This window comes from Megalobrama amblycephala, linkage group LG10 (genome assembly GCF_018812025.1).
Source record: "Megalobrama amblycephala isolate DHTTF-2021 linkage group LG10, ASM1881202v1, whole genome shotgun sequence".
Taxonomy (NCBI): Eukaryota; Metazoa; Chordata; class Actinopteri; order Cypriniformes; family Xenocyprididae; genus Megalobrama; species Megalobrama amblycephala.
The window spans coordinates 23,941,756-24,013,844 of NC_063053.1; the positions used below are offsets into that span (position 1 = coordinate 23,941,756).

The 72,089-nt window shown below is 37.5% G+C and overlaps 2 protein-coding genes across 3 annotated transcripts in view; both read right to left on the reverse strand.

Annotated features, from left to right (window-relative positions):
* Positions 1–4,694: 4,694 nt before the first annotated feature.
* spred2b (sprouty related EVH1 domain containing 2b) lies at positions 4,695–54,539 on the reverse strand. The gene is made up of 6 exons (XM_048205507.1): positions 54,111–54,539; positions 27,585–27,762; positions 27,185–27,353; positions 24,616–24,680; positions 10,100–10,240; positions 4,695–6,783 (listed from the first exon to the last, which is right to left on the reverse strand). Exons 1-6 carry the CDS (start codon positions 54,134–54,136, stop codon positions 6,121–6,123), a joined length of 1,242 nt encoding a protein of 413 aa, XP_048061464.1. The 5' UTR covers positions 54,137–54,539; the 3' UTR covers positions 4,695–6,120.
* A 6,054-nt stretch (positions 54,540–60,593) lies between these two features.
* The window catches only part of actr2b (actin related protein 2b), an 18,895-nt gene continuing 7,399 nt past the window's right edge, over positions 60,594–72,089 (reverse strand). For both annotated transcript variants that reach the window (XM_048205509.1, XM_048205508.1), the window contains 7 exons: positions 71,589–71,804; positions 68,669–68,741; positions 68,399–68,535; positions 65,153–65,302; positions 62,793–62,938; positions 62,395–62,527; positions 60,594–61,087 (listed from right to left, as the gene is read on the reverse strand). In XM_048205509.1, the coding sequence (XP_048061466.1) occupies positions 60,917–61,087; positions 62,395–62,527; positions 62,793–62,938; positions 65,153–65,302; positions 68,399–68,535; positions 68,669–68,741; positions 71,589–71,804 (1,026 nt within the window). In that variant the 3' untranslated portion in view covers positions 60,594–60,916. The remainder of the gene's footprint in view (positions 61,088–62,394; positions 62,528–62,792; positions 62,939–65,152; positions 65,303–68,398; positions 68,536–68,668; positions 68,742–71,588; positions 71,805–72,089) is intronic.

The following is a 72,089-nucleotide window of genomic DNA, read 5'->3' on the forward strand; positions in this document are numbered from 1 at the left end:
CAGGCCTTTATTAACCCCCTGGAGTCGTATGGATTACTTTTATGATGGATGAATGCATTTTTTTTTTTCTTCAAAATATGGCCCCCTTCACTACCATTATAAACCTGGGAGGAGCAAGGATATTTTTAACTATATCTCCAATTGTATTCGTCTGAAAGAAGATAGTCATATACACCTAGGGTGAGTAAATCATGGGATCATTTTCATTTTTAGGTGAACTATCCCTTTAAGGGATACCAAAAATGTAAATGTATGCACAGGTCAACAGGATACACTGGAAGTCAAAGTCTAAATCCGACCAAATTCGTATCAAATTTGAATTTTAAAGCGAACAATTCCTTGGCAGACGTGGCAAACAGCACAAATGTAGGCCGATTACTGGTTTCTGTCATTTTTATTGGGACCTATGACAAACATGTAGAACTGACACCGGCCAGGCCGCCATGTAGTTCTGATATGATCAACTGGTATTTACAAAGTACTTTCTTTTTTCCCCCCATCTTTTCCTAAAAGCAGGAGCTACATTGATCATACATGTTAGAAACGATTAAAAAAAAAATAGAAATAAAAATGTACATCATACACTTGATATAGATTTTTTTGCTTTTTACAGAGGTAAAAATTGGGATTGTAAAAAACAAAACTAATCAATACAATAGGTTTTATTTCATTTTTTTTATATATATATTTTTCTGTTTCTTTTCTCTTTTTTAGTATACAAGGAGATAGATTAACATGATGCTTCAGGCACTTTTTAACAGGTAAATGTGTGTAGTAGCAAGACGTTGCACAAGGACAGACGTTCATACAGAATGCTTTTGGTTAACTTTCCATTACCACAGATAGAAAAATAAAACGCAGCTCTTCTCTAAGCTTGGATGACAGCGGTATTGCAGAAGCTGACATATTCAGATACAGAAAGGACGTGCGGTGAGTGAAGGACACAGTGACAGCTGACACCTCTCTGCGGAGGTTAGCGTGAGGACTCCAGTGAACCGACAGGGGGCTTCTCCTCGTTCCCCGAAAGTTAGACCAAACCACACAGCACGAGCCCCCACTCTTAAAAATAAAAGCTTTTACAACCTCAACCTTCTATGGTATGGTCCTTCAGAAAAAGTCCATAAGTCTGTGACCACATTGAATGTTTTTTTCATTTAAACCTGAAAATTTAATAGGCTTTAGATTTTTTGGAAAATTAAAACACAAAGAAACAACAAGGGGACTAACTCTTAAATGTTTCAATTACACTTTCCACATTCTCTTATACTACAATGTGATTTGTAATGAAATGCATTCTCTTAGACAAATGCAAAAGTGAAGCATTTTAGCTTTTGGACCCCACTGTATGCACTTTTAAGAACACAAAACTGCTTCATTTTAACCAGACCATGTTCAGAATGGAATACTACTAATTGAATACTGTGCTGTGTACAGACATTTTTAAAAAATAACAGTGAAACAGTATGCATTATTGCCACATGACCACATGTTAAAGTCAGCAAATAATATACATTTTGATCCAGCAAATAATACATTTAAATCAAATTTAATCCAATCTTGTATAAAAATATATTTACTTTTGACGATCCAATCAAACAAGAGATTGTGGCTGATTTTCTAGGCCCGTTCACACCAAGGACAATAACTAGAACTATAAAGTTTTAATAATCGTTTTAATTCTATGAGAAAAGAGTGCAACAGTCAGGTTCTGAAAGTAAAAACTCATTCATTTTCTCCATAGGGAAACCGATTTTGAACGTCAACTTGTAAACCTTTACAGACAGACCTACTGTGAGCTACGAGGTTGTCAATCGATGGTATTTGCTTCTGTTGAAGCCATCAGCCTACATTATTTTAGTTTTTTTTTAAAGAATCATGTTTAACAGCAGAATTCCTGGTGAAAAACTACATTACCCATGGTGCCAATCAGAGAGTCAGAAAAAAGCAACACACACCAAAAGAGTTATGTAGCTCCGCCCACTCCCATGATGCACTGTGAATGACGTAATTGAGTCGATCTACGCTCTCAAAATACTTAAATGTTTGTATACAGACGTGTATATTTTGCAATAAACGTAAAATATATCGCTTATATATATTATTAACATAAATGAGTTTTCTATTTCTCTATTGTTTTTTTAATTGGATTATGCTGTTTGCAATGCTTCATGGGATTGCAGTTCTTTCCCTCACTAAAGTCGCTAAGTACACTGTAAAAAATGATTTTCATGATTTGTTATTACATTTTTTCTTTTGTCAAATCAATTTAGATAATTAATGTGGTTCAGATAACATCATATTTTGAGTTTCTGTTGACTAAACCAATCGCCTTCATTGTATTAACTCAAATTTTTAATTTCAATGAACTCAAAATTTGAAGGCAACCAGGCAACTTTTAGTTAAAGTTAAACCAACAATTCTTTTTTAAAGTGTACACGATCTTGTACCTTTGTATTTTTGTCTGATTTTCAAAAACTTTTTTGCTTCAAATCAAAGTTTGTAGTGTTGTAGTGATTCACCTCTTAGCTTGGTTCAAGGCTTATAACTCTTTAACAAAGACTTTTTTGAAATCCCTATGGGAGAAATGAATGGAAAAAATACTTTCGGAACCAGCGCCACTGAAAAAGGTCACTGTTGCACTCTATAGCGAAGTCCACATCAACACTACAATGCTAACAACACAGAGCAACAATATAACTGCCAGCCAATCAGAATCCACATGAATTTGAAGAGTCAGTTGGTGTGGACACTCACTGACAATTAATCTCGTTGTGAACAGGTCTTACTCCCATTTCATCCATCACAGTGAAAATGGAAGGTCATATCAACCGCATTAGCATTGTGGGGTACAGTAGTTTCTGCAAACAAAAAACAAAAAAAGTGCTGCAGCAATAGTAATAGTAGTATGCTATTCCGAACCAATCTTGGAGCCAATGATGTGACATCAAGTCACTTTTTTGAACCTTTATAACGAGAAAGAAAATGGTTCTTGTTGAGAAGAGGTTCTGCAACGAACCATTAAAGAACCTTTATTTTTAAGAGCACATTGTCATTTGAGAACACGCCACCATTGAGAACATGGTTTTGAGGCTGAACGTTTATATAACATGAAGAAGCATTTGACGCACATATACTGTACATTCTTTGACTGCACACACAGTTTGAATAGCAATGCTCCGTCAGTCGATGATTTATTCAGACAAAGCATAAACAGGGGAAGGTGACTGGTTAACCACGAAGTCCTTCACAGGGGTGGGTGAGGTGATGAGACGGACTCGACACATACGAGCCGCCTCACGGATTGTACCATGCCATTTGACTCCCGCAATAATTGGAGCACATTTTTATTCAACAGAAAGGCCTATCTATTGGGGTATTTCATTTTTTTAATATAATAGAAAAATATCTATTCACTATTTTCACTTCTTTGAGGAACTGAATTGATTAATTTTACTGTCCTCTCAAAAGTTCTTTGAGACAAAATTAAGGCGTTAAGTTATTGTCATGAAGAAACTGGAGAACGGTTTGGCAAATGTCCCTCTATAAAGCACCCTAAAAATCAAGCTTATTTTTCTGTTTCCTTTTGTTTTTCTTAGAGAAACGGACTGGAGCTGGAAACATCTTTGAGACAACAATTCCTTCTTTTTTTCTAGAGACCATATAGACACATTTTGAATCATCTGTCAGTAAGGGAAAAAAGATAGCGGTTTAGTGTTTTCCCTCCGTAGGATATCTAAAATCAAATAGACGGCAAAAAATCATTTTACTAATTGATATTTTTATCTTGTATTCCAGTAAAATATCCAAATATGAGAAGCAAAATTGCATAAAGTTCTGGGTATACTTCATTTTCCGCGTTCCACTTTGTCTTCCGCCCTTGGCCATGAGCGTGAAAAGATTGGTGCGTGTGCACTATCCAGTGGACTTTGCTAAAGTCATTCACACATACGCTGTTGTACGTGCACCGTCTGCGCGGACACAAAAATCGGCGACCGGACCGCTGCGCAATGCCGACGACTGAAGTATACTTTGGGCTTAAAGGATTAGTTCACTTTCAAATTAAAATATCTTCATAATATACTCACCTCTTTCTTCAGTCGAAAAGAAATTAAGGTTTTTGATGAAAACATTCCAGGATTTTTCTCCATATAGTGGACTTCACTGGAGCCCAAACGGTTGAAGGTCAAAATTACAGTTTCAGTGCAGCTTCAAAACGTTCTACACGATCCCAGATGAGGAATAAGGGTCTTATCTAGAGAAACCATCGCTCATTTTCTTAAAAAAAAAAAAATAAAAAAAATATAAGATTTAACAATAAATGCTCATCTTGAACTAGCTCTCTTCTTTTTCTTCTCTATTTGAATTCCAGCAGTGTAGACACTGCTAAGTGTATTACTGCCCTCCACAGGTCAAAGTTTCAACTAATTGTTATATACTTGCACTAGCATATTGTATATGTCAATTTAGTTCAAACTTTGACCTGTGGAGGGCAGTAATACACTTAGCAGCATCTACACTGCTGGAATTCAAATAGAGAAGAAAAAGAAGAGAGCTAGTTCAAGATGAGCAGTTATGGCTAAAATGTATAAAATTTTAAAACATTTTTTTTTTAGAAAATGAGCAATGGTTTCTCTAGATAAGACCCTTATTTCTCATCTGGGATCGGTATATACTGTAACTTTCACCTTCAACTGTTTGGGCTCCATTAAAGTCCACTATGTGGAGAAAAATATACTTCTTTGACTGAAGAAAGAAAGACATGAACATCTTGGATGACATGGGGGTGAGTAAAATATCAGGAAATTTTAATTTGAACATGAAGTAATCCTTTAAAAAATCCTTTCCTTTTTTCATATTGACTTGTTTTCCATTTCCATTCCTTATCCCATTGGCAAATAGGCATTTGCATTTTTTCTTCTTGTTTTAAATCTAATATGAGGTTTATTTTTAAATCAATAGAAAATTATAATACATTGATAAAAAAATAAGCTAAAATCCAACCAAATTCAGAATACCCAATTTTGCTTCTCAAGTAAATCAAGTAATTTGTTGCGAGGATATTTAGATTGTTTTTCAAAGACAAAAATGTTGATTAAAAGAACGATTTTTTTGCCGTTTAAGTGGCGTGGACTCGCTAGAAACTCCTCTTTCTCCGTCATGGCTGTGCTTTTTTGCCCACAGACTGATAATTTCTCTCTCTTTTTTTTTTTTTTTTTTTCTCCCTTTGGCTGGTGATTCAATTGACCGCGAAAAATAAATATGACAAAAATAATCTTTGGGTATCAAATACGCATCAACTCAAAAGCCACCCTCGCATCCAAAATAAGTCAACTCTATGAGGAAAACGTCCGTTATCTGAAGCACAGCCGTGGCTGTCGAAGGTGATTACAATAATTCGATTTGAAACATATACATATGAGTATACAGTATTTACATATACTCTGGATGCAGCTTATGTAAATTTGGCTTAAATATAATAACAACAATACTATGCTGTGATACAATGTTATCATTCCTTTACAACACGCACGCAGGCATCGACACACGCTCTCCCACAAACACACTACAAATGGACGCTTCCAACTACAGGTTTAGTGTCTCGAGCTAATCTCTTTGTTATTGTTCTGAATGGTTAAAGGGCTTGGGATACAAATGCCAGTTTATGCAAGGACCTGTTCAGGAAGAGTAAACAGCTAATTCCTCCCTTTGCTGGCCACGAACGCAAAACCGAAACAAGCTATTCAAGTTCTTGAAAAGTCAAATCAGTGTAAAAAATATAAAGTACCTGCATAAGTAATGCATGACATGAAGGCTCCAGGAGCCACCTGACAAAAGAGCCATTTCTTTCACAAGGAACTGAGAGAAACATCCACAACAAAAGGGAAAGAAAAGAACATATACATATATATATATTCATATTTATAAAATCAAACCAAAAGAGAAGAGATTGTTTTTCAAGCCAGTTAAATGCACCAATTGTTTTCTGGAACCAGGAGAGACCGTGAAGTAAAAGACAGTAAAAGCTCCAACCGGGCCGCGTCGGGTTTGTCCGCTCCTGCCCTCCTCAGTGCTAGCGTTCCGAGGGGCGTGTTTAGGGATTGTTCGGGACGGGCAGGGGGTTCAGCCGACGGCCTTGTGCTTTCCTCCGCAGCAACCGCAGGCCACACCGCAGCGGTGGCACACGTGCAGCGGCGGGTAGCAGCACAGACAGGGCGCCAGCACCGACAGACCCAGCAGGGCCGTCCAGCGAAGGCAGAAACGTTCCTCGCTGGTGTCGCACGAGCACGGGTCCGAGTAGTCGCCTTCTGGGTCAGACATGCAGTGGTAGAGCATGCTGTCGGCGCACCACATGAAGCTGACCCGGTGGATGCAGGTCCGGATGGGGTCGGGGGCGTCGTGGCACTGTCCGCGTCGGTTCTCCTCGTGGTTGAACATGTCCCGGCAGTAGACGCAGCGCGAGCGCTCTCCGTCCTCTTTCCTTCGCTTGCCCTTGAGCTTGAACACCCGAGGCTGGGTGGCCACCACTTCACCGCCGCCACCGCAATGGCTTTTGAGGTCGCACTGGCTGAAGTCGGAGCTGGGCACGTAGGGGTAATTGTAGTCGTGCTTTAAGGGTTCGTTCTTAGCGATGTGAACGTATGAGTCCGAGTCCTCGGGCTGGATGAACTTGTCCGGCACGGAGGCGTATCGGTAGTCCTCGTAGCCTGTGATCAGCCAGCGCTCCCGGGGGTTGATTCGGACGATCTCCTCATCCTCAAAGGGGAAGGGGTTCCTGGAGAACTTCTAAAAGGGAAGAAGGAAACAAAGCATAAAAAGAGATGACTGTGCCTGTATGATCGTACATTGCAATTCTTTTTTTTCTCACAATATTGAATCCTGTCATTTATTTGAAAATGTCATTTTCATGTTCCGTGTTCTTTTAGCTGTTACTTTATCTGATTTAGTGATATCATTTAAATATTGCTAATATTTAAAGAGGTCCTTGTTATGATTTCACTTTTTTAACTTTAGTTAGTGTGTAATGTTGCTGTTTGAGCATTAACAACATCTGCAAAGTTACGGCACTCAAAGTTCAATGCAAAGGGAGATATTTTCTTTTACAGAAATCGCATTTTAAGGACTACAACAAACGGCTGGTAGGGACTACAACATGACAAACCCCCAAATTTCCATAAACCCTGCCCCGGGAACACACAACAAAGGGGGTGAGGCCATGTTGGGCTGCTTTAGAGAAGAGGAAGAGTTGTTGTAGTAGAGTGTTGTTGTCATGCCGTCATTTTACGCCGGACTGCTTCACAAATGATTGTCAATTCAACACTGGATTTGCAAAAAAGATTAACATGACGACACATTCTAGTCAATGAGTTGAATAAACTCCACAGAAACTACATAAATTTATCCACTAAGAAATGTCCAGTTTCATTCTAAAAGTTGTAACTTCTTCCTGAGTCTCTCCATCAGTGTCGACTCCGGTTTGAACAATGTAAGGCTGAACACCGTTACTGACAATCCTCATTTTGGCTGCGTGAGATTCTCCAGCTTTGTTGTTGTTAAGCAACCAAAGCGCGAGCTGTTAAAGCTCCGCCCTCTTCTGGAAAGCGGGCTGGGAGCAGCAGCTCATTTGCATTTAAAGGGACACACACAAAAACGCTGTGTTTTTGCTCACACCCAAATGGAGGCAAATTTGACAAGCTATAATAAATGATCTGTGGTGTATTTTGAGCTGAAACTTCACAGACACATTCTGGGGACATCAGAGTTTCAATTATTTTACATTTAGATCAAGGATCAAAGTTCCAGCCCATCACCACAATTTTTATTACAATTCCGCCCCCCTTTTTGTGCCTGCACTCCAGAATTCTCCTGCTATCTTAAAGCGGAACTCAGTCAGATTTGCAAAGCTCCCCCTACAGGTTCCTTCAGTGAATCACACTGTCGTAAATACTCCAAGCGCAGCTCTGGACTACAACGACTACAACGCTCACCAGCGCAGTAGTTTTGCAAATACAGTACAAGAAATCTCGATGGAGGTGGGTAATTTTCGAAATTGTCTTATAAAGTCATAATATATACATTGTTTTTGATTTACCGTAAAGAATTTTGTCACTCTCGTGTGAACGTGAACATGAGGCGAGATTGTGTCGGGTTGGCGAAGCTCAACTTGCAAGTATTTTGGCGTAGACGTGCCAGAGGGGGTTAGTGCTCGCCTCAAACACACCATTACAAGTCAATTAACCATCGTAAGGACTCAGAAAACTATTTATGAAGGTAAAAAAAGTTACTTAGTTCTGCTTTAAAGGCCCTGATATAAACTGATGTAACGTAATTTTGAACAAAATCAGGCCAAAATTATGTTCATTTGGAGTTCGTTTTGAGAGTTCGAAACAGCTTGCCAAAGCGAACTTTCCGGAAAAGTTCACTCCGGCTGGTAAACACCTTTGTATTACCATTGGTCCATGGCGATTATGTACTAGGTAGGTGTGCGCTGAGGCTCCGCCTTCTTTGACATGGAAATCCTCTCTGGTTTATTTCTTCTGTTAATGAACACACTGGAAAGCCGCTTTATAGTAGGTTGTAATATTGATGAAATGAGACACTGGCACTGTTTTTTTGTGTGGAAAAAGATCGCACTTTTTATAATTATATATAAGCTTAAAATAATATATACATACACACTATTGTTCTAAAGTTTGGGGTCGTTAAGGCTCTATGGGCCCTATAATACACCCGGCGCAATGCGACACAAGGCGCAGCGCAAGTGTGTTTGCTAGTTTGCGTCCGGCGGCGTTCGCCTTTTCCCGTTTAGCGCCACGTCCTTAAATTAGTAAATGCATTTGCGCCACTTAGTGCGCCCATGGGCGTGCTGGTCTAAAAAAGAGGTGTGTTCAGGCGCATTGCCGGCGCATTGCTATTTTAAGGAGCTGAAAATAGACTGTGCCATAGACTGACTCAAACCTGGTCTAAAGTCTAAAGTCAATGGCGCAATATTTTTTTGTTAGAGCGCGTTGGTAGAAACTGCGCCTCTGGGCGCGTCCACAGTGCGCTTTGACTTTGCTTATTACACACAGGGATGCGCATCACACAAACATGCCAAATATTAAAAACAAAAGGATTACAGTGTAAAAGAATATTATTGTGTAGGCTACATAAATAAAAAAATTTAATGATGAATAGTCATTGCGTGTATTAGAATTAGGCTACCTATTTTCAATTCAGCCTATTACTACTTATAATGATGAACGAAATTGGCTAATTAATTGAACAATCGTGCCAATACACACACATATATATTAAATGACTCATCGCCAACAAATTCCACCATGTACAGTAAATAGCAATCCGCCATGGCGCGAGCGCATCTCGCTCTTAAAGGGAATGGGAGATGACACTCTGATCGGTTTATTGAACGTTACGCCCATTACTCATTAAGAGAATAGGGACAACCCATTTCAAAAATGTGCCCCGGCGCAGACACAGACTTCCGTCGTTAAAATAGCAAAAGTGGATTTGGACACGCCCTGAGTGCACCTGCGCCGTGCGCTTTACACTTTGCGTTTAGATCGTTAAAATAGGGCCCTATGTGTTTGAAAGGAGTCTCTTAAGCTTACCAAGACTGCATTTATTTGATCAAAAATACAGTAAAAATACAGTCAAATTTGTATTTGATGTGTGATCAAAGCTGAATTTTCAGCATCATTACTCCAGTCTTCAGTGTCACATGGCTTTCAGAAATCATTCTAATATGCTGATTTGCTGCTTAAGAAACATTTCTTATTATTATCAATGTTGAAAGTTGTGATGCTTAATATTTTTGTGGAAACTGTTATATATTTTTGTTTAGAATTCTTTGATGAATAGAAATTTCAAAAGAACAGCATTTATTTGAAATAGAAATATTATTTTGAAACAATATAATGCATTTACTGTCACTTTTGATGGTTAATGCATCCTTGCTGAATAAAAGTATTAATTTCTTTTTACAGACACCAAACTTTATAATGACAGTGTATACAAGTATCCCTGATCTAGATGATATATTAATATTCATTCTTTTATCCAAACATTTACTAGGCTCCAGTTTGTATTCCACGTGACGCACCTGATCCAAGCTGTAGCGCTCAGGCGGCCGGTACTGCAGAATGCAGCGACGCGGGTGAGGCTCGTAGAAGGTGGAGGTGGCCACTAGTTGTGTAGTATGCTCCTTCTTCTGAGATGAGTTTGAGGAGCTGTCGGTGGCAGTCTGAACAACAAAAGAAAAAAAAAAACACAAACTAGTCTCAGTCTCAAACAACCTAGAGACATCTGAAAATGAAATACATGATCTCAAGAGAAACATCAGGATGAAAAAACAAGAGCTGAACACAGTACATGTACTGTCCAGGAAACTGCGGTCAGTCTTGTCAACAAGACAAGAAGACAATCCTGATCACAGACAGGTGTTTTGCAGAGTAAATGCAGTTTTCCATGACATCATGGGCAAGCGGCATTGATTCACAGCTAAACATTAATGCACCACACACACGTCCATATACTGCACATAAACACATATGCACATGTCAGTGCAGTCAATCCGACGTGACGTGGCTCAACTTCATTGTGCAATTAAACAAAAAAAAAAATCAGGCCTCAGGCCGCAGGATCTGTAAAAACCTCTGAAGTCTCCCTGTTATTAGAGGAACTTAAAATGATTCCAGCATGCTGGGATATAGGCCATCACACACAAAACCAACAGCTCTGGTCCGCAACATCACCAGAGAGACCTACAGAACACCTCAGCGCTTGTTCTATGTACCCAAATCAAGATATTTTCTTCCTGCTGAGGCAGAAAAGAAAATAATTCTGAAGTGCACCACTGTATCTAATGGAGATTATATTTTGCATTTAATGATAACATTTTATCAAATGAAAACGTAGCTATGAACGTCGAGAGTGGTCGAGCAGAAGGAAAAGGAGTGTAGATTTGCTCTATCATTGCCAGGTAAGAGTGAAACTGAGACTCTGAAACAGCCTGTCAGAAGAGGTCAATGGAAACGGCCACATTTATACTTCAAACTTATGAGCAGAAATGCAGGATTGGAGCTCTCTGTCTGGATGGGTTCCAGTGAAAAGTTTCCAGCCTGGTCGTTAAACACAAAACATTAGAATGGTGCAGACAGACAGCTGCCTGCGGAGGTGGACTGAACAGACAGACAGAACGACAGGCAGACAGGCAGGGCGGCTGGGCGGATGGGAAGTGATTAGTGGCTGAGAGTCTGGACGTGATCCTTCCTTTGGCTGAACCGGATGCCTTCAACAACCACCTGCCAGGTGGAGTGCGAGCACACACAACAGACTTCGAGCTTTAAAAAGATATATGTGGTTAGAAGAACGTATGTCAAAATACTGTTAAAAGAAGCTTGTTGGCATGAATAGTGAGAAACCAACAGAAAAAAAAAAAACCTTAAATGTTGTTTTTTTGTTGTCTGTTAGTTTTGAGGTGTTAGTGTACAAAATTCACTTTAAACATATATGCATTTCAAATTTAAAGTCTTTCCCTTCTGGCAAAATGGAACAAAAATATTGACGATTTATCTTGGATGAATGCAGTCTCTAATAAAATGCCCTCCAGAATAAGAATGAGAAAGTAAAACCTACTTCTCATTGGAAATTATACATAGACTGCAAATTCTCAATATGAGACAAGTTAAACAATTACCTAGTTCTGGCATGAAACTCTAGATGGCGCAGGCTGATAGGTCTTCAACCCATTTGGTAGTGATCACATCATTAACTACATAGCACAGCTGATTGGTTGCTGTTGCATCAGTGGCCAATGAGCTGTGGCTCAACATTCAAACAAATACCGGTTTCAGAAACCCTACACCTTCCCCAGCTCCACCTGTATAGATCCGCTATGGGGTTAATTCATATATGTTACATATGCAGCAGCAGCAGCAGCAGCATAGCAGATCTATTCCGCCAAGACCAAATACATTAACATTGCCATATCCATTACCATGCCAATCTCCCAAGAGTCATCATGACAGAATTATGATTATGAAAAAAACAATCCCGTGGCAATTAAAAGTGAGGAAGATCTGCTGTGACGACCCCCAAAGGGAGTAGCTAAAAGTGAAAGAGAATTAATTTATTTATTTTCTCATTTAAAAGTTGCCAAATACATATGAGAATAATAAGCAAATAAACAAACAGGTATGCACTGGGTGACCCCTAACAGGAGCAGCTGAAAGTGAGAGAGATTTTATTTTATTTCGCATTCATCCATTTTCCAAACCGCTATGTAGGGGTGCAGAAATGCTGGAGCCTATCCCAGCATCTCGGGCTGTAGGCAGGGAAACATCCTGGACAGATGGTAAGTCCATCAAAGTGCTTTTATTTTATTTTAATGTCTTTTTAATAGTCAGTGTTTAATTATTTTTGTTCAAAAATAAACAATAAAACATGTTATCACCTGCTTTTGACTAGCAACAGCATCATTTCAGAGCTGTAACGTAACTAAAACTCTTCAGATCATTTAAAAAGCGATGCACTCTATGATATGTCTCACCCAAACTCTCTTTTTTTAGGAAATATGTCAACACAGGAAAGAAAACTGTGTTCATCAAGCCATTCATGGGGTCTGTAGGATCAATGGGATCAGATAATGCCGTGCCACTCAAGCTGAGTTTTTCCATGTTTGAGACTAAACTCCAGCTGGGCGAGAGGAACAAGGAGTCTCCGGTGGCTGGCTGTGTCCCTGCACCTTGGTTCTCTCTGTCCCAGGCCAGCCTGGCTGGGCCTTGGTTTCCCCTTCGTGTTCATACAAAGACCTCAGAACTGCTGGCCAAAAATAATACAGGCGTCCCTTAAATCCCTGCCAAGAGAGCCTGAGCTGACATGATTTAAAAATACGTTTAGGAGGATAGCTGGGGCCGGACAGCTGGAGATAATTAAAAACACAGACCCTTTCAGATGTTTACACTGCAGGTCTAAAAAACACTGGTCCAAAGTACTAAAGCAGTATCAGGCCAACAAAGATATAAAAACTAGTGAGCTGCTTTGCTGTCTACTGCCTACATAGGCTGATGTCTTCTAAGGCAGCATCTTAACCTAGATGGAACCTAAAGATCGGAGTATGCTGCATTCTCCATATTCGGACTACGCGGTGTACCTTTTGTTTTGAGCTCTCAATTAGTCGCACATGCATTGTTGTTTATGCACCTGAGTCACAAAAAAATTGAACTGAAAACGGATGGTGTCCACGAACATCGGCAGACTGTGCTGATGACAAAAATAGTCATGTGGACTACCCGCAAGCAGCATCGGATTCGGCTTAAGAAGTGACTGATTTAGAATGCTCCCCATGGGAAACTTGTTTGTTTCTTTTTCGTTCTTCGCTTATGGGTAAAAAGAATATCAAAATACCTGAACTGCAGTATACTGTTAGAGAACATCCCAAGAGTGGTGTTTAGATGAATATGGAAATATTTGCTGCGCGCTTTCCATGCCAAAGAAGGTGGAGCCTCAGAGCCACGCCAGCTTATTGCCACAGAACAATAGTAGTTCAAAGGAAGGCGTTTACCAGCTAGAACAATCTTTTCAGACGAACTTTTCTTGCTTTGGCAAGTTTTTTTGAACTTCTGAAACAAACTCCAGACAAACTTTTATTTTTTTTTGTTTAAGATGACGTTACACCTAGGACTGCCCTCAACTAATAATTTTTCTAGTTGACTAGAAGTCGTTCATTTAAGCGTTTAGTCAACTAATTGCGCGTTTATATTAATAACCATATAAATCATAAGAATGAGCCTTTAATCATCATGGCCTAACATTATAAAAATTTATTTATTTATTTATATAGTTTTCGGGTGCAGAGATTAAGTCAACGATGCTGACTCGTCATCTCCGCAGTAGTGGACGCACCTATATGCACGTTTCATACGGATTACATAATCTGAGAATATTTGTTTTAGATTTGAATCAGTTACTTTAAAAGTAGATATCTCAAGCTTTCCATAGATATATTTCTTATGTCCATGAGGCAAGTATATGCTAAGTTTTGGTTTATTTTTGTGACACGCTCAAGTTCACTTGAGACTGAGACAGCAGAAAGCGCATCCAGTTAGTTTATATTATTTTACAAAAAAACACAACATTTTATTTTTATTGTGAGTTTACAGAACCATTTCGAAACTTGAATTATTCTTATCTGTATGACCAAAAATGACGGAGTATTTTAAGTTAAATGCAAGTGATCGCACCGGCGCCTCCATGTCATGCAGTAAGCGTGCTCTCCACACAAACACTTGGAAATGTGTTTCAAGTGATAAGCCATATTTGAGGTTGATGAATGATAGGTGAATGTTTAGATTTCCTGTCATTAACAATATGTCCGTCACACAGACTGCGTGATTTCTTGTGGAGTTCTTTTTTCCTGCGACTAACCGGCTAATACCAATTTTGGTCAACTAAGCCTCTTCTCATCGACTAACTGTTAGTCGACTATTAGGGGGCAGCCCTAGGTACACCAGTTTGTTCTTCGATTTCACATGAAGTATATTGTGGGCTTTAGTCCATTTATTCCAATAGGGTTTGATGTCAGCATGTTGCTAAAATAGTATTATGACACTCTTACAGGCATAGAATACAGAAATATATATTACATAAGGCATTTTGTTTGCTTCGTCTGCCATCTTGGACTTTTTCCCCTTGACTTAACGCAATGCATTAGGGGATTGCCTGTAAAATGCAGCATTAAACTTTAACCAAAACTAGGTATCTTAGTAGGCAACATAATCATCTAAAATGCCTAAAATGCTGCCTACGTAGGAAGCTCACTCAATTTTGGAACAGAAACGAAGAACAAAACAGAGAAAACAAAAAACAGCACACTAAAGTAAATCGCTAACCCCTACCACAAAATCAACGGTCTTATCGAAAAGCTCTAAAGTGTGTGGCGTAGCGCAGATAACAAGAGAGTTCAAAGGCACATGTGGCCCAACTCTGATTCAAAGGCATACCTTCCCAGCAGCAGAGCCGATGTCGGCCCGTTAATGACGCGCAATCAGTGGCGCGGTGGGGGAGGGAGGAAAGATAATGAGGGGGGAGGGGGGTCTTTTGGGTAATTTCACAAATGGGCCCTCCTTCATTAAGTCTGAAGCTGGCCACCCTGTGGCACGAAACCACACCAGACCAATCCAAACTGGGCCAGCAGAACTGTTTGAGCAATAAACTGGCTATAACCAGACAAAGCTGAATGTGGCCCCATAGGACTTACTGAGAGAGAGCCAGCATGAAGAGCACAAAAAATAGAAGCAGTGGTCAAAACCGGGCTCATACATAGACCAAAACTGAGTACAGAGGTCAGAAACAATAATGTAAGCCTTTAAAAAATTATGGGAAGGACCAACTACTACATAAGCAACAACAAAAGTTGAATTTGAGACAGTATCAATACAAAAGCAATAATTTTACTTTTTATTTGTTTTGTTTTTTTTCTTATAAAATTTGCTCTAATGATGCTAGGGTGTTGAGGGAGGTTACTTGGGCATTGCAAGATGGTTGCTAAGGTGTTCTGAGAGTTTTTAGTTGTTGCAAGTCCACTCCCAAGTGTCTAAGACTTGGGTGCCCAATCCTGTTCCTGGAGCTCTACCTACTTACAGAGTTAAGATCCAACCCTGATCAAACACACCTGTCTGTAATTATCAAATGCTCCTGAAGATCTTAATTAGCTGCTTCAGTTGTATTTGATCAGGGTTGGAGCTGAACTTTGCAGGAAGGTAGATCTCCAGGAACAGGATTGGGCACCCCTGGTCTAAGGCCCTGTTTCCATCTGGTATTAAGATGCATTTTGTTCAATTGGATCACAAGTGGACGACGCTAAATACAGGTGTAAACGGGGTCTAAAACGCTTTGAACTTGCGACCATAGTTCGCTTCGGGAAACACGTCCCTGAACGCATCTTAATACCAGGTGGAAATAGGGCCTACGATATTCTGGTCTCTAGGTGGCTTGGGTACCTTCTTTAATGTAAGTCAAAGGGAATTATTTGGTTGTTGCTTGACTTTTAACTCCAACATATACCATATAACCGTAACCATGCACCTTGAATTTTTCGTACCAATGTGTTTGTCCAGAAGGTGGCAACACTGGTTCGGGCCGTTGTTTAACAGTCAAAATTGAAACAGATGAGATGGAGCAAAAACAAAATACTGGACACCACAACAACAAAAGATACCTGAGCTGATGAACGCTTGCGTGAAGGGGTTCAGTTACCCGCAACTCCATGTTAAAACAGAACAAAGACATTTTAATCGGTCATAACTTCTGGAGAGAAATAGCGCAATACTGGACAAGGATGACTCTACCTTGACGCCATGTATCAAGCGCTTGTTTTCGAGCATGCTATCACATGGAGTGTAGTTTGAAAAGTTATGCGTTTGACCATATGCATATGCTAACCATTTGCATCGAAACTGAACAGTACTTTGGTTTTATTGTCAGACTCTTCTAATAGCTGTTTATCTGGCCAGAGGAACATGTCTTGAGGTGCTGCATGCCTTACAGGTTAGCAGTTAACAGGTTTGAGCATAGTTGGATTTGCTGTGCATCAAAAGCTTTCCTGCTGCTCAGGTCAACTGCAAGCAATCAGATCTGATCGCACCAAATGCCCGCCATCGCTAAACGTGTGTGCGGTCAGCGTGTGCTGAACGTGCATGACTGATGCTATCTGGAAAGTGTTTTATATTCTGTATAGAACTCCAAACCACTGACAACAAGGTTTTTATGGTGTTTTCAGCTCTAATTCCTCAATAAGACAATCCAGGGAGTGAAAAATGTGCTGGAACTAATTGAGTTCCAAGTCAAATTGCCTGTAATTAGCCACCTTGAATCTGAGGCAGGCGGCCCGGAGGTTGGAAGGGCACCGGTACCTTTTCCACTGCTGTGATTAGTGCTGAGAGACTTTACGTACACATACTCCACATGCAGATGCCCAATGCTGCTAAGGACCGGAGAGGATAACAGAATAAAGGTTCTCTACCTCTTGCATAAAGAAGCATTGATTCTTTCCACCTCATTTTTTCCCCCTCTTCCCAGAACTGTTAGTCTTCCACATCCCACTTCCTCTGAGCATCCTCCAGGGCCCTGGCTGTGAGCTCTCTATACAGCAAAGCCTTATCCTGCCTGACTGCTGCACAGGAAGTTGTTTTTTGTCATTTATATATTTCCTCCCAACACACACACACACACACACACACACACTACACAGCCCAAATTGTCAGAAACTCTACCTTACTCTATTAAAGTATAGAGTAAAGAGTGTATTCATGCAATGTGTAAGTCAGATACATACCTGAAAAAAGCTCAAATTAGAAATAATGGGATTGTTCAATTATAAATTAAAGTGCATGTGAATACACTATAAGTCATACTACTCCACCCACAGTTCGGCACGCGCTTGCACAGCGGTTCATCCCAAATCTGATGAGTCGACGCATCTATAATATGGTTTGTTGAAAACAACATGCAAAACAGACAGACAGATTCGGTTAATGTATGTTTCAGTCGATGGATATGCATTCTAGTTTCCCAATACGTTACAACAGCGTTGATCAAAAGAACATGGACAAAACAGTTACTTGTTGTAAACAAATGTTTAACGATGTGCCAAATATCTGTGTTTAAACTAAACTCATTTAAACCTTGCCAATTTAAACATTCATCTGTAAGACACGAAAGAGAACTCGCGCGTGCTGTGAGGAGATTTGTGTGTACTCGTCCGGAGCGCGTACACAGCGCTCAAATGCTCTAGTGCAAATTCTCTTTCAAGTCTTGCACCTAAACGGACAAATTCACACAAAAATTATGTTAACATGCCCATCTTAGCAAGTATCCTAACAAACATAGTAGGTTATGTCTTAGGAGGAAAACAAGACAGACAACGCATGTGCATCAGTATCAGTGTACTGGATCTTTGAATTGTCTTAAAGGGACAGCAGTCTAATATTCCTGCTCTCTGTGCTTTTAATGTTAATCAAACGACAAAAGACGAAGAAATCTCTCTTGACTGAATAGCTTTCGTAACTTCAATAATGTTTCATCTTTATTTAATTATTTGAAGAAGTTTATTTGCTGTGTTATTTTATATTTGATTACTTTATTCAATTTCTGTACCTGAAAGCTACTGTTAGATACCTGAAAAACCTGTAAAGCATTGTTTATTTTATTTGTATCTTAGCTTTCATGTATTTATTTGTGCTTTTTCTTATATTTAGATTATTTGTTTTTATTTTCTTTATCTTTACATAATGTGGAAGAAACACCCTTCATCGATCCGGTGTGAAACTGGAGTGAAACCAGAGCACCCAGAGGAAACCCATGCAGACACGGGGAGAACATGCGCTCCACAGAGAAAGACATCCTAGCTCAAGCTGGGACTCGAACCACAAACCTTCTTTGAAGACAAACTTTGATGTTGGCTTGAGTAAACCTAATCTGAAAGTTTAAAATAGTATAAAAAGTTTTACACGTTTAAGGTCATTTACATTTTAGCATGATGCATTGTTAGCATGTAACAGTGTTGCTGTCATGTTTTGGCAGGTTACTAGCATGATGCTTGCCATAATCTAGTGTATGTTTACATTTTAAATGATTGACAGATGGAGTTTAGAAGAGTCTTTGCCCATTTGAGAAGTCCATCAATGTAAGTCTATGGGATTTTTGGCCTCTTTGGAAGTCCGCTACTGGATGTCGGATCAGTTTTTAGTTTACACTTTTTTTTTTTTTTTTTACTATTGGTATTTTAGTCTATTTTTTTATTTTAGAAAGAACCTACAAATACATCAGTATTTTGCCTTTCTCAAACATTCAAAATAAAATAAATAAACAGAAAAGAAATGTGTTCAAAAATAATTTATTTGAAACCATTAACCATGATAGTGTAAATACAAAAAGGTTGTAACTTCCAAAAAGTTTTCTGTCTAATTCTGTTTAATAAAGCCAATATTCCAAATATACTATGGTTTTGCTGGTGAAATAAAATGAATCAATTTTGCAATAATTTCTATGACATTTAATGCTGTATATATGACATTAACACCCGCCAACCTGCTAAATGTGGGTGGATTTCAGCAGTGACGTGTAACGCAGTCATTCCAACTAGCCTCTTTGGCGGGTTGAATTTTATCTATAATATATACATTTTTGAGTTGTAGTCTTTTAAAAAGGCATCTGAAATAATGAACTAAGTTTAATGTAGTGTTGTCAAAAATATAGATTTTTTTTCATACATATCTGAAATATCTGAAACGCTTACGCTTCCAATGTTCATTTTCCGCAGAATAGATACACGATACCAGCTGCGCTTTCTCATTTTCTCATCTCTCCTACAGCGAATCGACGCAAACCCACCTCCCCTCACTCATTTCATTTGCTCTGGATAAATATAGTTGGTGTTGCAAGACTTGAATTTTGGCGTGGGATTGCGCGTATTGTGCATAATTTTACTCATTCCCACAGATTTTGTGCACACACATAAAGCTGCCTCATACTAAATTAAGTTCTTTTTCATTGCTGTTACTGTATGTAGTGCTTAAACAGTCAAATACACAAAATAATGAGAAAATGCTGATCTTGACAAGTATTCATGTAAACAGTCAGTTATGGTCTAAGTGAACGTAAACATGCATGCGTAACAGTATAATGGATCCGTGCATCTGGTCTTGAAGTGACAGCAGCCTAATATACCTGCTGCCAAATTATGAGATGATATTAAAAATATCTATATGGCAGTTTTTCCCCATGGTATGTCAAAATTGTGGCCAGTGAAAATTCTGGATTGGTTAGTAACTTTTGAAAACCACTAGAAACAGTGACTGGTGAGCAAAAAAGTTAATGTCAAGCCCTGTATGTATGTACTGGTGCACAAATCAATAAAAATGGAAAAAAAAATTGGTTGAAATGACTGTAAAAAAAAAAAAAAAAAGATATTTGTTTTAAGCCAATTCAGAGCAAATACGTATTAGGTGAAAATGACATTTCTGCTCCGTTCTAGATTGAGGTGCTGTGAGCACAAGCATCCCAAAACCATGCGTCTCAAAGCACATAAAAGACACACCCTGCTAAATGCCCGGCATTCAGAGACGCAGAGCGAGTCCTTTCCCTGATCTGAATAAGCTAAAACGAGCTGAGGTTAAGTATAGGTTAGCTCACGAGGAACCATCAGGAGGAATGCACATCCCAGCAGAGGAACAACTCCCCTCGACATAATCGCCCCGAGCTGTAAATCCAGACCCGCATTTCTGCTGTCTGCGGCCACTTGCCTCGCACGGCAATATATGGAAAGGTCATCAACACCAGCCCCCAACCCAACAACTGCGCCAACAACCTCACGTGGAAGTGTGCGTCCACTCGCTTCCGACAGCCGCAGAATGTGTGTGACCTGCAAAACAGGTAGGTTTTAAAAAGAACTGGGGCAGTATATCTCGTTCTGTTTTCCAAACGCAGGGAGGGACGCACCCAACAGCACAAGAAGAGCATAAATTCCAGGACGGAAAGAAGCGTTGGATTAAGTTTCCTTTCAAGCTCAGGGTCCTTGGCTTAGCAGTCTACCCTTTTGGCCTGAAAGCGAGACAGACAGCGAGTGAAAGAGGAGCCATGAAGGCTTCCCCTGTGCGTGCCCCCCTCCTTCCACCCAGGGCGGCAGTAAATCAGGATGGCAGTTAGCTAGGAAGCAGCTGCTAATGATAGTTTTACTGGGGAGAGCAGGAAGTCATCTCCTGACCCCGCCTGCTGCTCCTGGTCTCCTGTGACTGTGACAAAAGGACAGTAAGTGGGCAAAAGCCAAGCATCGGAACAGCCTACTCAGAAATCGCCACAGGAAACCTGCCTGCGCTGCTATCGCATCCACCATCTTCAAAAAACAAAGGCCGTCTCTTCCACAGTGGGAAAAAATATCACAAGGGCCTTTTCTGGGACGCTTCACACACACACTCAAAGCTGAAGGGAAGAGGAAGTTACTAAATATTACTTTTAAAACATACGTGTCCTTAGTGCACTTTAGCGTGAAAAGACACACACCACCAATATTTTTGGGTGAGGAAACAGAAAAACATGTCAAGAACATGTCTGGCTCATACAGATCCACGTAAATGACATGAGTTGAAGAAAACGAAAAGAGTTCATCCCCACGACACATTAATTCCTTCCCTCATTTTTGTTAAACCGTGGCCATGTTGTACTAATCGCTCCCTCAGTTTTGTTCAATCGTAAATTTAACAAAAGCACAATCTACCCTAAGTAAATGAATAAAAAATACTGAATAAGTTAAAAAATGTTGCCACAAATTAATAAATTGATTTTTCTTCCGCATGTCTTGTGCAGGGCTGTAACATTTCACTCCAAAATCAAAATAAATAAATTAGAAATTTTATTTAGCTGAAAGAGAAGGAAGCCTGAAAACCATTAAATTTTTAATAACATTTAAAGGGATAGTTCACCCAAAAATGAAAATGTATCATTTTTTACCTCTAATACACCACTATATCCAACTGCGTTCAGCACTCGCTTAGTTAGGTCTGATCGCGCTCTGACAACGGCAGTGATGTCTCGTGCATATACTTCAATGAGTGCAAGACATCACTTCTGCTGTCAGAGCGCGATCAGACCTAACTAGCCGAATGCTGAACGCAGTTGGACATTGTGGTGTATTAGAGGTAAAAAATGATATAAATACTGTTCGGTTTCTCACACAAACCGATCGTTTCGTGTCTTAGGACATCAATGTGTCGTCACGAGCCGCAGGGTTTAATTTGGATTTGTCTATGCAAGTTTTATTTACTCTTATAAAAGAAGTTCGCATTCACTGGCATTATTTGACTGACAGACGGCAACGGTTGCAGTTAAAAATCATCATTTGTGTTCTACTGAAGAAACAAAGTCACCTACATCTTGGATGCGCTGGGGGTAAGCAGATAAACATCAAATTTTCATTTTTGGGTGAACTATCCCTTTAACACTTTTGCCCCCAAATCTTATTACATTAAAGGCCCCGGTATACTTCAAATGAAATCGAAGAACAAACTGATGTGACGTCATTTCGAACAAAATCAGGCCAAAACGAAGTTCGTTTTGTGTTCTTTTTGGAAGTTCGAAAAAGCTTGCCAAAGCGAACTTTCAGGAAAAGTTCGCTCCAGCTGCAAAACACCTTCGTACTACCATTGGTCCGTGACAATAACGTAATAGGAGGTGTCCGCAGAGGCTCCGCCTTCACTCGTGTGGGACGCGTCTTTAACTCATTTCGTGTGTTTGAGTTCGTCGAGGTAAGATCTCCGCGGGTGAAAACATAAACACATTGGATAGCTGCTTTATAGTACAAAATGAAGTTGTGCTTGTAAAAAAATGAGGCACTAACACTGTTTTTCATGTTTGATACTGTAAAGCTGCTTGATTTTAAGCAATCTATTGAATAAAGTGCTATATGAAGACATGACGTGACTGGAGTGGTAATTTGCAGAGCTCGTGCTAACATTCCCATGCTGTTATGATCAGACGCTTTTCTTATGGTTTCTATAATAAATGCTTGCTGTTTTCTCATTTTTGTTGTGTTTATTTTGTTACTGAGAAGAAAGTGCACGGCACATATTTACATATTCATCTAACCGTCGCTCTCAGCAGTGTGGGCGGCGTCAGATGTCCGTTTACAGTATATCGCTGGTCACACATTACGAACTTCGTTTTACCCCTAAACGAAGAACGAAAAAGAACTTTGTTTGAAGTATACCGGGGCCTTAATGCAATAAATCTCATTCTTATTACTGTAATGCCGAAAAAAAATTATTTGTTATTATATTTCAATTGTTTTTGTATTTAAATTAAAATTATATTGTATACATTTTATGGCTGCACGATTAATTGAAATTAAACCACACGTGATTTGGCAAAGGCTGCGATTTTTTTATGCGCAGCTCCTCAGTGAAGCACAGCTCTGTGATCAGTAGTAAATGCTGCTCCATCTGAAAGCCAGAGGGCGCTCTCGCAGAAATTCCAAATATGCCCCGCAGAAGTACGATATAACGCACATCATTTTAGGAAATGGGCATCAAACTATCGCTGTAGCTGAATAAAAAGAACATTGAAATGCTTTGATTGATTAAACATGACAAATAAACACAAGACTTCGACAAATATATCTGAGTTCTTATCCAAGTTCTTCAAGCCTTCTCTGGTATTTTCATGATAATAAAGTATATTTATACTTAAATGCTAATCGACAAAGCCTTTCTCACTGTATAGAATACTATGAAATATGTTGTGTGCCTTGCTCTGTGTAAGAAGCCACGTCATCTCACAGAAGGATGTTTTTAAACACTCGACTGATGTTACGAATTGAGTTTGGAATAAAAACATGTTATTAAATGTTGTCTTTTGTTGGACAAGAGGTTCATAAATGCAAGATGTTTGATGCATGTTGCTTTTTCAAATGCACGTTATAAGCGACTCAAACCCGCAGTGCTTTCAGATGGAGCAGCATTTACTACTGATCACAAAGCCGTGCTTCATTGAAAAAAAAAGAAAAAGTAATCGCACTAAGCCAAATTGGTTTAAGCACGATTTCATGTTAACTGCACCCTAATACATTTAAATTTTATGTTATTTAAATTGTATATATCATTGAAGTATTTACCCATAACATTAATATTTGTTACTCCCTTTAATCTATGCATGTTTCAATAAAAAAAAAAAAAAAAAAATTGTTTACGTTACATTACATTTACGGGCATAAAATTAGAAAAAATGACACACATCAGTTTAACAGAAATAATAAAGGCATAGTTACTTTTTCAGTTACATCAGTCTTCTGTCTATCAGAATAATTCATAGTGTCATCGCGTTCATGATCAGACGTACCGCTGTATCAGTGTCCTTATTCGCACAAATATATATTTCATCTGAAGAAGACATGATGAAATATGTGCACATACACAGTGCTGGTTCATGTTTGGAGCAAGAGAGTATATGAATTATGTTCATAATAACATGCTTGCTCTGGTCCAGATATGAACTGTGAGTGTTGTTAAACTCATCATGGCGTAGAAACCGCTCTCATGCGCGTTCCAAGTGTTGTTACATATTATATATTGTTACAGTCATATTTTCCATGTCTTGGTTGTCAAACTCCTGCTCTTACCACATTGTGGAGAAAATGCAAACAACACTTTGTGTTACTGTACTGAGGAAACTTATGAAACTCAAAGCTGAAAAGGCAGAAGTGAAGGAACAGTGCTGAAAAGGTTTTTCGTGACATTTGAATTTTCTGCTGTAATGCGATCTCATGCATAAGACAGCGCAGTGATTGGAATAAAAGAGTTTAATGCAAGAATAATGCAGCAAAAAGCTCAGCAACGGATGACGTAGATACCTAACTTTTCATGACGTTGGCTCAACTTTGCTTTTTAAAATGGAATAACAAAATGGCTCCAAAAAATGAAAAAATACCACCTTTCCCTTAATAATAAACATAATGAGTGCTATTGTTGTTTTCATTGATGTGCAACCTTTACATATCTGTTAACATCTCAAAAATGTGTTAGGGTTTCATGACCTTTCAAATAATCATTAAACAACAAAGGCTCTTACTGTGAACACATCATCATCTCCAAGTTCAGCCTCATTTTGGAGTGTTGAAGAGGAAGTTGTGGAACCTAAAATAAAACACACAAACAGGAGACATGAGCTAACAGACCTTCACATATCCTGTCGGTTAATGGTGGTATTTGAGGTTGGAGAGAGACAGAAACTGACAAGACAGTGAAAGATTGATTGATGGATGAAACACAACTCCAGCCAGATGTCCTAGAGCATAATCACTGACACCTTAGGCATCACATTGCTAATCTATAGTCTCTCTACCCTTAACATAGTTAATTCACAAAGTCTTGCAGCACATTTAAGACTATGCTTTAATTATTTGTTGTTCTAAACAAAAACACAACATTCTTCTGAAATAGTAAAAGTGGTTTGGTAGTATGCTGTTGTGAACATGTTGTTTTGCTAGCTAACACAACAGTGGTCTTAGACTTCCTACTGACACCTACTGGTGTGGATACAGAATCACATACACAAGTTTTTTGTTTATTGATGCAATTGCGAATATACCATATTCACTGACGTATTTGTCACCAGTGATGGGGGTAACGCATTCATTCATAGTAACTTGAGTTATGTAATCAGATTACTTTTTCAAGTAACTAGAAAGTAATGCATAACTTTTCAATTTACAACAAAATATCTAAGATACTTTTTCAAATAAGTAACACAAGTTACGTTTTCCCATGTATTGACTGACAGCTCTCCTGGGGCCTGTACCATGATGGTAGATGAACAAACTCAGGGTTATAGGATTAGTTTCAAGTTGACAAAACCAAACCACTCCAATCTGGCTTTGTTGGTACCATGATGCTGATGCTGTCAACTCAGGCTTTGATCCTAAGTTTGGGGAGCGCGTGCACATGAATGCGTGACATCAGTGGTGAACAGCCAATCACATGCCTTGCAGCAGAGATAAACTCTGATTCACTTCTCGCGAGAGAGCCAGCGCGATTCAAAACTCTTTTGCTGAAAATGAAGAATTTAAATGCATTCACACTAATGGAAAATACTTGTCTGTGAAAGAGGACAAATAAAAGAAATGATCTTTCTCTATCATTGCAAGTGAAAGTTGTGAAGTTAGTTTATATAGTTGATAATATAGCGATAGAGACTCAAACATACAAGGTCACATGTAGTCATATTTAAAGTTTATTTACAGCTTATTTATATTACATATGATCTATAATATTCATTGAAACTAAATGCTAAATAACAACTGTTAAACTAAACTTGTGTGTGTGTAATGGATTAATAAAAATATAGATCATATAATTATACAAATCATATATAAATCATAAAATAATTCTAGGTAATTATCATTAAAACCAGACAATTTCATCATTAAATATTTGTTTTTAATATATAATGACCTATAATTTGGAGGAAGAGAAACTAGGGGAGAGACTTTATTGCGTTGGGTGTGTCAGTGTCACTTTGCTCACATCTGATTGGTCCAATTTCAGTTTGATCTCTGAACCAGAACATAACCTGCCCTGGAGCAGGTTAGCCCTGGAGCAGTTACCATGGCGATGAACACCATTTAAAAGTCAAGTTACTTTCATGGTACCTAAAACCCAGGATTGGCGCAAACTAATCTGAAATTTACCTGGCTAGCCAGCTAATCCAGCTTCATGGTACAGGCCCCTGTCCCCATGTTGGGAGAAATAAAGTGCAGAGGTGTTATGTGCGCTGTGTGAACATGATGGTTATTGTAGTTCTGGACTAAATGTGAACATGCATTTACTCAACTCACTTGCACAAAAATAGAGTCAGAATTCCTCAAAATGAATAAAAACAGTGAAATGCAATCTCAGAATTTTACGGTAACGTCATATTTAACTATATGTACTTTATGTATTTAATCTCACTTTATTAATCAATGCATTTGCTGCTGACCTTCAATGATCCAATTCAACCATACTAATAAGTAAAAATGACTTTAGATTAGATTTAAAAATAAGAGTGTTGAACTTCCTTCTCCTGTATCCTATTCTTCTTTAATCCAGAATGGCAGCACAGCTGAAAGGTTTGTTTGAGCTGCGCCCTCTACTGTACAGGTGTAAATATGCTTTTCCTTCAGTCCGAGGCTTATTCAGTTCACTTTTGGTGTGAAAGGGCCTTAACATTTTCCAAAAATAGAACTTTTTTTTTGTTGATATTACAAAAAACAAACAAGCAAGACCAGCCCAGTTGAGAAAAAAATAACACAAAAGTAATGTAACGCACTACTTTTCATAAAAAGTAACAAAGTAATGCAATTAGTTACTTTTTAGGGAGAAACGCAATTTTTCAATGCATTACTTTTAAAAGTAACTTTCCCCAAGACTGTTTGTCACCCATGATTAATTTATTCCATGGCTGCCACCATGAGGGGAGACCCCTCTTATATGATTAGAGTCTTCATCTTATGTGAGTGTATAGCATTTTAAAAGATACTTTTCCAAGAGAGCTTAACATTTGTTTATGTATAAAACTTTGTTGTGGAGTAGAAAAAAATATTTAGTGCACTCTTAAGCCTGGATACATGCAAGTGTTTTTCAACTTTCAATGTTCTCACCCTCCGTTATGTCCTCCAAGGCTTTCCGCACACCTCTGTCAAAGGCACGGGCATCGGCGGGGCTCTGGAACGTCAAGCCGCATTTTTTGTTTTCGACCTTCCAGTGGTGAAATGTGGGCGTGGCCTTCGTGTAGATCAGATCCTTCCTCACGAAACATTCCAAAATCACCTGCCAGCCAAAACAAGTGAGACATATCTGAGACTGAGCCCACAGCCTTCTGCTGCTGCTGCACTGCTAGAGGTCACTGCCTGAGAAAAGTCTTGCAAATCACATAACAAATGGATTTGTAACCAGATTTGTCTTGTAAAAGAACCCAGCATGCAAAACTCCCCAGGTTGTAAATCAGCTTGATTTTCTAGAAGCCCCTGGGGAGGAAGACTATGAATATTCGTGCCACACCTGCTTGTCTTTGAGGCGCTCGCCATGGATGAGGAAGTCGCTGTGGCCGGTCAGCTCAGCAGGCATCACCTTACAGACGCCCACCCTGCTGAGGCCCCCACCTTCCTGTGCCAGCCATCCCCCACTCGAGTCATCTCGGGTCATGACCACCGCTTTGACGCGCACAATGTAACTGTCACTGAGAAAGAGAGAGAAAGAGAAAGTTTAATTTTGAATGACACATGAATGGGGCATAATCCAAATTAGGGATTATCTAATATTTGCAAAAAAATGACACTGTAAAAATCATGATTATGATGCTATTTATGCTTTATGCTTAATACTGTCTTTGATTTAAATTTCAGTAGCATAAATGGTAAAGTAGCATTAAAGTTTGATTCATTGTGAATTAGTTCAATCTATCCGTTTCAAAACATCGATTCAAAACTAAAAAATGTTATGATTTGTTTATGTTATCAAATATTCACGGTAGTCCCCATGTGGCATTACATATTGTAGTAAATACATATTCTGGAAAATATTGTCTTCATGAATTAAATATCATTCTTTTTTATGTTCATTACATTTTGACTAGGTTTTTACTTTATTTTACTTCTTATTGTGGAATATTATTACAATTTAAAATAACTTTTCTATGTTAATATATTTTAAAATGTAATTTATTCCTGTAATTGCAAAGCTGAATTTTCAGCATCATTACTCCAGTCTTCAGTGTCACATGGTCCTTCAGAAATCATTCTCATATGATAATTTGCTGCTCAAGAAACATTTCTTATTATTATCAATGTTGAAAGCAGTTATGCTGAAATCTTTTGTAACATTCTCCAGTTTCATGCTTATTTGCTGAACAAAAGCATTCATTTCTTTAAAAAGAAAAATCTTATAAATCCCAAACTTTTGAATGGTAGTGTAATTTCACTAAAGAAACGAATTTATTGATTGTATCATTAAAACAAATTTTACTTCAATAAATAAATATCCTAGCCCAGCCATACTCTAAATCCGGCTATGTATGTTCCATTCATCATCGACTTTACGCAATGATGTCAGGCATAGAAATGGGGAAATCAAGTATCAACACCTTAGGCCAAACCAAGGTGGCCTGTCAGTATGAAATTCACAATATTCACAGTGTTACACATGGCCAGATGACAAGGCGGCAAAATGTAAAACCAAATTAAAAAAGTCATCTCAAGGGTCATCTGTACTCACACTGGTCCAGAGCCCGAGCCAGGTATACTTTCAAACTAACTCAACCGTTCTTCCCCTGTAATGCCGTGAAAGCCAGCAGTCAGCCTTATATGGTAACCTGAGCTGGCGTGTTCAATAATTAACCAGAGAAGGAGAGAGGACGGGTGAGGAGGTGAGGGCACGTCTCAAGACCAGAGAGCAACTAAATCAATAGACTGAGCCAGAGGAAGGAAACGGCCTCATGTACGTGTGAACGCTCACAATCTACATTAAGACCTCAGCCGTCTGACTCACAAATAACCAGGAGGAAAGAAAAGTAACTCTTTAATATCTCAGTTGTTTCCCACAAGATAGTAGTGAGATGAGAGAGCAAATTAAGTCTTCTCAGATTCTTCACCTAAGGAAAAAAGAACTTCAGAACTCTTCAAGAACTTCAGAAGATGTCTCAACAATGTCTCAAACTATGCTCAGACAGATACTGTATAAGCAGGACACTATAGTATTAATGTAAGTGAGGATAGCAAAATAAAGTAAACTGTGACATATTATACCCAAAACTTCTTGGGACTACAGTGGACAACCAGTAAAATTGATAAAAATTTGGAACTTTATTCAGAAAATTGTTTATTCTGAAAATTATTCAGACACTTTGACCTGCTTAAAGGTGCTAAAGAGGATCTTTTCATTGACTGAGAAACCAAAGACTGTTAGTGAGTTTTTGAAATGAGCGCATGCGTAAGAACAACCCCCCTCCTTCACAGCTCATTTTGAGGGAACGCCTCCCAAAACTCGTGCACGAGTATTGAAACACGAGTGTTTATCACCGGCATTCGCTGTGTCGTGTTAGTGGATTCATTATGTCGGACTCACCGCAGGTAACTCATAAGCTGCAGTTGTTACTCCTGTCTCCTGACAAAAACATTGCATGCGGCGCCTGTGGAGTGTGGAAAGTTACTGGAGCGCGCAGCCACGCACGTCTCGCACAAGGAACGTCATGGCAGTGATTGACAAGCCAGAGGGCCAATTGGCTGATGTTTTTAAGGCCCTACCTCGTGCACAGATGATGTATATTAATATTATTCCTTTCAGTGCACCTAATAAATAGTCTTTTATCAGTTAGTAAAGACAGTTTCAAGTAATATTGCAAAAATGTATAAAAACAAAACATCCTCTTTAGCACCTTTAAGTGTTATCTGACATAATTATGATTATTTTTTTTCTGACACAGTTTAACAATGAGATCTTGTCATATTTTATTACCATTTTTTAAACTATAGTGAATAAACTGTAATAAATGTTGAAGGTGTCTGAATAAATTTTGGTTTGACCGTATGTCAGCTAAAGAAGAAAAATATATGATACCATTTTTATCAGATAATATTGGTGATTTGCCACGTTTCTGAACCAGAGGATTAGCCAAAATTTTTGGAATAATGGAAGACCAAGGCTGCATTTAAAATACCGTAAAAATTTTTTTAAAATAACTGTTTTCTAACCGTTTTAAAAATAATAAAAATAAAATAATTTATAAATGTGATGGAAAACTTGAATTTTCAGCATCATTTCTCCAGTCTTCAGTGTCACATGATCCTTCAGAAATCATTCTAATATGCTGATTTGGTGACCAATTATTAATAATGGTTCTTATTATTATCAATGTTGAAAACAGTTTTTGCTGCTTAATAGTTTTGTGGAAATCACGATACATTTCTTTTTAGGATTCTTTGACGAATAGAACATTTAAAAGAACAGCATTTATTTGAAATAAAAATGGTTTGTAAAATTAAATGTTCCTTGCTGAATAAAAGTATTAATTGCTTTTTAAATTATTTTTTAATCTTACTTACACCGAACTTTTGAATAGTAGTCCTTATTCCAAAATGTGTTTTTGTCTTGATTCACCTTGTTAAGCCTATTATAGGTGTTTATATTTTAGACCTGACGGGATGGTTTTCGTGGGTAATTCTTTACTCACTTGTGCGCGTCTCATCATATCTGTAAATAAAGAAAAGATGTTACGGCTACTTTGACGCGTGTATGGTGAGGGACTGGCATAGGTTAGTTGTCCCAACAAGTGAGAAAATTTGACATGGAGCCGCCCGGATTCACCCATTTTGAAAGAAAAAATGCTGAACACGAGAGTTTGGCAAAAAGAGAGTGCGACAGAGCTTGTAATAAAACAAGAATCAACATTGGCTTGGCTTTTTGGAGAAATTAGGGATTTGAAATGTTGTAAAGGCAACACGGAGATGTCGTTTTTATTACCTAACAGGTGAGTAAGGTATTTTATTCAACAGGTAAATTGCTTTAACAGAGTTCACTGTAAAGCATTATCTATTGTGAAGGGTCTTTTTCATTATGGTTGTTGTAGCTGGAATTTATTTTCAAGGAACATCTTCCGTGATCCTGATCCTCTCCATCCAAGCTTGTTATATCTCTGAAGCCTATAGTGAATGTTTTATGAGCAGTAGGATAATCTCTCTCTCTTTTTTAGTTATGAGAAAGGACCATATTCAGCCACACAGTCACACAGAGCCAAAGTACAACCAAAACAATGTTCTTCCGCAAAATGCATGCACTTTTGTTTAACCACTCGAGGGCCAAAAGTTACATACTGTACCTTTAATAAAATGAACTATACTTTTTTGTATAAGGGTATATTACTACTGTAGGAGACCAACTGACTCATTTGAATCGACTCGTTTTAATGACTTTTAGGAGGAATATGCTGTAAACATGCAATAAAAAGTTATGAAATCTGGTTGAAGAGCATCTAGAACAATCTGAGAAGATTCTTTCTAATAAAAGAGAATACGACAGGATCTAGACCACAGCAGCCATATGAGCGGGTATTACGATCATCCATTTGTAATTATTATACACAGCGACTGGCCCAGGGCCTACGTATATGTGGCTCCTCTAGTGGAAAGAAATAGAGAAATGCTGTCTGTGGGATTAGAATTAATGAGGGAGGAAGTCCTGTGGGAGAAGCACCGTCTAATGTACTTACACTTAGAGAGCCAGGCCAGGGGATTGTCTCTATGCCAGAGTCATTCAATATCAGCAGCTAATTAAAATCAAATCAAATGTAACTCCTCATAAAACTAGGTGTTTTTCATAATTGAACGAGCGGAGCGCTGGTGATTCCCCTCTAAGCTGCAGCTGTCGGTGCGATTCACACCACACGTCCTTCATGTCCCGTAGGGTGTCAGGGGTACTGGGGTCCAAAAGGTGTATATATTAAAGGCATTTTTTGTTTTTAAAAATTTTTAGTATTATACTATTATGATATTTTTTAATACTTTGAATTAGCGCCTTTATTTTTATATTTTCAGTTTAATTTTAATTTCATTTTAAGTTTTAGTACATTTGTTATGTGCTTTTGTTATTTTTTTTTAATCTATTTAGATTTTTTAGACTTAAATCTTTTTTTTTAAGTAATTTCAATCACTTTTAATAATTTTATTAAAACTAAATTTATTTATTTCACTTAGTTGCCAAGTCAAAATTTATAATCTCCATTTAAGTTTTTTAAGTTTAAAGTTTTTCACCTAATATTTGTATTTTATTTTAGCTGTATTTATATTACCGGTTTGTAACGGTTTAGTTAACAGTCACAACACTGATACATATTAAATTAAGCTTTTTATGACAATTAAGCATTCTCCTTTATTATTGTAATGCAAAACAAAATCTGTAAAAATGATTATATTATTTTTATTGGGGGCTTAATTCACATGGAAATAATGACAATAATAGTAGTGGTCCTTATTTTATTTTTATTTGTTTTGTTGTTGAAGCAAAATATAATTTATATATAATTTTGTGGATGAAATGAGACCTTTAAATGTTGCGAAATTTAGCAAATGACATATTTTGCACAATATTTAATAAAAAATTAAATAAGAAACAAAATGTTAAGTATCAAGGCTGTCAGTTTTGAAGCAAACATAAAGGGAAACTACCATGTCTGTTATGCCAAAATGCTCAATAATCAATTATACTAGGCAATGTCAGTCAATTAGTTCACTGGCAGATATATTTGATTAAAAGCAATGCTGATATTACCGATAAGCTCTCTCACGACGGATCTAAAAGAGGACGCATGATAAAACCTGGATGTTAAATGCAGAAAGGCGAGTGAAAATGTCACTGAAGTATGTGTGAGTGTTTATGTCTGTGTGTGTGAGAGAGTGAGTCATTCTATCCATCTGTGATGTGGAAATTTACAAAAAACAGTCCTTTTTCCTCGCTTTTCCATCATACAGTTTGAAAGATCGCACCCTTTTACACTCCGGTGAGTGCAGGAGGGCACAACAGGGTAACGGGGTGAGATATATATTATAAACGGAAGAACAAATAGGACTGATTGTCAATTTGAACATGTCCACTCATTTTATGCTAAAGCATTACCTCAAGACACTGAAAATTTCTCTTATTAGTCACTGAATGTAACGTCTGATTAAAATTAGAGACTGCTGTTTCCTTCCTGTGTGATGTCATTGTTGCTTCCTGTTGTTTATCTTCTTTGTCCTTCCAAGGACACTAGACATTTATAACAGAAGACTTACTTTTTTACTCAAATCTTTGGCATTTTAAGTCATCAACATATTTTGCATCACATATTCTTTCTTTATTTGATACAGACGAACAAAGACATCAAAATCACACTACAGTATAGTGAAACAAGTCTCGGAACAATAAAATATTCCTGTACTGTTTGAGCAATGGATTTCCATGAACTATCCAGTTGTTCATAATCACTGTATAAGGATTTTTGTTTTAAGACCCCTTTTTTTTTCTTTTTTTTTACAGAGGCAGGGCTCTATGCTATACATTTCTTTTTAGGAGCACAGTCAAAAATTTAGGAGCACCTTCTGATCCAATGACAGAAATTAACCTTCTCATTTTGAGACGATATTTGACTCTTTAAAATGACTTGCCGGGTTATTTATTTATTTATTTTACCTTTGTAAGGGCATTTTTTTCTAATCTTATTAAATGTGTCATCTTTTATGTCAAATTCATAAATTTATATTTATAATTTGAGTTAGAATAATAAAACACAATCAGAAAGAATAAGTTGTCAGTCAAATGAAATTCGACAAAATTCATCTTTGCACTGCAGAGGTGGCACAGAAGAACAAAAAGGTGGTATTTAGGTATATTTACAGACTGTTTAATGAAGCTCAGAAGTGCATTTAAATTCATGATAATGTTATAAGATTAATGTTTCAAATAGAAGGTTTTGAATATAAAAATATAAAATGATTTAAATGAAATAACTGAAACGATACTTTAAAAACGAAACTAAAACCGCCGGTAGGGAGCATCAAGTCATTGTTTTGTCACTGAATCATTCATTCAATCGATTCATTCAAATGGCTGAATCATTCAGAAACAAAGCAAGCGACTGTCATTATGAATGAGTCATTGAATCATTGACTCACTAGATTCATTTGAAAACGCAGATTCATTCATAAACAAAACACAGCTGTGTTTGCTCAGTGATGCACAGCAGTTTACTATTTTCGTTGACAAAATCTGACAATACTGTTCCTACAATTTAAGTCACTTAATATTAGCTTCATGTTTATTGAATTGTTTTATAAATCAATATTACATTTGCAAACTCCCGTTATAATCATTAAAAAGCTGTCATTCATCTCAGCTCATCGCGATTTCACAAAACAGAAAAAAATTTCCCTTTTTATGTGAGGTAACAAATTTAGGAATATAATTTAAAACAAAAATTGCAGTCTGTTCCAAGTGTTTTAGGACTCAAGTGTTCTCAAGTGTTTTAGGTCTTCTTGAATAGAAAAGATTTGAAGATTCAAAACTTCTTTTTGTGTTCCAGCACGCTTATTCAACCAAGGCTCATTAGAAAAAATCCCAAAACCTATACAATTCACTGCAGTTTCCAGCTGAAATGAACACTAGTGGCAGTTTATCATAGTGCACGACTGTTAAACTAATACATTTTGAAGTTTGCATCACAAATTCAGCTCTGTACGTATGGGTTTGTACAGATGTAGTAAACTTGCTCAGTAGCTCACCCGGTACAGCACTTGGCATGCAGCGCATTTGGATACGAGTCCAGAGAATCATGAGCTCAAAGACTCGTAGAAGCAAGATAAAAAGCATGCTTGCTTCTAAAATTATGATTTTATCTCACGTTTACTTTTCTTAACTCTATCAATTTAGTGTAGGTGGTACCTTATTTTCGAACACGATAAGAGCATGAAGCTTTTGTGCCATTCACCAGACGTTTCATTTCTGAACTTCCGCATTACGTACAACACAATAAAATGTTGCAAGATTCACGTTCATTTGTTTCAAATATTTAGATAATGCCATTCGCTGGACATTTCACTTTGAAAGTGTCATAAAAGAGCAATAAGCAATTACATATAATTTAGCAGAAAGGTCACCACAGACACGTTTTTCCAATGAGCCTGGGTTGGGTTTGGAACAACATGAGGGTGAGTAAATGATGACAACGTTTTATCAGACTGGTTTTTGCCTACACAAGTTTTTGTCAACTAGTCAATGAGGCAAAACAAAACAAAAACGAAAACCACACACCTTTATAGTCACAACAAAATTTCCATGACCATGGAAACCCAAAATGCTTCTGCAGTTTTTACTCCTATCATCCAATGCTGTTGCGTTTACCAGTGATAGTTAGCTGGTCATCTTTTCCAAGTAAATAAATGAGAATATTTAGCATGTCTGTTTAGCATGCTGGGATATCTACCATCTGGCTTCTCGGGGGAAAAAAATAGGGTCATAGAATTACAGGCATTTAACAGACATAATGTGAAGCGTGCGCATACACACACGTACACGAACACACACACAACAGAATGTACGAAGGCGGCGAAAGCCACGACTCCCTCTGCTCGCTGCCATCCCAGGCTGGAAGGTGTCTCAGTGTGGCCTCTCTCCCATCTGTGCGGCAGTGGGCGTCAGGCCAGCGTCACACCCCACCGTAACCAGCCAAGAAACAACTCGCTGAGTGCCACACAGGTGACACTCCACATCAACTGCAACACAACCATCCTTCTTATTCCATCTCCATTCAAATGTGTCACATGTGCTCATTCAATTTTTAAAGTCCTTTAGAAGGAATCATAATGGAAAAATTAATAATAAATGGTAACACTTTATTTTACAGTGTCCTTGTTACACATGAAGTTACTATAATAACAATAATAAATTATGCATAATTCCATGCAGCTAACCCTAAATCCTAAAACCTAATCCTAACCCTATAGTAAGTACATGTAGTTAATTAATATTACTAATTTCTTAAACGTATAATTACACTGTAACACGGACACCTTAAAATAAAGTGTAACCAAATAAATAAGAAAAGTAACAACCCCCATTCACTTTCAGCCTGCACTCACCCATGAACACAAGTGTCCAACTTGTATTGACTAACAACAAAAAAGACTGTTTTTTGGAACTTAAGATGTGTGTAGTTCAATAGTGGCAAACTCACAAGGTAGCATGGCTAAATAAAGGTACTGTCAACCAAAAATTTCACTCATACTCACTTTCTCACACTCATATTGTTCCAAACCCATCTTCAAAACACAAATGAAGGGATTTTTCTCCACTGAAAGTCCACGCAACCAAAACTCTGATGCTTCAAAAGGTTTACAAAGACAAATGGTAAACAGAAACTCAACCATACAAGCCTGACGCATGAAAACAAACTTCATTTGTTCTTGAGGAAACTCAAACATGCTTGACACAAGAACAAACCTCATTGGTTCTTGTGCAAATTTGATGTGCTCTATGAATGTTGATCAATGTGCATTGATCAACTTTTATATGTGAATAAAAACCTAAATTACATCTGCTCATCATATAAAGTGATTATGTCTCACAAAAAACTTGGATTAAACCACTTAATTCATATGAATTACTTGATTTAAATAGATGACAACCTACATTTTGATTGCATTGACTTTCATAAGTGTTTAGGGAATCTCTCTCTTAAAAATACCTTCATTTGTGTTTTGAAGAAGTTTTATGACATGAGGATAAGTAAATGATGACAGAATTTTCTTTTTTGAGAGAGCTAACCCTTTAAATTTCATTCTGTTCCTCAAACAAAACTATGATATGACTTCAGAAAACTTGGATTATAGTGCAAATGGATCACTTTTATGATACTTTCATGGTGTGTTTTGTCTTGTTTAGAGCTTGACAGCCACTGGTCACTGTATGCTTTCATAGTATTGAATCTAGGGAACCAGGAACTAGGGACTTTGGGGTGGTACTCAGTGTGTTTGGACCGCAGGAACCAGGGTCTAAATGAAGTTCCAGGTAAAAATTCCCCCCTCAGAAAGTCCCTGCTCACGAGGTAGTACTTTTTCAAAGTTCAGGAACTTTCGCCAACCTGGGCCCTGAACATGCTGATAAGTTGAGTTCACGCAGCATTTTGATTGGTTGACTCTACGCAGAATTTTATTTCAACCACCATTTTTAAAAATCTGTTGCAATGCGTGCAGTAAGAGTTGTTTGCTATTCGAATCAACAATGGAGTTTAAAAAATATGACAGATGGACTGATGACGAGTTTCAGGTTTTATTAAGATTATATGCGGAGGACGTAATCCAGCGGGAATTGGAAAGTCGCATGCAGTCCTACGTCAACGGACTAAATTGCCAAATCTTCACGGTACTTTAGACCGTGATGGAAATGAAGACAGCAGCAGGTCTGCGGGAAAAAAGTTCCTGGGACAAATTGTTCCAGGTAATTTTAGTGGAAACGCGTATATATTTTTAGCTAGTTACACAGAAATTACACATTTCACCTTAAGATGGAGGTGAGAAAATGACAAACCTAAATAACCTTGACACAAATCAATACAAAGTACTAATATTTTTCCAAGCTATCCATATTAAAAGGTCAAAGAAAGCCATTGGGATTCTTTAGGTGCTCTCCGAAGGGCCAGCAAAAATACCCACTCAGGGGTTCCTTGAAGATAAAAGGTCTACAAGTTCCAGTTTACAGAAGTAACAACGACAAAACTTTTTGCAGAATTTCTGTGGCTGGGAGTTTTAGCGTACGTGCAGGTTGGCAGGCCACAGAGGAGATGGGGTGAAGTCAGGAGAGAGTGACGGATAGACGGATGTCTCACCATAGTTTAGTCTATTTGATTACAATCAGGGGCACCGCCGTTACAATAGGGCACAATGGTGTCCACACAATGTGGAATTGTCCACGTTCTCTAGGCTTTAAATGATATGTCGCCACCTCTTCCCAGAGTCTCAATGAGATCAACAATGGACGACTCAGGGATTTATGAAAGCATGGCACCAAATTAATTCAATCAGAAATCTTGTCCTGTGAGGCCGCCAAATATAGGGTGGTCGTATCCTCGTGAGATGCTGGAAACATTATTCCCACATTTTCCCAAATTAACAGAGACTGATGAAGGGTACTACCCATCCATAAAGTTTATGCTTCTGAGAATGGTTATTACAGACGACTCCTTCCTTTCCTTCTTACACCAATTTAAACTCGTTTAACCATTAACCATTTGTTTAATCAAATAAATAAGACAAAAGGGGATCCAAAAACTGTGCATACAATTACACAATTTGTGTGTTTGTTTTCGGCTGCCACAAAGGCCTGCTGGAAATTTGCCATTTAGCTGCTGTGCATTTCAAGATTGAACATTATAAACACAGAGCTTTTGTCAACCATTTCTATTTCTCAGTTAATATCGAACATGAACAGTCGAAAAACGAACTACATTGAGTGCACATTCTATATTAATGAGCCAAACCTAAACAGCATACAGTGAAAAACATTGCTTGGTGGAAAAATAGGCCTAATTTATTTACATTATTATTATTCCTATCATTTATTAATATATTAAACTACTTATTGAACATTGGTGTCTCTTATTATATTGTGTACAATAAGCCACTCGAGGCTGTGTGTAACAGTGATTTTACCAGCATTTACCCCTTGCCCATGTTAAAAAAATCACATACACAAAGTTTAAGGCCCATTTACACCAAGGACGATAACTATAAAGATAACGATAAAAATATAGTTCTAAAAATGATTAAATTTCAGTATTAAAGAATAGCAGAGTCCACACCACAGCTATAACGATAACAGCACTGAGAAACGATATAATTGAAATCACTTTCAGAACGATTTTATACATGTTGATGAACGATAAAAACATTGACAGTCAATCAGAATCCATCCTGATTTAACGAGCTCGAGCATTTAAAGTGACAGACAAGAACACGGTTAGAAAAAATAAAATGATATCGTCCGCTGGTGTGGTCGCAATTATAGTTATCTTTAAAGTTATCGTTCTTGGTGTACTAATATATACAATATATTGTGCTAATCTGATTTGTAATATCAAACATTCTTCAGCCTGTGATTGACACTAGAGGTGAGGGACAAAAATTGATTCACAAATGCATCATAATTCTCTTTCAAATTATCCTACATCAATCCACAAACAATTATAATTGAAATTTTAAATGCATTCTTAATATTTCTGGGTATTGGATAGCTTAGGGATGCACCGATATGAAAATATTGGCAGATACCGATAACCGATAATTCTTTATATCTGAAAGCCGATAACCAATAACCGATAACCAAGCAATGTTCCAAGCACACATATAATGTTTAAAATAGAGTACCCCAGGGATGACGTGTTTTTGTAGGCCAACCCGGAAGTTAGCGCCGCACGGGTTCCCTCGATTGAAAGCCTATGCTTTTTTCCCATAGACTTTTGGAAAATCGCAGAAAATAAGCTCTGTGTTTAGGGTTATGACACTTACACGTTTTGTCTATCAAGATAATCTTTACAAGTTAACACAATATTTATAGATTTTGAAGCATAAATAAAGTCGTCAGATATAAAAGGCTAACAGTTGGCTATAAACGGACTACAGCACACCATGGTTGCGGATCAACGTCTTCACCACCAAGCTTCCTCAAACTTTATTTAGAAAATAACTTTATTTATAAATATGCTCGCTGATTATGATCTGTGCAGTGTATGAATACTTATCCACTTTTTCATGAGAAATGCTGTCCAAATGTCCCGTTTTTAATGATGACGTCTAAAGTCCCCGCCAAAGGAAGCAGTCCCTTTTAGCAATTTGTTAGCAACCGCCGATTTTAAGACACCGTAAAAGTTTTAAAAAATCACAAGTGGGTTATAACTGGTGTGTTTTATGTCATAGATCAAAACGTGAAAGTATTTAGAGGCTTTGTTAACCACAGACCTTATTTCAGGCTATTAAGCAAAAACCCATAGACTTTACGGCGTCGGAACCAGAAGTCCTAAAATGCTAACTCGCTTCCGGGTTTTGCCTACAAAAATGCGTCATCCCTGAGGCACTCTATTATAATGATCTCATAATTTTATGCAGCTTATATGACAGACTTGTGCTGCACATGTTGCACTTAACAGTAGTTTCCTTTTTGAAGTGATTTCGATAATATTTCACGCAATTCAAAACCATCATGGTGGACAACGCACATCTGAAGTGTCTCAGCTGAAGGAAATAATCAATTATTTATCGGCTTTAATATATCAGCCAAATTTTCTTATAACGATAACGTTAAAAATGAACATATATTTCATCACAAGAAAATCCCTTCAAAAGTTGATCAATCCATACTAACGACCAAGTTTAAGGCGGCTCTGATGCGGCATTTCATTTCCACCGAGCGAAAGCCGCAGAGCTGCCTCTGATTTTATTATAGCTGCTTATTCTATTCCTATTGGCCAGTCAGTGCAGACATATTTTACTATGGCTTTTACATCGAATCTTTACACAGAATTATCAGCTCACCACAAATCTGCATCCCTGCACTGTTGCTGAAAAACCAAGATGTACTGAGAATCAAAATGTAATCGAAATCATGTGGACGCCACATGGACCCCACTACCGCCACCTTTGCAATCCAAAGCGGCACCTTGTGTTTTGAACCTGCAAAGATACAGCAGCGCTGACAGACAAACACAGAGCAGAACGCCACTTGACAACAGAACAATCTGGAAAAACCTGCCTGGACCGGGCTTACCGGCTGTTCTCCGTCATCTCTGCGTATCTAGCGGCAGGGCTCACGGCATCGGCGGGGCGAGCGTCTCCCGGGCGCGCTCAGAAGGACGGAGACCGAGCATGTCTGCGTCCAGAAAGCAGGGAGAAAGCTCCAGCCTCCTCTTCACACACTGTATGATTCAGTCTCCTTGACAAACACTCGGAGTGCTGGAGTATGAGTCATCCACAAGCAGCCATTTCTGCCTTGAGCCGGCGGCCTACAGCACAGCTTTTTCTCTCTTGCAGTCTAACGTGCAGAGAATATAATCTCCAAGCAGCGTAAGCTCCAACTCGCCTACACCTCCAGCTAAAGCTACGACCAACAACACCCACACATGCACAGGGTGTAGGCTCAACCGAACATGAACCAGTGCAGTTAGTTACTGTGCCCCTCTACATCAAACAACACACCTACACGCACGCAACGCACACGAGAGCTGACTTGGAGCCTATACGCTGTGTAAACACCTACATCTTAACCATCAATCATTGGTGCGAACAGGAGAGCTGGTCCTGGTCGTTTGAGTGGTTAAGAAAAGAGAGTATGATAGTCGTCAATAGAGAAAGATGCTTTCTGGAGGCAGATGGTGTCGTTTTGGCATCTACTAGAAGAGGCTAAACCTTGACCCGCTGGTTTCTCCATTGGAGGCCATTCAAAAGCAGCCATGTTTTATGACTAAAAATGTTTCTGAAAGCAACTTATGCACCAAAAATATGTAATTTACTACCAGGGGCTCCTGCACCATCTGAGCACCTACTATTTAGATGAATGGGATAGCGATGGGATAAAAATGACATTTCTGTCATCATTTACTCACCAGTGGAAGTCAACGGAGGGTATAATTTTCGTTTTTGTCCCTTTAGGCATAATCTCTCCAGGGCTGTATTTATTTGATAAAATACAATAAAAGCAGTAATATTATGAAATATTATTACTATTTAAAATAACGGTTTACTATTTGAATATATATTAAAAAGTAATTTATTCCTGTAATCAAAGATGAATTTTCAGTATCACTACGCCAATCTTCAGTGTCACATGATCCTTCAGAAATCATTATAATACGCTGATTTGCTGCTCAAGAAACATTATTATTATCATAGTTGAAATCAGTTGTGCTAATGAATACTTCTATGGAAACCATACATATATATTACTGTATTTTTCACTGATATGATGGTGAACACAAATAATATAATGATATATGTGGAATCTCACATATGAAATGAAACAACTTGGTTCCAGTGAAAGAATGCTGCACACCAACCAGTTTTGCCAGGAGCTGTTGTTATTTTATCAACATTTATCATACATTTTAAATGCTTAAACAACCAGGGTTGCCAGGTTTTCACAATAAAACCCGCCCAATTGCTCCTCAAAACTAGCCCAAAACTAGCCCAATCGCATTTCGGGGGCTAAATATCACATTATTTGGGGTTGATTCAATTGGGTTGGAAAATCAACCCGCGGCAACAGTATAAAGGTAGCCCAATTGGCAACACTGTGAACAACATACTTGAAATTGCTGATAAAATTTCATGTTTCTGATATATGCAGTCAGCGTCAAACAATCCAGTCAGGGTAATTTTATTTAAAATATGCCAGGCAGTAATGATCAGTAGTCTTCTTTTCACGATTGTTATTTGGTTGGCTTCTGTTACATTGGGTGACTTTATTTGAATAGTACCAAAAAAACAGACTGTCCTCCAAAAAAAAAAAAAAACGACCCTATAGCGCCATATTACGACCTATATTTACGTTTTGAAGTCATGCGCCCTCTAGCGGCCATAAAAATAATGACAGTGTCGTGTTACGTCAGTCGTCATGAAATGACGTATGACTGTCATTACCAATCAAAATGTGTGTTCATTTAAATGCAGTGTGTGGACTTTTTACGCCATTTGTCCTATTTCCATTTACCAAAACTAATTTTTATTAACGACTACATCCACCCCACCCCTAAACCTCCCCTTAGTGATTTATAGTGCATTTACACTTTATGAGCACATGCATTCCCTGGGATCGAACCCACGATCGCACAATCACATGATTGCATATTGTTATTGCAAAGCTTTGCCAATTGAGCTACGCAAAACCGAAATATGACGCAGATAAAAGGGAACAATACATTAAAATGAAAGTGTCCTGTTGTCAATAGGGGAGCAACTTTAGTAAACGCTCCTATGAGTCGTATTTCAGGGAAGTGACAAACGAGCTATATGGTCGTATTGGTTGGAGAACATGTTGCAAAAAAACACCCAAACATTTTGGTTGATATTAAACATTGATCAACGCACATGTCAGTTACAGTAAACAGAAGCTCAAGCATGTTTGCTTGACGTTCGAGAACCAATGAGGTTCATTCTCGTGTGTTACGCGGCACTTTGAGCTTCCGCAATGAGGTTTGTTCAAGCAGGTTCGGTTGAGCTTTTGTTAATGTTTGCTGATTTATGTTAATATGTGAATAAAAGTCTAAATTTAATCTGTTCATCATATTAAGCAATCAAGACTTCAGAAAATTTGGACTAAACCACTCCATTTATATGGATTAGCTTTATGATCTCTTTATAACCTTTTTGAAGCATCAAAGTGGTAGTTGCATAGCTGTCTATGGAGGGACAGAAAGCTCTCAGATTTAATTAAAAAGATCTTCATTTGTGTTCTGAAGATGAATGAAAGTCTTACGGGTTTGGAACGACATGAGGGTGAGTAATGTGATGAAAGAATTTTCATTTTTGGGTGAACTAACCCTTTAAGAATCATAGACTTTGTCATTGCATCCTGATGCATCAACAGTGAAGAACCGCCTACTCCATCATAGTTCAACTACGAAGCAATTTGGTGCCTGCGATTTATTTTTTCCTTTGCATCTTTGCTGATGTAAAGAGGAAAAAACACTTGCAGGCACCAAATTGCATCATAATTCTGTACAAGAGCAGAATGTGGACAGGAATACAGGACATCCTCGCTATTCAGTCCAGTGGTGCAGCGGACATTCAGTAGACATGTGGACACATGACATTTATCACATGAGTGTTGCAACACTCAGTTCAGTCAGTAGAGCTCTCACCCTCTCTCTCTCTCTCAGGCAAACACGTGAATTCTGGGGGATGGGATACAATAATGTATCCACTCTATCAGCTACAGTGTGCTCTGCTTATGAATATCATAATTCCACTTCAATTTGCCAAACTTAATATAAAAAAAGGTAAAATAAAAAGAATCAAAAGGGTTTACCTGAAAACCATTTTGGTTATTCAAGCAATAAGCCATTCCAAGCCATGCATTAAAGAGATTTTACCAGGTGTGAGGGGTGTACATATGTCCAACCTTATGTGTCTTATTGCTTTTTGGTGATAAAAGACACCAACGTTAAATACATGGTTTCATTTTTTAAAGGCACCCTGAAATCAAATTTGACCCTAGTTACTTGATTAATACATGTTCCTGGTTTTATTTTGCCACAGCAAAACTCAAAGATTTTCACATCTCTGAGAGCATATGACACTAAAGAGAAAAAAGATGTGTCTGATTTCACATTATTGACTCCCAGCAGAATTAGTTTGAATATGAAGCTTTTCAGTTATTAATGACTCAAACGGGCCATAAGATGCTTTTAATGTTTTCCTTTTCATTTAGTGTTTAATGCATCTGTTTGTGCATGTATAAGATCTATACTGAGCATGTATAAGATTTATCCTATCTAACAAACCAAGAAACTGTATTTTATGTTTAAACTGTATTTTATGATGTCACTTCAGGACATACATCAAGAAGACAAATTACACAGTTATAACAACATAGAGAGTTACAAAATAAAAAAAATACCACTGTGAAACGTTCTGCTTAAGTCATGCTTGGTTCTGATCAATCTGCATTTTCATAATCTGACTTGGGCTCGAATTGATACGTTAAAACCAACAACATTATTAACCATTTGTGATACGCTTGAGATGTTTGGCCAATCACAATGCACTGGGCCAGCTGGCCAATCAGAGCACTCCGGGCTTTCAATCAGAGCATTTCATACAGATTGGGAATAGAGGTGCTGCAATAATGTGCCGTATCAAAGCATGTTAACCTATTCTAGTACACTCAATAAACAAAATAATGACCTTTTAAATTAGCATCATATGGCTCCTTTAAATTTAAAGTCCAATCAAGTTTTTAATGTTGTTTATATGTCTATGTGGTGTTTTTAATATGCTTTAAAGGTGCCATCGAACGTTTTTTTTACAAGATGTAATATAAGTCTAAGGTGTCCCCTGAATGTGTCTGTGAAGTTTCAGCTCAAAATACCCCATAGATTTTTTTTATTAATTTTTTTAACTGCCTGTTTTGGGGCATAATTAGAAATGCGCCGATTCAGGCTGCGTTCCCTTTAATTGCTCGCGCTCTCCGCCCCCTCCCGAGCTCTCGACTCTATCATTGCATAAACAAAGTTCACACAGCTAATATAACCCTCAAAATGGATCTTTACTGAATGCATGCGTCGGATTATGTGAGTATTGTATTTATTCGGATGTTTACATTTGATTCTGAATGAGTCTGAGGTTTTGCTCCATGGCTAAAGCTAACATTACACTGTTGGAGAGATTTATAAAGAATGAAGTTGTTTATGAATTATACAGAGTGTTTAAAAATGAAAATAGCGACGGCTCTTGTCTCCGTGAATACAGTAATAAACGATGGTAACTTTAACCACATTTAACAGTACATTAGCAACATGCTAACGAAACATTTAGAAAGACAATTTACAAATATCACTAAAAATATCATGATATCATGGATCATGTCAGTTATTATTGCTCCATCTGCCATTTTTCGCTGTTGTCCTTGCTTGCTTACCTAGTCTGATGATTCAGCTGTGCACAGATCCAGACGTTAATACTGGCTAATACTCGATCATGGACTGGCATATGCAAATATTGGGGGCGTACATATTAATGATCCCGACCGTTACGTAACAGTCGGTGTTATGTTGAGATTCGCCTGTTCTTCTGAGGTCTTTTAAACAAATGAGATTTATATAAGAAGGAGGAAACAATGGAGTTTGAGACTCACTGTATGTCATTTCCATGTACTGAACTGAACTTGTTATTTAACTATGCCAATATAAATTTAATTTTAATTCTAGGGCACCTTTAAGACAAACTATGTGCAAATTCATAAGTCAACACCATTGCGGAGTATTTTCTCCATAAAACTGCAGTGATCTAAAGACTGTTTCAAAAACATTGATTTTTTAGAAGGCAGACTGAGATGGCGAACGGGATCATGGTTTATGTAACATTAGCAACACATTATTAGCTGTTTGATAACGTAGTCAAGCAAAAGGCTAATCATACTAAATAAGTTATGCGTCAGACGTTGTAAAGAGCGATATCATTGTGCAGTGTTTACCTCAGTAAGCTGACCGAGTGGATCTCTGAGCTTGTGCGAGTGGAGGCGGGGCTAATTAGCATATTCATGGTTCCATGTATACTAAATGAAGCAAGGGTGTAGAGTTACATTCAAGCTATTTTAAGGCATGAAAAAAAATCCACAGGAAAAAAAACAATGTTTAAATATGTCTTTTTGGTGATCAAAGATGAGTTTTAAGGGGTAAAATTATTGACTACAGGGGGACTTTAAGTCTGTTCCTTACACAAAGAGCTCAGAATCATTTCATTTAACTGCCCCCCACCCCCACTGAACGAGAAATCTGGCACAGGGCACACACATAAAAAGAAACAAAAAAAAATCCCTGAGCGAGTAATGAAAAACCAATATATAAATGTGGGGCAGAGTGGTTTCCGCCCCTTTTGGCAGGTGGGTTAAACAGTTGCACCAAACCTGATAAGGGCAGAGTGTTACTTCCTTAGATAAGGTCTGTGTAACCCTGCCTGGCCCTACTCACAGCCAACTACAAAAGACAGAGAAGGGGAAACACAAGACTCTCTTTTTTAAAGCAAGTCTATGTTGTATACATCAGGCATTACAATGAATGAACTTTAATGTTGAAAAGGCATTACAGTATATTAAATGACAATGTTATGTGCAAACTCTGTGCTGCTCGCGGCACAGAAACTACAAGTATATTATTACTAATGTAAATATCTAATAAGCTCATCCCACCATTACACTAATGACTGGTCCATTGTCATGAACTGATATTGATCCATGTGTCAAAAGCAGAACTATGCTGTTAAAAAGACAGCCATTTGACACATTTATACTATACCGTTCAATGTATCAAAAGTAACAGTAAAGACATTTCCAATAAATGTGTTTTTTTAAGTTTAAAGAGAAAAAATGCATGATGGCTTCCACAAACATATTAACTGTTTTCCACATTGATAATAATAAAGCAGCAAATCATCATATTTGCTTAATGATCATCATAATATGATAATGTGACACTTAAGACTGGAATAACGATGCTGAAAATTCAGCTTTGATCACAGGAAAAAATTACATGATTGAAATTAAAACATATTCAAATAGAAAACAGCTATTTTAAATAATGTTTCACAATATTACTGTTTGTAGTGTATTTTGATCAAATAAATGCAGCCTTGGTGAGAATAAGACATTTCTTTCAAAAACAAAGTCTTATACAGCCCAAACTTTTCAATAGTGTCAGAGACCGTCTGCGCCGATAGCCTTGTGGGTAGCGTGCCGACATACGGCGCAGTTGCACTTTGGGCAACGAGTTGGAGTCCCGGCTCATGGACCTTTCCTGATCACATCCCACCTCACTTCCTGTCAACTCTCACTTTAAACCTTAACGCTCAAAATAATTAATTGGTTTGAGTAGGACAAACTTATTAGTAGTAAGTACTTAGAGTATTTAGCACTTACAAATTAACTTTTTCTTTCAAGTTCACAGAACTGATATTTTTTAAGTAAACTGAACTGTTACATTGTTTTGAGTTAGCATTGAGTAATAGCATTATCTTAGCCCTTTTATGTAGTGAATACACATCTATAATGAGTCTACACATTTTAATTGTTTTGAAAATGTTTTATATCATAATTTTCAAGTAAAAACTATTTTACAAATATCATTAACTTCCGAACCTAATGGTTATACAATTTGGCAACCTAGAATGACCTTAATAACAAAGACTGATATTTTAAAAATATTACTGTAGAGAGTATGTCAAGGTCTTTCGTGTGAAACATTTTTTGTGTGTATTTTTGAAGAAATTGTTAGATGCAGACAAAAAAAAATCTACAACATATGGTTCCAAGCAGAATAAAGTGCTATTCAGCCATAGATCCGTGTCATATCAACTACATCTTCAACCTGAGAAGGGGGAAAACCAACCCTTAAGGCCAGAAAGGACACAAAGAGTGCTAAATAATGGTGGCAAGTAATACCAAAGCTATTGTTCATGTCCAGGTGTCCCATTGCATTTGATATTCAATTCAGTCCGAATCCTGATTTAGAGTTAACAAGTTGGGCTAAGACTGGGCTCTGACATTTGGCCGCTTCTATCTGCTGGCTTGGGAACGTGTTGGCAAAAGTCTCCTCGTTATTCGTCGGCTTACTATTGAATTGCCGGTCAGTGGGCTGTGGAAGCACACTGAATTAAAGAAATTGTGCAGTTGACTGGACTTCCAGTGGACACATGCGCATTTCCATATGAGAGCACTGAAATTCACAAGACCTCATTTGGCCCCTCGATGCTTTTCGGGTTGGGGGGGATGGGCTGATTGAATGAAAAAGAACAACAGGTTCAATAAAGCGCAGATAATGGCTTCCTGTCTGGGCCGTGACAGAAGAGCTATCTGTGTTCCCTTCTCAGCAGGACCGCAGAGGGGTGAGAAGTTGACAACGCTTTCATTCTCCAGAGGACTGGGAGCTATGTTTGGACAGGCTGCTTTACAACAGCAGAGTGGCCTTCACAAATAAACCATCACATTTTACTACTTGGCTTGACCAAGAAAACATTTAAGGAAACAATCAAATAAAAAATTAACAGCCTGGAAGATTGGGCAGGAGCATTTGGCCCTTGTGTCTTTTCCACAGGATGTAAAACACATTCATAAGAAGCGCAGGACGTCTGATAATGGGGAATAAGAAAAGCACTTCTTGAACTCTGAAATGGAAATTCTTTTAGACTAAACACCAACTGTAAATCTTTAGTTCACCATATTTCCATGATATTTTGAGCATTTTATTTAAATGCACATAGGGCTGTGATATTTTATAACATGTTAAATATTATGGTATAACAATAATGCTTCAAAGGCATATTCACCCAAAAATGAAAAAAATATCCCTCAAGGTATCCTAGATCTTCTTTCAATCTGAGATATATTTAAAGATATCCTTGCTCTTCCAAGCTTTATAATGGGAGTGAATGGGGGCCACATTTTGATGCCAAAAAAAATTCATCCATCCATTGTAAAAAGTTTCCAGGGGGCTAATAAAGGCCTTCTGAAGCGAAGCAATGGGTTTTTGTAAGAAAAATATCCATAGTTAAAATTTATTAACTAAAATAACTAGCTTCCGACAGACGGCCGTACTCACTGATTTGCGGCAGGAGAGTAAACTCTGACACGACACGTGACATAATGATGCTTACAATACTCCTACATCCTGCTTCATACATCACATCACGGGTTACTCGTTTGAGTAAATCATGGGATAACTTTCATTTTTGGGTGAACTATGTCTTTAAGTATGTAAAATCAATTTAAATTATATTTAAAAACTGATAATGGTATAATCTACATACATTTTTCACACTCTTGTGTTCGGCTAGTCTATCGTCTTGGAAATGTCATTGGACAAACCCCGAACCTGCTATCTGAGTCAACCTAAAATTTTGTCTTTTCATAAGTTTTGAATTATTAAAATAAGTTATCGCAGTTCATTTGCGATATTTATAGATTTCGATAATTCCGATATATTGTGCAGCCCTAATATTTACTAAGGGAAGCATTATCTATGCTACTGTTCTGTTGCACAATCAAATATTTAGAGTCTTAAGGAGAAAAAAAAAAAAACACCTCACTTTAACTTACGCAGATATGTGAAGCACATCCTTGCCAGCTTCAATATTCATTTATTGCTTACATAACCTGAGCATGACTCTTACTAAGGAAGGACCAAAACTAAAGTATAATGCATTTCATGGACCTTGACTTGTGTTAACTTGTCTCTTTTCTTATTATCTTGTAATAATAATTAATGTAGTGCAAGATGTGAAAAATGTGATTGTGATCTTAAAAATCAGGTTTCAAACATAATAAATATCAACAGGAATGTTTAAGAACTTTTGCTGCATTCAAACAAAACACATTTTTGCCTATTTATTTACTCACGGAATTTGAATCAAAAGCTCACCCCAAGTACATAAGCATCCCATTAACGGTAAATTAATATAAACACACTTCAGGTCACAGTAGCATAACAGTCAATCCTCGGTTTATTACACTTAAAAAAAAACACAACCCGATCAGAATATAAGCAGATTTAAGCAAAGCTCTCTTTCCAGACAAAAGCCAGGGAAAGCAATACAGTCCAACATCCTCTTAAAGGGAATTAAATGGCTAACATTACCAATATTAAATCAAATTAATAGAAAGAGAGACATAAGGCTCTAAAACTGCTGAGCTTGCCTGTGTAACATTGAGGACTCATCATTTTAAGACATTAAGGTTAATTATTGCTGCAGATCAAGCGAGCATGTCAAAAACATCAGACAGACAGCTAAGTCATGGTGATTTTTATTTTCTAACTATATTGTAATCTAGACCATGTAAGGAAAAATATGCATTGAAGCGTAACCATAAGGATAATCATATACACTGACACATACAAAGTAATGCTTTTATTTCTGGCACACACAGTCTGTACCGAGGCTGTTCGTATGAGTCAGAGTGAAAATGAGGATCTGAAATCGATTTTTCCTGCACAGGGCAGGGGATTGGGAATGGTTGGGGACCGGGTGACCTTTTCTGAAAGTCATTTTACACTGTTGTCTTCTATACTATTTACAGGCAGAGTCAAATGTTAGTTTGGGAACATTATTACTGAGATCAATACGATTGATATGACTGTGTTTGTGTGTGTGAGTGCTGTATCACATTCATCCTATTGAGTAACAAGCTCCTAAACCTGCTAGTCCCTAAATAACACGGTAGACGAGTATATAATGTGCAACCTTACAAACATTTTACCATGGTAACTATAAGTTACTGCAATCACTGTGACTAATAAACCAAATGTAAAAAAGAATTGGGTTTACAGTGTCCTTGTTACATGTAATTACTATAATAATAATAATACCAGTAAATGATGCATAATCACCCCTATTCCTAACCCTATAGTAATGTTGCTAATTAATATTACTAAAATATACTTAAATATATAATTACACTGTAAGAAGGACCCTTAAAATAAAGTGTAACCAATAATTGTTTGGTATAATGAAACGGATTGTGTGCCTAGTGTATTGCAAAAAAACTTTTGCTGCTATTGGGGTGGGACAGGGATGGGTTTCGTGGTCTGGTTTATGGGTGGGTTAGGGTTAGGTTATGGGGTAGAGAGGTAGGGTCAACAGTGTAATTATAGATGCAATTACTGGCAGATATTTTTTTTTTAATTTAGGTACAACGTAAAACATGTATGTACACAATAAGTGCATTGTATCAAATTATTGGTTTAAATGTTAGGTAACACTTTGGTACAGGGAACAGATATTCACTATTCACACTCAACTATGAATTTTGCCACAATAAACTCTTAATTTACTGCTTAGTAGGGCTGGGTAAAAAATATTGATTTCTCAATTTTAAATCGATTCTCATTTTTACGAACCGATATCGATTCTTAAATCCCAAGAATCGATTAGTCTAGTCTGTTTTCAGTTGATGAATGAGCAGAATATGTAGCACCTCCCATCCAATAAATTGCAATAATCTTTGCGCTTTATTACTTTTGATATGAAGCAAAGTCTCAGATTTCATATATTATGAGATTTAAAAATAAATACCGTTTTGGCGCTGTTTAATGTGTCGTGACAGATCGCTTTAGCGCTTCAGTTCAAGAGAAGCGGCAGCACGAGCGCATGTGAAAATCCTCTCCTCCGCTTTAATACTAGTTACAGCATGAAATAAACAAGACTAAACATCTGAAGGTATGTTAAAATATACAGTACAACTTACTGAAATCCGTATCATGTCTCATGTAATCGCTCAATCAGTGTTTCAACCTCGGAAAGACGTCAATAAAACAGCTTGTAAACAATGTCACGTAACGTCACATTTACCTCAGAAAAACATATTCAGTGACCATAAACTCATTAGTCAGCAAGAAAAGTGAACTCTAGAAAGCAGCATTCTGATAAATATAGCTATGCACCGTTACATACTCATTATAATGTTTAATGTTCGTCAATATTTAATGCATGTTTGAATAAATCAGTTATGACAGCCACGATTAAATGTTTATTTCAAAAAAACGAATTGGAGTAGAAATATGGTTATGCAATTCTAAACTTTATTTATAATAAAAACATCATTAAGTGTTTGTTTATAAGTTAATTTTAACCTTCAATATTATTATAATTATAATGTGTAGTTTACAGCATTAGTTGAGAGATTTTTTTCCTCTAGAAAATTTGCCATGTACTGTAACTGAAATACTACATCCAAAATAATTGATATCAAATCGAATCGAAAGCATGTGAATAGTAATCGAATCGAATCGTGAAAATTTTGTCAATACCCAGCCCTACTGATTATTAATAGTAGTTGTTGTAGCGTTTAAGTTTAGGCAGGATTTAGGGATGTAGAATAAGGTCAAGCAGAATAAAGCATTAATATGTGCTTTACAAGTACTAATAAACAGCCAATTTTCAAGACAATAAGCAACTAGTTAAAAGTGAGAATTGTTCCCCATAAAGTGTTACCACATGTTAGTACTTAAAGACACTTCATATAAAGTGATTCCCATTGTAGTAACATTAACTATGATTACCACAGTAACTTCGGTAAGGATATAACCTGCCCTTAACTAATAATGTAAGCAAATTTAGTTTTAAGCAGTTCAAACCATTAATAAACTCGTTATAAACATTTATTTTTCACAATTTTTTCGCTGACAAGCGCTGAAATAACTATGGTATTTTGGAGGAAACCTTTTTCAGTAATGTGTAACAATAACTTAATGGACAGTACTTAAGGAGTAAGTAACTTTGTTGTTATCAGGGTGTTTATTTATTACGTAGACTCTTTACAAACACGCGCACGGTCGTTTTAAGCGTGTATATGGTGGACGCGCGCTTATCGCTGCAGTCATGAATGGAGCAGCTGAAGGTTACAGCTTTTATGAATGAGCGCAAACAACAACTCCTCTGCCCTTCGCCCTTCCGTTTGACAAGCGCTGGCAGACTGACTCCAATTCATCCGTGAGGCCACTATTGTTAACGTGTGACAGCAATTCTGTCACGGAAGGGCAGGATATTAGGAAACACAGCTGAAGACATGACAAATAATACGTGGCCTATCAGAGCCCATCGTCGAGTCGCTGGAAAACAATATTATATCGGCCAACCATAATTAAAAAGCTCATATTATTCAGGTAAACGAACATCCTTGAGTTAAAATAGTTTTGTTTAACTGAGCAGCAAACACGTCTCGCATATATAACGCGTTGTCACCGAGCCAACAAAGTCAAATGGTGTTTTTATGAATGAAGCCCTGTATGCAAATGAGAACGATTCAAAGCGCCTGAGGGAAAAAAACAAATGGCGGATATATCTGAGCAGACTTTCCAGAACATAAAACCATTTCGGTTTTTATGACTGGTCAATATTTAAGCAAGCTCAATTGTTCAAAAAACAAACAAACAAAATGGCTCTGCTGCGCTAAGCAACGCGAGGCGTGCAAACGCGTAGGAATGTTCAAGGAAGGGCCTTTAAAACATCAAATCCCTTTACAAAATATTTCCGATCCACCCCTACTCCATCTTCCCCCTCCCTCCCTCCTTCAGACTATCAGTGGGAGAGGGCCCGATCCCCCCGTCCACTGACAATACCACTCAACATTTCAACCTAAAATAGTTTACCAAACTTTTCCAGCACCATCTTCAGATGCGATCTGACTTACTTAAAGCGTAAGAGATGTGACATGAGAAAAGGCGTCCAGAACAAAGACAAAACCTACAAAAAAAAAAAAAAAGAAAAAAAAAGAACAACAAAAAAAAGACATTTCTTTCCAGGTACTTACTCGTTTGGGTGTGTTTCTTCAATCATTTTTCTCGTTTCACCTACAAAAAAATCCCACAACGGGTGCACTCTGTTCGTTCGTCATTTTGATTTTCCCAAATAATCCCTCACATTTCGCTCGTCTTCTCGTCTCTCCTCGTCTCCGTCTTGATGGGTTTTTTCGTTTCTTTCTCTTTTTTTCTCACTGGATCTAACCAGTTGCTGATGAAAACCTTGGAGGATCTTGGAACTAAAGAAAGCTAATGTTCCACAGTTTTGAGTGCCTGAGTGTATTTCCGAAAATCCCTTAGATGAAATGTGCGTTGATGTTGCTGAGGGTGGCCCCAACGAGCCCCATCTCTGATTACTCCATGTTGGATTATTGTGCAGCAACAGCGCGAGCCCAGCGCGAGCAGCAGCAGCAGCGCGCGCGGGGGGAGGGAGGAAGAGAGGGCGGAAGCGATGACGTCACACTGCAGGCCGAATGCCTTTTAAATCAGTGGGAATGGTTTTGCTGATCATATTGTTGGGAGGAACGTCTGGATGAAGCTAATCAAGATTGCAAACAACTAGATCAGCATATGGCTAAATCTCACATGCATTCATATTAAGAAACCGAGCTTTATTTAAACTCTTTAACGTTCTCTGCGGAAACATAAATCTATTTATGTTAGAACTCTACAGTGAAATATTAAAGGGTTAGTTCACCCAAAAATGAAAATAATGTCATTTATTACTCACCATCGTTCATCTTCGGAACACAAATTAAAGGATTAGTTCACTTTCAAATTAAAAAATTCCTGATAATTTACTCACTCCCATGTCATCCAAGATGTTCATGTCTTTCTTTCTTCAGTCGAAAAGAAATTAAGGTTTTTGATGAAAACATTCAGGATTATTCTCCTTATAGTGGACTTCAATGGAGCCCAAACGGTTGAAGGTCAAAATTAGTTTCAGTGCAGCTTCAAAGCGTTCTACACAATCCCAGACGAGGAATAAGAGTCTTATCTAGAGAAACCATCACTCATTTTCTAAAAAAAAAAAAAAAAAAAAAAAAAAAAATATATATATATATATATATATATATATATATATATATACGTTTTAACCATAAATGCTCATCTTGAACTAGCTCTCTTCTTTTTCTTCTCTATTTGAATTCCAGCAGTGTAGACACTGCTAAGTGTATTACTGCCCTCCACAGGTCAAAGTTTCAACTAATTGTTATATACTTGCACTAGCATATTGAAAGGTGCCCTAGAATCAAAGACCTCCGAAAAACAGGCGAATCTCAACATAACACAGACTGTTACGTAACAGTCGGGATCATTAATATGTATGCCCCCAATATTTGCATATGCCAGCCCATGTTTAAGGCATTACACAAGGGCAGCCAGTATTAACGTCTGGATCTGTGCACAGCTGAATCATCAGACTAGGTAAGCAAGCAAGAACAATAGCGAAAAATGGCAGATGGAGCGATAATAACTGACATGATCCATGATTACATGATATTTTTAATGATATTTCGTGATGATTTCGTTAGCATGTTGCTAATGTACTGTTAAATGTGGTTAAAGTTACCATCGTTTATTACTGTATTCACGGAGACAAGAGAGCCGTCGCTATTTTCATTTTTAAACACTTGCAGTCTGTATAATGCATAAACACAACTTCATTCTTTATAAATCTCTCCAACAGTGTGTAATGTTAGCTTTAGCCACGGAGCACCATCAAACTCATTCAGAATCAAATGTAAACATCCAAATAAATACTATACTCACACGATCCATTCCTAAAAAGTAACTAATCCTTTAAGATATTGTTGATTAAATCTGACGGCCTCTATTACAGAAAAGCCATTCAAACTCTCAAGGTCCATAAAGGTACTAAAAATATATTTGAAACAGTTCATGTGAGTACAGTGGTTCAATATTAATATTATAAAGCGACAATACTTTTTGTGCACCAAAAAAACAAAATAAAGATTTTTCAACAATATCTATATGGGCCGATTTCAAAACACGGCTTCGGAGCCTTACGAATCGAATCAGTGAATCGGAGCACCAAAGTCACGTGATTTCAGCAGTTTAGCCGTTTGATAGGAGATCCGAATCACTAATTCGAAACAAAAGATTCATAGAAGCTTCAAGAAGCAGTGTTTTGAAATCGGCCCATATAGATATTGTTAAAAAGTCGTTTTCTTTTTTTTTTTTTTTGGTGCACAAAAGTATTCTTGTCGCTTTATAATATTAATATTGAACCACTGTACTCACATGAACTGATTTAAATATGTTTTTAGTACATTAATGGATCTTGAGAGTTTGAATGGCTTTGCTCTCAATGGAGGTCTCACTGAGCCATTGGATTTCATCAACAATATCTTAATTTGTGTTCAGAAGATGAACGAATTCTTACATGTAGAAAGACACAAGGGTGAGTAATAAATTACATTATTTTCATTTTTGGGTGAACTAACCCTTTAAATTTATTGCCTTACTCCTGATGTATGTTTGAAATGTATCTTTTTTTACATTCATGCATTCATGGTTTCAGATCTATTGAACATATTTGTTACAAATGACTTAATAAAAGTATTCAGTAACGTAATCCAAGCACCGCAATAAAAAGTATGATTATGTATGTATGAAAAAGGTCACTTCCTTTAAGGTCACATATGTAAAGAAAGTCAAGTCAAAAGCAATATCACCAAAGTACTTTTATTTAATATGAATTTAAATTTTTTTTTTTTTTTTTTTTTTTGACTCTGAGATTTTTGTGAATTTTATTTTGATTTGGTAAATTTCATATACAAAAACAAAAAGATATTTGGCAAATGTAAATCATGTTTAATTGTTTTTATAACTTTGTTATTAAGGATTAGGAATTGGAAATGTGTTTTTAATATTCCTTTCAGTATTTTTTTCTGGAATTGGAACAATGTATCAGATAACACAAAATAAAAAAAACATGTATTTTGGTGTTTATCTTAGTGAATGCATATTGAACTGTTTATTGAACCATCTTCAAATAAGCCATGTATAGCTAGTTATATCAAAAACTTACTTAAACAGGTTATTATCCATGACTTCCATAGCAAAAACATGTTTTTTTTGTTGTTGTTTTTTTCCACCTTATATGAGCAGTGATGTACAAGATTACACAACAACAAAGGCTTTTTAAGTGCTACTTTAGTGCACCACTTCCTCCAAAAAGTGTAATCAGGGTCAAAGGTGGACAGCACAGACTCCTTATCTGTGTAACTTCTGACTCGGAGGGAAAGCTGAGGATTAGACGTGCTTTGATCAAGGGACCAGCGAGGTATTTTGAGAACTGAGGGGAACATTCACCAGTGACAGTCCAAATTCCTCATTGATCGCTTGAAATCAGGGCTCCCTCAGAAGCATTCCTCATTAAATCAGCTTACTACACAATGACTGAGTGAGAGCTGCCAGTCTTGTTCTATAACCACCATTTGCAAATCTCATCAAAGTATCTCATATGCCATAAAGTAATCAGGAAGGTGCTTTTTCAGGCTATATACACTCATGCAAGCTTCGAACACTTGACAATAGTTAACTACCCTGGTTTTCACAATCAACAGCTACAGCGATTTCAGACATATGCTTCAAGATAAGAACCTCATTGTGATGCCCCCCGCACCATCCCATGATCATGTGACATTTTACTCATTGGCAGCTAGGGCAAATGTTTGATCATGGGAAAAGTGGAAAAACATTTACAGAAAGTTAAAGGCACTAACCTGTGGCCCTCTAGCGGTTGAAAAACAAAACTGCATGCACTTTGCGGAAGAATATTGTTGACCTTGATTAGCTACATCGAAATATTGTTGTCCTACATCCTTGATTAGCTACATCGTAAATAAATTTGCAATAAATATTGCAAATTTATTTACGGATATAACGAGAAACGCACGGGTGAGTGACGCATATGCGCAATTTCCCGCGAAAACCATCCCGTCAGGTCTAATACATAAAGACTTAAAATAGTGAATCAGGGTAAGACAAAAACACATTTTGGATGAAGGATATTTTGACTCATTATTTAAATTTTGTTAATTTTGAACAAAAGTATATAGTGTATCTTTAAATTTTTCTGTTTTTAGATGATTTTTTTTTTTTTTTGGATCGTCAAATTGAGTATGATACTGGGGTAAAAAGAAGAAAAAGAACAAATCACAGCAGAATAAATATAAATCACATTCTTTATTTAAATCACCATTAGGCAGTTACACTATGATTCAATTAAAAAAAAAAAAAGTATAAGAGGGGAAAAAGATCCAGTTACATAAATTGTGATTGGCACTGGACGAGGATATATTTAAAATAATATTGGACAAACATGTGGTGTCTCTAATATATGCATGAGACAATTACCAATATTTCTGTTATGTACCGTTTGAATATCCATAAATAATTGGTCTCGTCTCAAACAACATGATCCATATATGATTTATTCTCTAACCCCAGTTTCTTAAAAATAGCATCCCAGATCATCAATTTAGGAATAAATTGAAGCAATTGTCTGATTGATATTGCAGAATATTTCTTTATTATTTGTATTATTATTTTACTTTATGCCAGACACAGCACTGCAAGTGAAAAAAAGAACAAATGGACAGCTAAGAGAATAAAAAACCCTTTTCTTAATATATAAATTTTTGATATATATATATATAAGCAACATAAAACTTCAGTTGCAACCGTTGAACGCATGTTGAAGTGTGCTTAAATAATTTTTTAAAGGCAGACATAGCAGAAGACTGGCCTGCCTGATAAATACATTAGCAAAAAATTGCACAGACTCTCAGTTCAATCTCTCAAAACGCTAAAAAAAAAACCACTTAGCAGTAACTGGAGTCCCTCTTGTTATTCTGGACAAGCACACGACACAGTAACAGGGAAACAGGGCAGAATGGACAGACAGAAACAGCAAAAAGGCTTCCCTTCAGCTACAGGGCTAAAGCTCCATGACCACATTGGAATCAAAATTACCGCAATAAGTTTTGGTTGCTCAGTTTCAGTTGTTGTAACTGGCAGAGAACAGCCATTTCCTCTGGAAAAAAATACATTTTATTTCTGCCTTTACATTACACACAGATGATAACACATTTGTCTCTCTGTCACCGGACTGACATACAGTACAACACATCCAGTCGTCAACAGGGTGCGGTGAGGATTCATTACAGCTTTTATTAGTCTTTGCAGTAATACAGAAGTGATGATGGTGTCTGTCATAACCATTCGTAAGCTTTCATGTTACATATTGCTATTGCTCATCACTGATTGGGTCATTCCTATCATGCAGTACTCCTACTCGCTCACTTAAATGAATATGCTTGTGTTGTAATTTAAACAATTGTTTCTGTAAAGGAGTTTTTAGAAACATGTTCTAGCTAAGATCACATTTAAAAATATAACATTATTTAGACAAATGACAAGAAAAGTTGCCTAATTGGATGGAAATTAAAAGCTAAAGTTGGCCATTACTACTCAGAGAGGAACTGACACTTCAAAGTAATTGTTTTATGATTTTTTTTTTTTTCATAATTATGATAATATCATAATTTCTGTAATTTTATCAAATAGTTTAAATGTTTTGGAGTAATACAAACCAACTAATAGCACAAATCATCACTGAAGTCATTGCTAATACTTAAAGATGCTTGTGCTGCTGTTTTCCTACCAAAAATAACGTCAATTCCTGGAGGAGGACGGCAGTCAGGAATGATATTGATGATACAGGAAAAATAAGCTAAAAAAAAAAAAAAAAAATTATATATATATATATATATATATATATATATATATATATATATATATATATATATATATATATATATATATATATATATATATATATATATTTAATAATTAAATAATATTTCCCCCCAAAAAACATGTTTGGTTTAAAACATTTAATTACAGAAAAAATAAAGAAACGATATTTAATGTTAGCAGTGCAGCACTCCGGTACAGGTTAAAAAAAGTGATGAAATCATTTAAAACTCTAAAAATAAAGCTATTGTTTAAATGTTTGGGGTTAGTACGAATGTTTAATTTTTATATGTTTTGAAAGAAATTAATACTTTAAGCAATGACGCATTAAATTGACCAAAAGTGACAGTAAAGACAGTAAATCGTTACAAAAAAACTGAAATTTCAAATAAATGCTGTTTACACTTTCTATTCTTCAAGAATCCTGAAAAAAATGCATTATGGTTTCCACAAAAATATTAAGCAGCACAACTTTTTTCAACGTTGATAATAATATTCAAATGTTTCTTGAGCTGCAAATCAGCATATTAGAATGATTTCTGAAGGATCAAGTGACACTGATGACTGGAGTAATGATGCTGAAAATTCAGCTTTGCATCACAGGAATAAATTACATTTTAAAACATATTGGCATAGATTCAATTGTAATAATATTTCACAATATTACCTTTTTTATGTACAATGTTTACTGTATTTTTGATCAAATAAATGCCACCTTGGTCTCTTTGAAAGAAGAGACTTCTTTCAAAAACATAAGAACGGTAGTATAGAATATTATTATATAATTAATGTATTATATGAAGGGGACAAGAACATGTACTGCAAAGTAGGAATGACCCAATCGCCACTTCTACGTCAGTGCAGTGACAGAGGACCAAATAAAACACATAATACAAAACCTCCCCAGTACCCTTCATAATTCAAACCCACAAGTCCACACCTGATGACATGATTCACTGGCTGAACAAAGGAGATGGGCGATGTAAAATAGACGCAGGGGTCGTTTTTTTTCCGAGAACTGCATCCGTGTTTATCTGACGGTGACGCCGAGCTTCTCCAGAACGCGTACGCCCTTTTCCTGATACTCTTCCCGCGTCAGCCAGAAGTTGTCCTTGTCTTTCATGATGTCAGCCAGCACTGCCCCACCCAGAAACACCATGTGCTTGCGGCGGGGAGGGTCCTCGATTCGGATCTTGAATTTCTATGGGGGTATTAAATAGACAGCGTGACGAGAATTTCAGAGGAGTGGAATAGCATGGACACTGACCCACATACCAGAAAACAGTTTGAATGGATCTCTTTAATACATATAAAAAGCACACTGTCCGTTTGGGAATCGAGCGGCAAACCCAAATGGGAGAATAACGAGGTGTACAGTGTATGTGGAGCCGTTCTGTGTTCATCCGCTCTCAGACTATAAACAGGTGGCTGAAAGGGTCTCATGGAGGCCTTCATGTAAAGTCGATTGCTTTTTAATTTGCCCTGAACACAGTTTGGAGATAGGCAGACAGACACGTCACTCGACCGTATCAGGCATGCCATCTGAAATTGATCATCTATATATAGCGGCCTGACATGCGGCCCACACTGAGGCTCCCCAAAATGCTTTTCCAGGCCAATGGCCAGGTTTTAAATGAGATGGAGCTTAGCTGGGCAGTCTGCATATAACTGAACTGTTTACCGGCACAGGAGCAGGTGATGCAGCCCCACCTGCTGGTGCACAGGAGGCATTACGACACATCTGTGTGTTTTTAAAAAGTTAAAATACTTTCTTCTATCCCAGCTTAACCCTATAAAGTCTTCTGGTTCTTATTTGATATGCAAATTTCAGGCTTTTGAGGAACGTTTATTTGTTCATCTCTCAATCGTCATTGTATTGCATCGCATCGCATTATATGTTTTGCCCCATAATAAAAAGGAGGCAAAGAGGGGGAAGTCGTGGCCTAATGGTTGGAGAGTCAGACTGGTAGCCCAAAGGTTGCAGGTTTGATTCTCAATACCGGCAGGAAATGACTGAGGTGCCCTTGAGAAAGGCATCTAACTCAGTACTCCTAATGTGTGTGCACTAACTTGGATGCGTTAAGTGCAGAGGACAAGTTTCGAGTATGGGTTACCATACTTGGCCTTCATGTGTCACTTTCACTTTCACTAATAAAACTAAGCATTAAAATTTCATCTTACAAAGACATTATTGGAAGATATAGAGTGAAAACAGATATTTATATACAAGCAGTCTGCTGGACTTATAAATATCACACTGATTTATATTACAAGCTATTAGAATTTCATCTCCCTTTTTGGCCATAGAAATACCAGCAACAGCATCAAATTGCATATTTTTGCTATTTTTGTTTTTTCCTATTCAATTATGAGCACGATATATCCTCCAGCCTTACTTAAAACTGTCAAAGCTGTTTAAACTCAGATGCAAACGGGCTATTGTTGGATTGTTTGGCTCATGTTTTGATGGTTGACACATTTACACATGCATTGATTGGGCAAACTTACCGACAGCTTGTCAACATCACCCTTCAGTACCCGCTCTAGATAAAGCTGTTTAAGTTCCCTCTCTAGTCGAGAGGGCAGACCAGGGTACATGGTGGATCCTCCCGACAGAACAATGTGCTTATAGAACTCAGCCCTGATGAAGAGAGAGAGAGAAAGGAAGCAAAGGAGGGGAGGATGGGCAGATAAAAACATACAGTGAGGTTCATTGATACCGGAGGGGTAAAAAGGGTGAAGTTACCAAAATGACGGGATGACAAAACCAAGAGTTCATCTTTAGATTATCATGTTATTGAATGGCTTGTTTATTTTAGTGTCACATAATGAGACATAACTTAGTGTATATTGGAGGGAGGATTCTATCTGCAACAAAGTGCTGGCGGTGTGGAATTAGAGCTCACCTGGTGTCAATGTCTGCCGCTTGAATGGTGTTGAAGAGAAGTTCGGCCACTCCGGCTCCTTCCACATTAATGAGATGGGGCTGGAACAGAGCTTCCGGGGCCTCAAATCTCTCTCCTCCCACCTTAATAACCCGGCCATCAGGGAGCTGAAGACACAAAAATATAAAACAGTTTAGGGTTGTAAATCAGTCAATATAAAGAGTTTTATTGAACATTCAAATAGAATGTTAGAACTTCCCTAAAGATGTAATTAGAATTGAACATAAAAGAAGATATTTTAAAGAATGTTGGTAACCAGACAGCTGACGGCACCCATTGACTTCCATAATATTTTTTTTCCTACTATGGAAGTCAATGGCCACCGTCAATTGTTTTGATTACCAACATTCTTTAAAATATCTTCTTTTGTGTTCAACAGATGAAAGAAACTCAGGTTTGGAACATCATAAGGGTGAGTAAAATTTTCATTTTTGTGTGAATTATACCTTTAAAGGCACAATATGTCATTTTCGCCTCTAGAAGTCGCTTATTCAAAACAAAGGCGTAGCTTGATGATGCCTTGATATTTCATGGAATCATAGGTGGTGTTGACTTCACATCTTCAGCCGGAGGAAAAGAATTGGGATGGGACTCGGGCAGAAATCATATTCATGGATGAGCTAATGTATTAAAGATTTATTAACATTACTGTAGTATGAAGCAGGGTGTGGCTGAAAGCCGTTGGAGATGAACGAGGCCCCCATTGAGAGACGAGTGCGACACATGGCTCGAGAGCAGTGGAGTATTTATTATGCCACAGACAACCGCTTCTGCTTTTTACAGTCATGCGTATGTGGGGTAACGCAGCGCTGTTTTATCATATTAGATACATTTGTGTGTTTAAAGTTGTTATAATGCTACTATGAGACACTTGTTGCACACTGCAGTAAGCTAGATTGATATTAGTCATGGTAAAACATGGTACTCGCAGTAAATAAAGAAAACAAGATTCAAACAATAAGACTGAAAGTGTTGCTATATAACAATGATTAGTTGTGTAGATGAATGCATCCAAACAGTTGGCCACCTGTCTGATAAAACACAATATATTAAAGCGTCTTTGGTGTTTCCATGGTTTCTACAAATGAAAAACCGGAAATTGAGGGTAACGCGGGTATGATGTCATTGATAGGCGATGAACAGACACGGTCCATGTCCTGGTTAAAATTGCTTATTTCTCTACATTTAAACATTCTTGGAAACATTTTGGATAATGCAAGTACACAAGTCAACAAAATATATAACATGTTCTAGTGGTTGTTTTTGGATATTTTAATTGAAAAAATCTTACATATTGTGCCTTTAATTTTTTTTAGCTTACAGACAGAGCCTTTTAAACGGCAATGTATATGTATGTATGATTTGTGACTTGCCTTATTAAACTGTCTCCAGTGGCAACAGGACAGAAAGTATTTATGATTTATGATAAGTAACCTGGATGATAAATACTGAGGTATATAACCACTCCTCATGTCAACATTCAGCTACTTTCTTATCACACGCCTCACTACTTCAAATTTATCTTGATCATGCGATGTTCCTGTTAGACTGAGCAAAGTCTCAGGTCTGAAGGGTAACCCACAGCCGAGCCTAACTGTGATGACTAATGAGAAAATGGAGACAGGGTGCGTGGGAGTATATAAAGAGCCCATTGAGGACTGTCCAGAGGTCGGAAATGCAGAGCTTCCCAGCTGGGGAAGGATTGTGGCCACGCAGGAAATGATGTTACATGCTGGTTAAGCAACTTCAACACCACACAGCCTTCCTTGTTTCAAAACTCGTTCTTTTGATTCTCTCCTTTTTTTTTTTAAATGCCCTCTAAAAGAAGAAGTTCAGAAATTAAATCAAAAGAAAAATATCACACCCATACCTACAAACTCAAAGAAAAGAAGGAACTTTGCCCAGCTTATGTGACAAGCAAAACTCTTGACCAACTTGACAGCAACCGTTGCCCCCTTGAGGCCACTCTGCTTAATTTCACATCCAGCACCCAATCAGAATCCAGCAGTGTGTTGCGTCTCACAGACAGGATGTCAAAGTGTAGACTGAAGAATTTCCCTGCTGCTAAATCCAATCCAAAGAGCTTATTACCATGGAAACGCAGAACACTTAAGCGTCCCAGTGGGAAATCTGTGAAACCACATACTAAAACCTCCAGCCAGAAAAACTTCTGCCTCACAAACTGTAACATTTGAACTGTAACTTTCGAACATCTCAGCAAGAAGGATACTTTCACCCGGCAGGCTGTTAACACCTTTTTAGAATGCAACCTTGCTTTAAAACGGTTCATGAAATTCTTCCCAGAGTCACATAAAACTGACCGTGTAGGACTCCACCAATACGGTGGTCTCCAGGGCGAGCTTCTGTTCTTGCTCGATGTTGTATCCCACGTAGCAGAGCTTCTCCTTCATCATGCGTACCGTCTCGAAGTCTGCCGAATGGTTGAAGGCGTAACCTCGCAGCAAGAGCAACTGTGTGATGGCAAAAAAAAAAAAATCAAACATACATAAGTCGGAATATAAGTTGTTTTTTCTTTCTTATCATCTGATGAGTGTTGCAACTTATATATTCCAAAGCAGAGCTCTGAACCGGTTCAAGAAACAAAAAGAAAAAAATGGAAATGAAATAAATTTTAAAAGGAAAAAAAAAAAAAAAAAAAATCAAGTTGAATCTTTCTGAACATAAACACTTATTTGAAATTACCTTTAACTGTTCAATTCCGTAATTTTATCTTTCTTTTTGATATTTCAAAGTGTTTGCTCACCCTAACATGAAAATTCTGTCATTAATTACTCACTCTCATGTCGTTCCAAACCCGTAAGACCTTCAATCTGCTTCGGGACACAAATTAAGATATTTTTGATGAAATCCGAGAGCTTTCTGGCCTCCGATAGATGCAACATTATTACCACTTTCAAGGCCCAGAAAGGTAGTAAAGACATCGTTAAAATAGTCCATGTGACCACAGTGGTTCAACCTTAATGTTATGGAGCGACGAGAATACGCTTTGTGTGCAAAAAACAAACAAAAATAATGACTTTATTCAACAATTTTTTCTCTTGCCTGTCAGGAAGAGAGGAGAAGCAGTTGACATAGTGAACGCAGTGCAGCGCTTCCATATTTATGTTCGAACGCCTTCTTATTATTGGCCGACACTGCCCACGTGAGTAGCATGGCGCATGCGTGTGATTTCATAAAAAATATCTTAATTTGTGTTCTGAAGATGAACGAAGGTCTTACGGGTTTGGAAAGACATGAGGGTGAGTAATTAATGACAGAAATTTCTTTTTTGGGTGAACTAACCCTTTAATTGAGCAGTCAACCAATCATGAATTCAAATACTACGGCCAATGCAAATGTGACATTGATGCATCCAACATTGGAGAAATACCTGTGCTCAGTTGTCAAGTCATCATAGGTAAGATGCCATGGCAATGCGCTGGCATTTTTAGATCTCGGGTTTTTCCGAGGATATGTCACCAATCGGTAACGCATTACATTTAAGTGAAAAAGAATGACATGATATCCAGCGTGGTGTGTGTTTTGAAAGTAGCGAAAATTGCAGGTTAGTGTAGAACTGCTACTATTCAAGAATTTTTTTTTTTTTTTTTTTTTTTTTTTATAATTAAACACCATGTTGTCAAAGTTAGTATTGTGGCTTTATGTATGGTTAGACACTTGCTTGTATCATTATAATATTAACATTTGACCAAAATCAAGATCAAATGGAGTTTATGTTCTGTCAGTCATTAGAACGGCCGCATCTGAGGCAGTAAGTGCATTTTCATTAACTTACAGCTAACAAAGTGCATTGTAGCTATATGTGGTTTAATATATTTGACCAAAATCTTTTGTTATAAAAGATGAAATGCTATGCATAGGCTATATTGGCTATGACTAGACAGCAATACCAGACTAAGACTCTCTTCTCTGCTCCTCAAATGTATAAAATATCAGTCTTTACATCGGAGTAAAGAAAATGTACTTATTCAAACAACCAGTTCTTTATTTACTCTTGCACTGCAATGAAGCAGATACTGTCTCCAAAATGTGTGCATTCACGCTTGAGGCAGGTGGAGCTTCTATATGAGGTTTTGCTGACAGTTTGAGGATCCACTGGAGTTATAAGGCTTAGTCGCAAACTCTTTATAGTATAAAGTTCTATTCAAGCTGTTGTTTAAAGGTGCTCTATGTAAGAATGAAAGGTAGTGGTTGAAATGGGTACTGCAGTCCAAATTCAAAATATTGTTTGCCCCGCCCCCTCCTCAGACTCGACGCTCTCGCGGGTTGCCAGTTTGAAGACACGCAACGCGAGCGAGTTCTATTGACATTGGAAGGCGAGGAGACTTACACACTTTAAGATAATTAGTTGATTTATTGATTTATGATGAACTGATATCGCGTTTTAATAAGCTCCCATTCATAGAGAATTTTAGATGGATGCTGAGGCTTTTTAGGTCGGGTAGAATCTGCGGTCTCTGACCTAGTTTGTTTGCTGGCTTCCATGGCTGCAATTCCCTACATGCGTTTTCCGCCAACTGGCAACCCGGGGTGGTGAAATACTATTGGGTAAATTGGCAACGTGTGGTCTTGCACAGACCAAAACAAAAACAGAAATTCCGACAAAAACTTACATAGAGCACCTTTAAAGTCTTAAAAAAAAAAAAAGAAAAAAAAATTGGTAATGTAGAAAAATGTAATGTAAAATACTGATTCTGCACGGAGAGAACGGATTGATTTTTTTTCTTTCCCCATGTTTAAGCTCTGATCCAAAGTGACTTATATAATGCAATTAACATCAAGCATGCAAAACATGCACAAAGAGCACACATTTGGATTCATGCCGAATGAAAGAGGAAGCCTATGTGAGCATATGTTTATTTGTTTCTACATTCATTTCCCACACATTGGTTCTTTCAGTTTTGCTTTAAATAAATTAGTTTGGGCTTCGTTTTTATAATAAAAGTTGTTCATAATGAATACCACTGTAAATTATATTTGTTTCATACTTTTATACTTTTGATTTAGAGATATTTTACATTTCTGAATGTATTAATAAAACGTGACACATCTGTATTTTTTCTTGCAAAAATCCATTTTGACCATCATGACTGACTTTACAAAAAATACGGTAAATGCTTTTTATATTAAAATCACAGTACAGAGTGTGGGCTGTTCAAACAGAATGTGTTTTTCCATTCCAGTGCACTGCTTTTCCATTGAAAACAGACAGACGTATTTGACCACTGCGCTCGAATCTCGCATATTTTGCTTCTTGTGCATGACACAGCTTTTTAAAAATGCAGCACTCAAGTTAAAAATAAGTTAAATGAGTTCTCTATACCTTGCTCAAATTTCATTCCACTACCCTACGTCTCGCAATTTTAAACACAAAAACATGCCCTGTTTGAATGGCCCCTAAGAATGAATAACAAAAAAGGTAGCTGCTTTAACATGTTATTAGGGCATCGTGGGACATCTAAGCTCTTATGTGTTAAACGAGGAAGTGAAATTAGATACTTGACATTATTTTAACCAAGGTGCACGTAAAGTGAAATATTCCATACCTTAATGAGATAGCGTGTTATGTCTCGTCCCGCAATGTCCAGTCTCCTCGTAAGATGGGGCAGAGAGAAGCCCTCGTACACGGGACAAATGTGGGTTACGCCATCGCCCGAATCCACCACCACCCCTGTCAAAAGGCCTGGGTGTAGCACAACAGACAAGTATTTATAGAATGTCCAAAATAAGTGACGCACTGATAAAACGTTTGCTAATTCAACATTTTGAGCAATAATGTTATGTACAAGGTTAAAACACAGCATAGGGTAACTAACCTTGAGCATAAAGTGTTAGCACAGCCTGAATGGCGATATAAACACCTGCAAACTGGTATGTCTCAAACATGACCTAAAGTGCAGTGGGACAAACAAAGACAAATTAACTTTGAAAAGAAAAAAAAAAAAAATACAAATTTTCTAAAACACTACAACTATAACACTAGACCATATTAGCCTAGTAAATTAATTTCTCAGAAGTTCTGCTGCTCACATCTGGAGTAGGTATGGTGTGATTGTAGGTTGTGGTAATGGTTTCCAAGCAACATTGCAACTTGGTACAATAATATATGAATTAAATGTAAAAATTATCTCAGCTATTTTACAATTTCATCAAACATTCAGATTTATCCACCTTATTTCTCAACGCAGAAGTTAGCTATTTCCTGTGACTGTATGAGAACTTATACATATAGTCATTAGAGGTAAATAACTAGTAATAAAGTATAGTACACCATAAAACTATTTGTGCTACAAACCAGTGCATTTATGATAATGATAATAAATAAAAAAATAATATGATGTAACAAAATATGAATAATATGATATAATATAACATAACATAACAGACTATTTTTTTACAGCTAAAATTGAAAGCAACTGACACCGGAAGCCTGGCACATTCAAGGTAAAAATGCCTGTGCTTGCTCTTTACAAATGAAATGTCCTTCTTATATTATTATTTTCTTATTCTTTTTGTTTTGTTTTGTTTTTTTAGTATTTTAGGGCATTTTCGGACCTGCAGATCGCTTGCTTTGTTCCGAAACAGGAACTTCATTTGTTACAGTGTAGTATTTTCTTCTTGGTTCCATTCACTTTCACAAGGCAACATTTAAAAGCATACCAAAAATGTGTTTATGCAAGTCACATGTGAGTAAATCTGTCCTCTTATTGGTCAGAGCGTCCTCTGGATCATCCATCACCACCAACCCATTTTATATACTGTATAGTTTTAACAAAGATTGTCATTTAGGTAAAAAAAATCAGTTTTCAGCTGCTGATGGAGGGGGTGAATGGTTCTGTAAAAGCACAGAGAGGCATAACTCTGAGCATCACCCGCCGCTCTAATGATGGGCGCTGGGATGGGCCGACAGCTGCAGCTAATTATATGTGCTGATGAACTGACTGTGCTGGTACAAGTCTCCAAAAAACCAGCACTTCAGCATTAAAGAAAAACATCTACCCACTATTTAGAAATTATATGATTAAACAATGCCTATTAAAAAGTCATGAGAGAACTTGTATTTGAAATGTTGGGGAGAAAATAGACAAAAGGTTTTTTCACACCATGTCTGATGTGATATAAAAACTTTAAAAAAGTTTAGGGTCAGGAGGATTGTTTCAATGTTTTCAAATAAAGTCTTATCTGCTTACCAAGTCTCCATTTATTTGTTAAAAAATACAGTAAAAACAGTAATATTGTGAAATACTATTACAGTTTAAAATAACTGTTTACTATTTGAAAATATTTTAAAATGTAATTTATGGTCTGAAGTACATGGCGCAGGTGCACTTAGGGCATGTCGGAATCCACTTCTGCTAGTTTAACGACGGGAAAAAATGGTTGACTCATGGTCAAAAAGGGCAGTACCTAGTCTCTTAAAGGGTTAGTTCACCCAAAAATGAAAATAATGTCATTTATTACTTACCCTCATGTCGTTCCACACCCGTAAGACCTTCGTTAATCTTCGGAACACAAATTAAGATATTTTAGTTGAAATCCGATGGCTCCGTGAGGCCTTCTTAGGGAGCAATGACACTTCCTCTCTCAAGATCCATAAAGGTACTAAAAACATATTTAAATCGGTTCATGTGAGTACAGCGGTTCAATATTAATAGTATAAAGCGACGAGAATATTTTTGGTGCGCCAAAAAAAACAAAATAACGATTTATTTAGTGATGGCCAATTTCAAAAATGAATCAGTGTATCGAATCATGATTCAGATCGCGTGTCAAACTGCCAACGGCTGAAATCACGTGACTTTGGCACTCCGGATAGCAGATTCCACACACTGATTCATCTGTGCTCCGATGCTTCCTGAAGCAGTGCTTTGAAATCGGCCATCACTAAATAAGTCGTTATTTAGTTTTTTTTTGGCGCACCAAAAATATTCTCGTCGCTTTATAATACTAATATTGAACCACTGTACTCACATGAACCGATTTAAATATGTTTTTAGTACCTTTATGGATCTTGAGAGAGGAAGTGTCATTGCTCCCTATGAAGGCCTCACGGAGCCATCAGATTTCAACTAAAATATCTTTATTTGTGTTCCGAAGATTAACAAAGGTTTTACGGGTGTGGAATGGCATGAGGATAAGTAATAAATGACAGAAGTTTCATTTTTGGGTGAACTAACCCTTTAATGAGTAATGGGTGTGTATTGGGCATAATGTGCAATAAACCAATCAGAGTGTCATGCCCTTTAAAAGCCAGGTGCACTTGCACCATGGCGGATTCGCTATTTACTTGGCGGAATTTGCCAGCGGAAAGACTGAACGCTTCTCCGGAGAGGAAACAGATCTGCTCGTGCACGAATTTAAAGCGATATAATCCTTTTATTTTTAAAATATGGCATGTTTGTGTGCTGCTGCGCATCCCTGTGTGTGTAACAAGCAGAGTGTACACGTGTTGTGCACCCACCTATAGGCACATATTACTAACGCGCGAGTGCATTTGCTATTTAAACAACGTGGCACAGGACGTGAAAATGATAACTGCGTCGGGCTGAAACTAGAAAAAAAACACTTGTGTTATCATACACAATTACTGGGTGTATGATAGGGCCCTAAAAGTAATTTGGGGAGTGGGTAGGCTTCATTTGTCTTAATGGAAATAATCACTTCTTAGTTCTTTTCTTTGGATTATAGGGTGAAATGTGACTTGGAAAAATTCAGACGAATGGTCTCACTACACACCTCTATGATCTTCTCACGGTTTTTGGTCGGGTTCATGGGAGGTTCTGTGAGGAGGATCTTGCAGTTGCGCGAGTTAATATTGAGCTTCTCTGGGCCGAAGGTGTAATCCCATAAGTGCTTCATATCATCCCAGTTCCTGACAATGCCGTTCTCCATTGGATAGTTCACCTCCAGCATTGAGCGCAGTTCACTCGCTTCATCTCCCACCATCAGATCCTGAGGAATAATAAGTCAAAGATTAGAAAAACCATCTGGACTCATAGCTATGAGTACAAAACCAGAGGTCAGTGGTATAGTATCTGTCAAAAACACTTCGATCTGGCAGCTCAGCATTTCCACAACAGATGCATGACACCGGGACTCTCTTGTCCCACAGCTGATCCGCTGATGCAGAGTTAGGTTATGAGTCATGAGGACGCCTCCATTACGGCACATGGAGAGCTCAAGCACAGTAAACATGACCGCTGAGATGAGATAGGCATATGGACAGATGCTGCACTC

What these genes read in the sequence shown, in the direction of transcription:
- spred2b (XM_048205507.1), bottom strand. Translation starts at nt 54,136, where the DNA reads ATGATTGAAGAAACACACCCAAACGA. An exon ending in AGCGCCTCAAAGACAAGCAG is followed by an intron (nt 27,354 to 27,584) that starts GTGTGGCACGAA and finishes TTTGGCTGGCAG; the next exon opens with GTGATTTTGGAATGTTTCGT. An exon ending in AGCGCTACAGCTTGGATCAG is followed by an intron (nt 6,784 to 10,099) that starts GTGCGTCACGTG and finishes CTTCCCTTTTAG; the next exon opens with AAGTTCTCCAGGAACCCCTT.